The sequence below is a fragment of the Balaenoptera musculus genome, chromosome 3, assembly GCF_009873245.2.
Source record: "Balaenoptera musculus isolate JJ_BM4_2016_0621 chromosome 3, mBalMus1.pri.v3, whole genome shotgun sequence".
Lineage (NCBI taxonomy): Eukaryota > Metazoa > Chordata > Mammalia > Artiodactyla > Balaenopteridae > Balaenoptera > Balaenoptera musculus.
Window position 1 is genome coordinate 40,766,458 of NC_045787.1, and position 72,089 is coordinate 40,838,546.

Sequence of the window (72,089 nt, forward strand, 5' to 3'; positions counted from 1 at the left end):
TATGTATGAGTCATATAGCAATCATCATCCAAGAAGTCAATTTTGTGTGTGTGTGTGTGTGTGTGATTTTGGCTTGTCACACGGCTTGCGAGATCTTAGTTCCCAGGCCCTCAGCAGTGAGAGCGCTGAGCCGTAACCACTAGACACCTTGGTGTTTATTTATTTATTTTTAATAAATTTATTTATTTATTTTTGGCTGCATTGGGTCTTTGTTGCTGCGCGTGAGCTTTCTTTAGTTGCGGCAAGTGGGGGCTGCCCTTTGTGTGGTGCGCGGGCTTCTCATTGCGATGACTTCTCTTGTTGCAGAGCACAGGCTCTAGACGTGCGGGCTGCAGTAGTCGTGGCACACTGGCTCAGTAGTTGTGGCTCGCGGGCTTTGTTGCTCCGCGGCATGTGGGATCTTCCCAGACCAGGGCTCAAACCCGTGTCCCCTGCATTGGCAGGCGGATTCTTTACCACTCCACCACCAGGGAAGTCCGTAGTCACTATTTTTCATTTTAGTCATTCTGATAGTTGTGTGGTGATATCACACAACCTCTATGATGGTATTAATTTTCAAAAAAGACAGAAAGAGCCACAAATCTGTTCTGTCTGTCCCAAGCTGCAAAAGAATCAAGCTCAAGACGCTTGACTGTGGATTGTTACAACGCTGGGGGTGAAGCAGCGTCTCTGGAGCAGTCCATCACGAAATGTGGATTCTAAGCTTTGATTATCAGAGTTATCACCAGGAGCCACTATGAGCAAGGAGTCTGCTGGTACTTATTCTTTAGTCATTACTTAATATTGTGATTATTACTATTATTGTCAGTAATGAGACATTTCTAATAAGGACAGTCCAGGTTACTGTCTTGGTGGAAGAGCAATTGATGGGAGGATTCTTTTCTAATTTCTCGTCTTGGAAGCTGGGATTTTAAACTTGGGCCTTATTGGCAAATGCCCTGGGGTTTATGTTTGTCATAAATACCAGAAAACAAAACAATGTCCTCTTAATTTCAAGGGTGCAAGGAGTGGTGAAGCACATTTCTGTTTTTCCCAGAGCCCTGTGCCATGGTCCCTCTTCCTTCTCCTATCTCTGAACACTGGCTGTGACAAAGGCTGTCTTTGTTACAGTTTTCACCAGGGCAAGCACTGCCTCTGGGGAAGGTGATGGAAGCAATCTGTCATCATTTTGCTCAGTCAGTGACATTCCACACACCAGCGTTACTCGGGCCCCAGCCACTGGTTTCCCTACCCGAGGGCTCCTAATTCAGGCCTAGAGTCAGAGAATCTTGCTCTTCCCCTCATCATCTCACCCCACAACAAAACTTCCATTATGGGAGGAACATTCCTGGCCTTGACAACTAACTAGTTAATGGGGAAAGGTGCCTGTAACGTGGCAACGGTTATAATGACTAGAGCTTGGGATGGGGGTTGACCAGATGCCTTCAAGGGCAGGTGGGTAACTGTGTGATGCAGGGCTGTACCAGAATTGGGAGGGCTCAGGAGAGCCAATGGCAAATTGAGGAGCAGCAAAAGCCCCAAGAATTTAAATTTGATTCAAAATACTGGTGGTTGCAGCTTGCTGCCCTGGATTAAAGTGTTAATCTCTTTAAGGAAAGCAGAAAAGTGGCTCTTTAAAAGCCTGCTCAGAATCAGATCAGTAAGAGAAAAGGACATAGCCCTGTTTCAATAATCCAAGTTTGTCTTTTTGAGGGGAGAGGCTGTAAGCAATGATGAGACTGTGGGTGGGGGAAATTTCTGGCCTTCTTTTGAAAGTCCTGTTAGGGCTAATGAGGTGTCCTTAGAAAAAGAGATGCTCCTCCTGCAGGAAAAATTGCCAAGGGCATTGAGGTTAAACCTTGTTAAGATAGTGGAAGGCAGCCCTGACAGCCCACTGGCCATCATGATTCTCAAAGCTTAGAGCTGTTATATATATGAATAGACACAAAAACAGGAAGGAAAAAGAGCTTGAGAGCTGGTATCTGTGATCTTCTTGTTGCATCTGGGACTAGAAATAGAAAATATTTCTTGTTGTTTTCTCTGGAAGCAACAAGAGAGCCTCACCCTGATAAGACCAATAGACAGATAAGAGAGGTTTATGGAATTTAGTAGGGTCAGGAGCCTTAGGACTAAACTTCTAGGTTTTAAAGGGTTTAGAGTAAGATTTATGGCACAAGGTCAGTGAATGTTAATCTCCAGTTATAGTGAGATAAAATACTACTTGTATAACATAGATCTTATTCCTTCTAAGAATTCATAAACAAGGAAAAATAATGATAAAGATTTAAAAGACGTAGACACTAAAAATAAAATTAGTTGAGCATCTCCCCTCTATCAGCCTCTGTCTTGATCTTCATAACAATCCTTAGAAGTTGGTATAATTACCCCCATTTTACAGATGAGGACACTGAGGGTCAGAGAGATAAAGAAACTTGTTCAAGTCACCCTTTCAACCAACCAGTAAATGACTCTAGGGACCCTGGTCTTTCTACTTGGATTTTTATGGAAAAAACCAGTATGGATGGAGTAGATATTCAGGGCTCTGGGACTTCGGTTAGAAAGGCTTGGGAAGAAGCCTGACCCATGTCGGATCTATGCTGGTCTCAACCAACCAGGTTGATTCTATGTTCTGACCCAAAGGTGGAGTAGGTAAGGGAACTTCCCCTGCAGTCCAGTGGTTAAGACTCTGCCTTCCAATGCAGGGGGTGTGGGTTCTATCCCTGGTCGGGGAACTAAGATCCCACATGCTGTGCGATGCAGCCAAAAATTTAAAAAAACAACAAAAAAACAAAACAAAGTTGGAGTAGATAAGAGATTGCTGTCTCACTTCTGGCTGCCCACTAGGTAAAGAGCAAACCCTGGAGCAGGATCTAGAAGGTTCTTTGTTGTCTAGTTCCTGGCTACAGTTCTAGCCCATCTTCCCCATCAGGTGCCCAATGTGAGGTGTGTAAGTTCTCAAGACTCTGTGCTAGGCCTGCGCTGTTTCCCTTTGCTGGGTGTACCCTGAATCTGCCTGATTGATACATTCCTACCCATTTAAACAAACTCAGCTTCAGCCATCTCTGCTGTGAGGATATTCTGTCCTTACCCCCTCACTTCCCATCTGCCAGATAGAATTAGTCACTCTCTTGTTTGTGTCCTCAGAGCTCCGTTACATACTTCTCCCAGAGGCATTGTTGCTTTGTACCACAATGTGTGTGTGAGTCTGATGCAGTCTTAAGAGATCTGTTATTAAATACTTCTGAATATACAGTGCTGTCTTATGTGTGTGCCACCTAGTTTAGGTTCTAACCAAATGTTTCTGGACTCTAATCAAGAATGTATAATCCAGAGGCAAAGAACTTCTGTTATTCACATCTTCATCAATATGGGTACTTTGCCAATTGGCATAGTTTGTGTCAGAATTTTTTTTTTATTGGTGAAATTTGTGGCATTTGATTAACATGATGAAAGTTAGAAATGGGATCTCCTTGATGAATATAAAGATATTCAAGATAAGTGCATAAGTTAAAATAGTTTAGAAACCTTCCACTCTTGCATGAATAGGATATACACATTCAGCTAGAATTATAACCTGTACCCTTAGAATGATGCCTGAGGTAAGACTTTACTTGGTTTTGGGTCCAGCCATGAACTGTGGAGGATTCTAGTTGCCTCATGCTGGCTATACTGGTGACAGGATCCTGCCTCTGGAATACTGGCAATTGTTTTGAGAGAACCTTGCATGCGAGGTTGTATAAACTTCTTATTAATAAGTGTCTGTAGGTGCAGCAGAATTTTGCCGGTGGCTTGCTTTGATCATAATCAGGTAACAGTTGTAGAGGAGAGTAGCTGACCCTTGATTTAACAATTCCTGGATGGCTCCCATTTTAGCACCAGTAATCCTGCTCAGGTCAGTTTGCAAGACCCACTCACTGGAGTGTGAATTTCTCAAGGGCAGAAACTAACCTAATTTATGAAAGTATCTGTGAAATGTTTGAAAGTGAAAGGCATCTGGGAGATGGAGTTTAGATGTCAAAATATGAGCATTTCAGGGAAAAATGGCAGAGCGTAGCGGAACTGAGAAAATGCAGGACCCATGATTGCCATGCTTAAAGGGCAGCTCTCTCCCCAGTGCCTGGTTCTGAATTGCACACCCAGTGACTGAGGACCCAAGCAGCCTCCATAGGACACACCTTACAAACTGACTACGAAGATCCATAAAGATCAGATTCTTTGAACCAAGGAAATGACTGGGGACTCTTGAAGCAGGGCTCCCTGCTCAGAATCACCTGGGGCGCTTGTTGCAAATGCAAATTCCTCATCACTTTCCAGACCTCCTGAATTGGCACCTGTTCCTGTGGGTCCCAGGTGTCTCAAGTTTTCTAGAGGTTCTTATATATTTAATAGCAATGAACTTAATTCAGGGGGAATAAAGAAGCACTACTACATTACAGAGTCACAGTGATTGTAGAAACGCATCTCGATTCAGAAACATTAAAATGTGGGTGAAATGTGCATCATGGAATAAAAGCAAAACAGTATCACATTTTCCTAGATAACACATTTGTATTTTAACCAGGCCCTCACTGCCTAAATGAAGATGAGGTAAACGTGAGGCTTCTTTATCTGTCCTGGAGCAAGCCAACGGGAGATATTTGGGGGCTGGGAAGTCTCTCCAGGGCCCTTCCAATCACATTAAGCTGGCTGTATCTTTGAGTAGCAGACTCCCTTTGCCCTGCACCCCATGTCCTTAGACAAGAAGGAGCTCTCTTCATTTCGAGATTTAAATATTGAGGCATAGAATGAGAGTAAACAACCCTGCCAAAGCCCCCTTCTAAGAAAGTCAGTGGTCAGGCAAAACACACGAGCAGTGTTCTGACTCTTGATGAAGCCACAAGGCCTCTCCTTCCTGTAGGCTCTAGCATGAAGCCTTTCAACAGGTGAATTCCTGACCTAAAGGTTTCCTTTCCTTTCCTTTAAAATTCATAAAGCACAACAGACAGACAGAACAGAGCACTGAGTGCAAATAAATCTCTCCACCAGCAGTTCTGACAGCTCCTGTTTAGTTCCTCAGGGAAATCACAAGGGAAAATATCACAAGGGAAAATACAGTATTCTTCAGAAAATATTTCTTTAAAAAGCAGGGGAGGAATGGTGTACTTCCCCTTCACAAGCAAGACTTTTCGAAATTTCCAGTATTTTACTTCTCCGGTCAGTCAGTGGCATCTGTTGAGGATGTCCTGTGTGCAGAGGACCAAAATAGATTGTGGGGAGGGTGAGGTGGAGGTGCCCAAGAAATAGAAAATAGCATTTCGGCCTCAAGAAACAGAAGTTCTAGCTTAGGAGACAAAAATACCCCACAAACAAGATGATTATATCTCTGAGTGAATTCTGGAAAGCATTTGTTCGTATCTCTGTGTATTAATCTGCCAATAGCCGTGCCCCACAGTTGGGTAAAGTCAGCCATGGAGGAAATGCTGGAGGTGAGGTCTAAATCAGGGGGAGGGGAGGATCACGGTGGGAACAGCATTCCAGGTGAAGTATTACAGATTCAGGTGAAGGTACACGGTGGGAGGAGTGAGCAGGTCAAAGGGCAGCAGGCAGCAGCAGAATCCCAGGTGGCGTGGATCACGCTCTCAGCGATCACTTAGACCTGGTGCCTTCCCATCCTTTGCCACTCACAAGTTGGGTCATATTGAAGGGATCACCTTCCTAAGCTTGTCTCCTTGGTCATAAAAATGGGATGATTAGATGTGCCTCATAGGGTTGGTTGCTTTGAGAAGGAAAATAATGTGCAATGCCTCGTAGATAGTAGACATTAAACAAATGGGCAATTTGCCATTGAAGTACAGAATGATTAAATGTGGAGCTGGTGAAATGAGAGAAGGAGTTCAGGTCACTGGCAAAAGGAAAGGGAACCCCAGGAATCCCAAATTTTTAAACTTTGTAGTGCTTCCCCAGGAGATTAAATCCTCACCACTGTAGAGAAGCCTTTTTTACTTTTCAGATATTAAACTCTGAAAAAACAAAAATAAAAGCATGACACATTGCTGACCATGTCACAGATGGAAATCCTGAGCAGTCAAAATTATGGACAGCTTTTTCGCAACGGATTTGCCGCCAAGACACAGGTGTCATGAAAACCACCACTAAACCTAAGCAAAAATGGGAAAGGAGAAGACCCACATCAACATCGTTGTCATTGGACACGTAGATTCGGGGAAGTCCACCACTACTGGCCATCTGATCTACAAATGTGGTGGGATCACCAAGAGAACCATTGAAAAGTTCGAGAAGGAGGCTGCCAAGATGGGGAAGGGCTCCTTCAAGTATGCCTGGGTCTTGGACAAACTGACAGCTGAACGCGAGCGTGGTATCACCACTGATCTCTCCCTGTGGAAATTCGAGACCAGCAAGTACTATGTGACCATCATTGATGCCCCAGGACACAGAGACTTCATCAAAAACATGATTACAGGCACATCCCAGGCTGACTGTGCTGTCCTGATTGTTGCTGCTGGTGTTGGTGAATTTGAAGCAGGTATTTCCAAGAATGGGCAGACCCATGAGCATGCCCTTCTGGCCTACACTCTGGGTGTGAAACAACTAATTGTTGGAGTTAACAAAATGGATTCCACCGAGCCACCCTACAGCCAGAAGAGATACGAGGATATTGTAAAGGAAGTCAGCACCTACATTAAGAAAATTGGCTACAACCTCGACACAGTAGCATTTGTGCCAATTTCTGGCTGGAATGGTGACAACATGCTGGAGCCAAGTGCTAACATGCCGTGGTTCAAGGGATGGAAAGTCACCCGTAAAGATGGCAGTGCCAGTGGAACCACACTGCTTGAAGCTCTGGATTGCATCCTGCCACCAACTTGCCCAACTAACAAGCCCTTGCGTTTGGCCCTCCAGGACGTCTACAAAATTGGTGGTATTGGCACTGTCCCTGTGGGTCGAGTGGAGACTGGTGTTCTCAAACCTGGCATGGTGGTCACCTTTGCTCCAGTCAACATGACAACTGAAGTGAAGTCTGTTGGAATGCACCATGAGGCTTTGAGTGAAGCCCTTCCTGGGGACAATGTGGGCTTCAATGTCAAGAACGTGTCTGTCAAAGATGTTCGTCGTGGCAATGTGGCTGGTGACAGCAAAAATGACCCACCGATGGAAGCAGCTGGCTTCACAGCTCAGGTGATTATCTTGAACCATCCAGGCCAAATCAGTGCCGGCTCTGCACCTGTGCTGGATTGTCACACAGCTCACATTGCCTGCAAGTTTGCTGAGCTGAAGGAGAAGATTGATCGTCGTTCTGGGAAAAAGCTGGAAGATGACCCCAAATTCTTGAAATCTGGTGATGCTGCCATCGTTGATATGGTTCCTGGCAAACCCATGTGTGTTGAGAGCTTCTCTGACTATCCTCCTCTGGGCTGCTTTGCTGTTCGTGACATGAGACAGACGGTTGCTGTGGGTGTCATCAAAGCAGTGGACAAGACAGCAGCTGGAGCTGGCAAGGTCACCAACTCTGCTCAGAAAGCTCAGAAGGCTAAATGAATATTATCCCCAATACCTGCCACCCCAGTCTTAATCAGTGGTGGAAGAACGGTCTCAGAACTGTTTGTCTCAATTGGCCATTTAAGTTTAATAGCAAAAGACTGGTTAATGATAACAATGCATCGTAAAACCTTCAGAAGGAAAGGAGAATGTGTTGTGGACCATTTGTTTTGTGTGTGGCAGTTTTAAGTTATTAGTTTTTAAAATCAGTACTTTTTATTTTTCACAACTTGACCAAAAATCTGTCACAGAATTTGAGACCCATTAAAAAAGTTTAATGAGAAGCCTGTGTTTTCTTTTGGTCAACACTGTAACTTCCTATAGTACTTACTACTTAGGTAAGAGTTACCCATAATCTGTTTCTGGTATTAAGTCTGCTGAAACAAAAGAATTTTATATTTCTGGGTTGAAGCTTCAGGTTTCTTACCCTTATGTAAGGAGAATTCACCTGTTTAAGTACATCATAGAAAAGCGTTGGTACAACACTTCACAGGTTAGGACAGATAAGCAAACTAACCGTTATGTAAGCTAGTTTGTAAGAAGGTCAAATTCTATAATATGAAAGCTCATGTTGCATGTAAAATTTTGTATGGTTACATAAGTATTGAGTAAATGAGTTACGTCAAATTTTAGTTTCCCAGTTATGGGAAAGTGCATTCACATTTACAATATTCAAGTAGTTAACCTAAAATGTGAAGCCTAAATAGTACTGAACACTGCCCTGCTAGAGTTATTGTATCCAGATTCTAGGAAAAATAAAAGATGCTGGAAGCTAAAAAAGAAAAAAAAAAATTATGGACAAAGAGGGGTTCCAATTAATGAGCTGACCTCAATACTGTGGCCACAGATTCTAAGATATAAGTATAATTAGAAAACAAAGGTGAAAAAGACACCCCAAAGCAATTTAAATGCCTACATTATTATTTAAGCAAGTGACTTCTGATGGCAGATGGCACATTTAAAAAATTTTCTCATCTGACATGAACTTTATGTGTTAGGGCCCAGCCCAGTGTACTGTGGACACTATCTGTGATCCTTTTCTGGGTGGAGGGGAAAAGAAGGTTTTGTCCTTCAGTTTTTCCACCTCTGTTTTATAGAGAGCTCTATCAGTCTGAGAAGCAGATGTCACACTCAAATTAGGATGATTTGGAAAGGGTTTATTTGCAGAAGTGTGGTCATAGAAGAAGCAGAAGAGATAGTACAGTGCCCCAGGGTTGCTACCAGCAGAGCTGTTTCCATCCTAAGCCTGTGGCTTTGAGGGGAGGAGAGAGTCATGTAGGAGCAAACTGCCTTGAGAGAAGATGTAACATTTGGTTGAGGGGCACAGTCAGCCTAAGGTGACCTTGCAGGAAAAGAGTTAGGGGAATAAATATTGAAGGGTAGCAGAATATGCCTCTTTGGCATAAGGATTATTTTGAGCTGATTATTTTGAGAAACAGCAGGCACAGAAGAAGTAGAAGTTACCCTTTTGTAAGGAACATTTGCATTTATAAAGGAGCTCTCCCTCTCTGTATTAGGAAGAGAAGGATGACTGAATCACAAGAGAACCTTATGGATGGAGAAGGTATCTGCTTAAATCTGTATAACAAACTATTTCCTGTTGACCTTGCTTTTCCAGATAACTTCCCAGAACTGGCCTCCTCCCACATCTTTCTTTCTTTTGTCTTTAGATGAAGAGGGAATTTAAGCTGGAGTTCTAAGCCATCTTGGAGAGTTACTCCTTTTTCACTGGGTATCTCCCACATATACATGATGTATACAAGTCAATAAACTTCTGTTTGTTTCTTCTGTTGTTAATCTGTCTTTTATTACAGGGGTCTCAGCCAAGAACTCAGAAGGATAGAGAAAGTTAAAGCTTTAACATATGAGCTTTGTGGTGGGGTGGGGGGCATAATTCAATCCATAACAGTTGGCAATATGCTTTATACAACTTTTTTAAAAAATATATTTATTTATTTGGCTGCGCTGGGTCTTAGTCATGGCAAGCCAGATCTTCGTTGCCACGTGGGGGATCTTTTTAGTTGGGGCAAGTGGGATCTCAGTTATGGCATGCAGGATCTAGTTCCCTGACAAGGGATCGGACCAGGGATTGAACCTGGGCCCCCTGCACTGGGAGCTTGGAGTCTTAACCACTGGACCACCAGGGAAGTCCCCTATACCAACTTGAAACGGCTTCTGTGAGCATGCAGGTAATTGGAATAGCTCACAGAATATCCAGAACCTCTCATTTTGATTTGATTCCTCATCACATTATTCTTCCAAACCCCTTTCTCTGGCATTGGATATCCATCTCTGCCCCTCTGACCACAGGCCTTGAGACATGGAGACTCTGACCTGGGTCATTGATTTCCAGGTATCAGATCCAGTGAACTTCTTTTTTTTTTTTTAAAGTAAACTCATTCCATACCAGTAAATTTCATTCTAATCTAGAGATTCATTCAGTCCTGTGAGTAACTTTCTATTCTTATAAGTAGTACATGTCAACAAGTTCCCTTTTTATTGAATTTAATTTGAGTTGGGTTTCTGCCATTTGTGTCCCCAAATTCTGACTGGTCCTGACTAGTGTTATAGGGCATTTATTTGTGAGAATTTTGTTCTAGTTACTTAGGAGCAGGAGAAAATTAGAAATCTCCTTTTTTTTTTTTGGTCACACCATGCAGCTTGCAGGATCTTAGTTCCCCGACCAGGGATTGAACCTGGTCCCCAGCAGTGAAAGTGCTGAGTCCCAACCACTGGACTGTCAGGGAAGTCCCAGAAATGTCACTCTTCATCAAGATCTGAGGCTAGTTTTATGAAACAGCAGCCCGCCTATCTCTATCCCCAGCAGATGTGTCCACCCCTTGAAGGGATAGACAGAGCCAGGGAGGGACACAGGGCCCTTGTTTAGTGACCACTGCAGCCAGTCATGATGCTTCTCAACACTGACCTTTAGAAAAATACAACATCACCGTTGAACAGTACAACATCACTGTTCACATTCGGCATTCACAGGATCTCTCAAGTATCAGAGAAGGATTAATCCTAGATCCCCCAGGCTTGCTTGTTTCCCCACTCTCTCTGTTCTTCATGGGATGGGTGGGTTGCAGCCAGGAGGCTCTGGAGACAACAGTGGCTTCTTCTAATAAAATGCCTTGAATGTGTTACCTCAGAGGCTGCAGACAGCTACTGTGCTAAATTATTCACACTGACTTTTATTGGGTACCTTCCTCCCATTTCAATTACTGGGGATTTTTATAGAAAACTGGCTGTGGGAATTTGACCACTCCAACTGCCTGGTAATAATCTGGTCTGAATAGTAAACTCGGCAGGTATTGATTCTGGGACAAGCTAGAACATTCTCAGAAGAATTTGTGAGGAGCTGCCCTCCACTGCAGAGAAAGCTAGGAATGTTTATACAAAATGAGGCTATTTATTTGTGAGAATTTTGTGCTGTTTACATACCAGCAGGAAAAATTAGAAATGTCACTCTTCATCAAGAATTGAGGTCGGTTTTCTAAAATAGCAACAAGCCTTTTCATAAATGCTTTGACCTTGTGGGACTATGAGAATGCTTTTAAACATCTGTATTATAATATAAAGAAATTTCGATGTCCACACACATAACGGCTGAAAGCTTGGCTGGGTGCCTACTCTATGCCATGTACTGTGCTCTGTTTATGTTCATTAGCTCATATAATCCTGATAATAATACAATGGAATAATGGCTGTGTTATCTCCATTCTGCAAATTAGGAAACTGAGGCTCTGGGAGATTACGTGACAAGGTGAATTTACATAGCTTCCAAGTGGTGGTTTGATTTCAGAGCCTGGTTCTTCATGACAAGCTAAAATACTTTAAAGTTAGGCCATGTTTGTAGCAGAGAAAAATAAGTGTTAAATTCTTTAATTAGTTTGCTTATACTCCATAGTCAATGCTAATTGTTTCTTGAGTTTTCTGTCATTAAGATCAATACAAGAAATATAAGAAAATGGTTTTGGATCCCCCCAAGCACACTGTTATATTTCACATGTGGGCTCAGTCTTACTTAACTCATATCTACAGTGCTTACCACCTGGTGTGAGAACTTGGGGTGTCTAAGCTTGTATCTTAGGTTTGCAGACAAGTCTGGATGGCCAGTGGGGTGGCAAGACTCACCCTTTAGGGCAGGGAGAGTCCTCTACACAAACTTGGCTCAAGGATGAGACGCCAGCTTCAGGAGAAAGCTCAATTACAACTTTTGGGATTTGCTCATTTTCCAGATCCCCCAGAACATGTGCCAGAGTCCTAGGGAGATGAAGTAGTACAACTAAAAGAGTCAGGGGCCTTTTTGCTCGTCTCTGTAGGAGCTTGAAAGCAGAAGGCACTGCTGTACTTCAGTGAGGGGACCGCTGGCGCATATGACATAGAGGCCAGCATGTCTCTGGAACAGGGCAGGTGGGATCTGTCCTATCTGACACTGAGGCAGCAGTCTTCAAAGCAGGAGAGAAGGAACCAGCAGGTTACATGCTGCAACTACAAGAATTTGCAGGGATAACCAACAAGGACCTATAGCTCAGGGAACTATACTCAATATTTTGAAATAACCTATAAGGGAAACGACTCTGAAAAGGAATATATTTATCTCTATCTATTTATCATCTATCTATCTATCCACCTACCTATCTATCTATTATCTCTCTATTTATCTATCTACCTGAATCACTGTGCTGTACACCTGAAACTAACATGATATTTTAAATCAACTATACATCAATAAAAATAAATAAATAAATAATTTTAAAAAGAAAAAAAAAAAGAACTTGCAGGAGGCAATGGTGCTTTCTATACATAACCAAATCATCTCCAGTCCTACATTCACTTAATACACCCAGGAACTTCCTCAGCTACTTGGGAGAATTCAGAGGGAGCTAGACTCCCCAAAAATGTGTGAGTAGGTTGGAGCTAGAGAAGTACTGTCCTCCTGCCATTACTGAGATTATGATGGTCTTGGGAAATGAAGATCAGCGCAAATTAAGAAAATACACTTAAAAAAAAGTTTTTGAGTTTTTTTTTTTTGAGAAAGACAAATAAGACTCTCTCTTACCTGGGCCTTGGATGGAAAGCTTGGCACTTCCAAGGTCTCATCTGATACACCTTTCTTCTCCACGATTTTTAGCGTCTGGAACTTTCACTAAAGTTATGTCATAGGAACAGAACAGAAATTTTTTTTTTAACCTCATCTATGAGTAAGCAGATCTTTAAAAGTATGCTCAGTTCATGGGACTTCCCTGGTGGTGCAGTGGTTAAGAATCCGCCTGCCAATGCAGGAGACACGGGTTCGATCCCTGGTCCGGGAAGATCCCACATGCTGCAGAGCAACTAAGCCCGTGCGCCACGACTACTGAGACTGTGCTCTAGAGCCCACGAGCCACAACTACTGAGCTCTCATGCCTAGACCCCGTGCTCCACAACAAGAGAAGCCACTGCAATGAGAAGCCCGCGCACTGCAAAGAAGAGTAGCCCCCGCTTGCAGCAACTAGAGAAAGCCCGCATGAAGTAAGGAAGACCCAACACAACCAAAAAAAAAAAGTTTGCTCAGTTCATTATAAAGAAATGTGGTTAGTAAAAATCTCAATGTTAATGGAAGGATTACAGACATCTAGTAGCCCATTGAGCAGCTATTAATCTGAAAACACACATTGACTAAATCCATCAATGTTATGCTCAGCATTTTACTAGATCAAACTATCTAAAAATAAATTAATCATGCAATATAGTGTCAATCAAATACCACACTCTGTAGAAGCTACATAAAATAATATACTTCGAATGGTCCTAATAGTACTCGACATTGAGTTCTCCCAGTATTCAAGTCACTTCCTAAACTCTCTCCACTATGTGACTTTTCATTGTGGGCAATTTAGAGAGTCTTGGGCTCCAGTGGGTTATCATTAGCCAGTCATTGTCTCCTTAGTACTTTACTTAACTTTCACTCTTACTGTGATCAAATGCTGGACAGGGGGTTTATTTTTTCCAATGTATTTATCATGAGCCAGGCATGGTAAACTAGGACATAGAAGTGAGAAAAGAAGAATTCTGTTCTACATATCGTGTTTGCTGGAGAACCTGAAGCAATTCAGAGCCTTACAAGTAACTTATTTTAGTGCTTCCAGGACATTTTGGAAGAAAAATTTCAATCAAGACCTCAATGCCACTATTTCAAAATTGAACTACAAATGTATGATACTGTGGCAAACGATTCATCGATATGTCAGCTTCTTCTTAAGCTGTTCAATTTCCTGTTTAATGGGAACAAAAACTGTCTTTGTCAACAGGGGGACTTCAGGGCTTATGTAATAATGGAAACTAAAAATCCAGAGCAGACAGGTCTAAAACAATAGAAAAATTCCACTTAAACTTTTTCTCCAGCAGTTTCCATCTCCAGGGTTAATAGAGGAAAAAATAGCTGTCAACACTGGGCTCCCCCTACTGCCCCCAGGACATGTGGCTTTGCAAAGTCTCTTGTAAGCCAGGTCAGGACAAATTGATTCCTGATAGTCATGTGGAAGCCTACCAGTTTTCCCTCTAAGGCTAGGGTGTTAGAAGAGTGCTTTCTTTTCCTATTTTGAAGCTTATATGTTCAATCAACACAGTCTACGTTGGATGTTATAATGAATATGTATTTTTGAGCACCAGAATTTCTTTGGAGCTATGTCTCACCCAATCTCAGGCCACGGTGTTTGGTGAAAAGGTCTCCATCGTGTATTCCTAGGGGTGTGTATGTGTGTATTAGTTATCTATTGCTATGTAACAAATAACCCAATTTAATGGCTTAGAACAAAAACACTATCTCATAGCTTCTAAGGGTCAGGAATTTGAGTGTAGCTTTTTCTGTCTCTCTTTGCCTCAAGATATCTCTCAAGACAGTAAGATGTTAGTCAGTGTTAAAAACAGCTTAAGGCTCAACTAGGGGGAGATCTGCTTCTAAGCTCACCCACATGGTTGCTGGCAGGTGTTGAGTCCTTGATGACTCTTACAGCCATCAATTTCTTGCCACTTCAGCCTCTTCATAGTGCAGTTCACGATATGCCAGGGTTAGTGAGACAGAAGTCAGTCTTTTTGTAACAATCTTGGAAGTGACATCTTATCACTTTTGCTGAATTCTATTCATTAGAAGTGAGTCCAGCGTACACTCAAGAAGGGGCGAATACATGACGTCAGGAAAACCAGGAGACAGGAACCAATGGAGGTCGTATTAGAGGCTGTGTACCACAGTGTGTGCTTACAAGCCTGGGAAATCATGTGGAGTGTTCTATTTCTTTGGCCACAATGATAGGCTCATCGATGGATACCTGATCTAAGTCAGGCCAATGAGACTTAACCCTGGAATTTTGGCCAGAACACGGGAAAGAGACCTTCTCTCTTCACTGGCGTTGTTTCTAAGAGATCAGCCTGGACCTTCAGTGGTTGTCTCTGTCACCATCTTGGGAAAGCATCTTGAAAATAAAGCCAACACGGAGAAAAATAAAACTAAAAGATGAAAGTGAAATATTCTTGATGTCATTGTTTGAATACCTTGATCCAGATGTATTTAAAGACAATTCTATCCCTGGATTTTCTGTTACATGACCCAATGAAAAGCTTCTCTTTTTTTCTTAAGCCACATTGAATTCGGTTTCTGTCACTTGCTACTAAGACTATTGATAGACAGATATATTATGAAAAGACACTATAATTGTCTTTAGAAATTTCTACCTGGTAAAAAAGAATCAGCAAGATCTTAGAGTTGGGCAGTGTTGATAGATCAAATCATTTCTTATATTTGTAGTAAACTATTTGCTCAGTACCTTAAATTTATGGACCAATAAGAGAGTTTTAACTCACTTGTTCTAAGTCCTTGTCATCACAACAGCAAGTAGAGTAGTTCTCTGTTGCTCTTCAGATGCCCATCTGGCACCTTGTGTCTGACTGAACTTGGGTTTGAGAGGTAGGGCTACTCTGAATGTGTTTCTCAACCAGGGGTGATTTGGCAATTCTAGAGACATTTTTGGTTGTCACAACTAAAGGGGCAGATGTGCTACTGTCATCTAATGGGTAGAGGTCAGGGATGCTGCTGAATTTTCTACAATGTACAGGACTGCTACCTCCCCCCAACCCCAACAAAGAATTATCTAACCTAAAATCTCTGTAGTGCTGAGGTTGAGAAATCCTGCTCTAAACCATCTGTGGGTGACTTAGCAAATTACACTGAAAGATGGTGTTACTTTGTTCCTGGTTAAATAATAATACGAGAGGGTTCAAGTTTGAAAAGATGTCAGAATGTGTTGACTTGGAGGAGAGTCTGTCTTCATCCTGCCTCCCATGGTGGACCCTAAAGCTTGGAAAGTAATACAACAGAGAATGGGTTCTTAATGTTTTTTTCAAAACTGTTTAAAAATGGAGTCCTTAGGCATATATTTGCATGCTCTGTTCTGTTCTAACAGAAAGATTTCCATTTCAGAATGGTCTGAGATGCTGAGTAAGGAAAGAAAATTATTTAGGATTTCTGGTAGGATCTGGTTCCACATCATGCTTACAGACACAAATCTACATCGAGATCCTGAATTTAAAGATTAAGGGCTTTTTCTTCTAGCTGGAAAATGGGGCAATTAGTGTTTTAATCTATGACATTAGGATTTGAAGGGAAAAACCGGGAATAAAAACATAACCCTACTCTTTGTACTAATAAGAAATTTAGTTTTTGTATGATCAGATGATATTTAGCTTCTCTGCTTCCATCCCTTCCCAGGGATGTGTTTTAAGCCCCGTATAGGACTGCCATAAATAGAGACATGTTCTTTCATTTCTTTATTCATTAATTCAGTAAATGCTTGCATATTCCCCAAAGTGCCTAGCACACAGTGAGTATTCAATACCCCTTACACCGTGCTTTGTTATAAGAGATTCTGCAATTGCCAATAATATGTTCTCTTGCTCCCTCTTGCAGGCTGGGGACTGTAGGAGGGTTAAAGACAGTTATCCAAGGTTCCAGGGCTGCCTTGCACGGTGGTGGCCAGTTGTATCAAGCATCAGGGTACACATGAGGGGACCAATGGGGCTAGAATCCAGCTCAAGCACTCCATCCCAAGCTGTGTGCTTGACCCTGAGCTATGTTCACCAAAGACACTGACAATTAGCCAAGCCATGCTCCCTGTGGAGCTACATTCCTACAGCAGGGAAGCCCCTGACTTCAACAGAGGTTAGCAGACATGATGAGGTCTCCTACCTAAGCTGCCTTAAGGCTGTCTGATAGAAAATTTTCAACCTGCATGCAGATGTCCCTGAGCTCCTGGAGCCCAGGCCTTATTGCAGGTTTCCATTATCTATACCTACAGCCTGGGTTCACAGGCAGTATAATTTTCATCTCAGCAGGGTCCTATTAAATCCTACTACCCAACCATAAAAATATAGCAGGTGCTTATTAGGCCTTGACATGTACTGAAATACAAATCACGTGAACACTTTGCTAAGAGCATGCACCTATGTCTTCCACTTGAAGTTCATGTTGCCTTTGGTTTTACTGCAGGTTAATCATTTGGAAAACAGAGCTGAGATGTTGTGTTCCCCTCTTGCAGTTAATTATTACTTAAGATCCCGGCAAGGTGAGTGAAAGGAAACTACCCTGAATCAAAAGGTGAGTTCTGAGAAGTCATCCTTAATGTCTCAGTTCTAGGAAAGGTACCTGAGGACATTATTGAGCCAACTATATTATGATTTTCCCCTCCTGGGATTTCCTTCTTAGTGAATGACACCACTATTCACCCGTCTTCAAGCTGGAAACCTGGATGTCATCCTTGACCCCCATTTCTCTCTCCCCTCCAAGCTTGAAGAGTGACCAAATTCTGTCAACTCTACATCTTTAACACCCTCTTTTACCATCTTTGCCTCCTCACCCTCAAGACCTCACCGCCTCAGTACAGTGGTCACCATCTGTTGGCTGGTATATTACAGTGAAGTGTAGCCCTGCTTTCAATCCCTTCTCTAGGCAGCTGCCCCAAAGAATATGAAACCATAAGTCTGATTATGCTGTTCCCCAGCCCATGCCACTCCTTTGCTCTGATGCTCTTTTCCTCCCACTTGTCCTTCTGATGAACATCTAGCTATTCATCTTTGTGAGTCAATTCATGTGATGGTTTTTCTTGAGAAAACCCTCTACTTTCACCTTCTAGAAGTGGCCACTCCCACCTCTGCACCCTGTGGTGTCCTGAACACACTTCTTCAGTCCACCAGTGTCCTCTACACTGGAAACTTTTTCAAGGCCAGGATGTCTTCAACCTACAGTGTCCAAATGGCCACTAGGGCAGAGTAGCTTCTTATTAAATGCCTGTGGTTTACAAGATGCTGTTTTGTACTTTGCTGCTCACAAAGTAATTTCAAAAACATTGCCTCACTTAAAACACTTTTTTCTGAGACTTGCATCCTGGCTCTTGAGAAAGTCTCTCCATATCTTTGAACTTAGTGTCCCGACATATCAGGGTATAATCATACTTATTTGTGAATTAAAGTCCATGTTCTTCTTCCTGTCTTGAAGCTGCTTCTCTAACAGAGAGAGAGAAAAATGATCATTTACATAAGCAACAAGTGCAAGTGCTATGTGACAAAACTGAAAACTTTATATCACCATTAACCAAATTAAAATTTCAGTTTCCACTTTTCCATTCACTCAGATTCAGGTGTTGTCTGTGTAGAATGTACATCACTGTACTGTTTGAAATGAATTTGAATATATCACACTTACACAGTTTAACAAAGCCAAAGGACAACTGGATTCTTGTCACTGTGTTAGAATCTTTCACATAGATAAAGCCATCTATGATGTGATTATTATAACCACTGTGCCCAGGGTACTACATTTACCTTTGGTGAGTCTCCTTCTTGTTGAAACTAGGAGATAATTTAATTAAAACATTGATTAAATGCTTATTGTGTGTTTTCCACAGCAACTAACACAGTGGTTTGTGTTATCCAAGTTGTATAAGGCTTGGCTCTCCCTGGAAGAGTTTGTGAACATCTAACCCCCCTATTATAGTAGGACTAAAGTACTAGTCCGAATTACTAAAAGAGACAACTAGAAACTAGGAGCATAGAAAGGCAAGATCACTCTCAGTTGAGAGATCAATCCATCCTTGCATTATGGAGGAAAATTAGACTTTCCTTTAAGACCAAGTAAGAAATAACATAATTCAACATTTATTAAGCTCTTTCCATGTTAAACACTTTACAAGGAATACTTCATTTAATCCTTTAGAGAGTCCCATGAGGTTAGGATTCATAATCACATTTTATGAAGGAAGAAACTGAAGCACAAAAAAGCAGAATCAGAGGAGTGGCAGCAGCAGGATTTGAATTCAGAGAGTTGGTTCCCTATTCCACTCAGTTAACCCATTCTGTAAACCAGGCAGTGTCTGATGAAAGCATCATCAGGTCTTACCTTGGCAGATGAATGATTTGCCAAATCTGCCCCAGCTCTGCTGTGCTTTGAGACTCCCAGTCCCTGTTCTGTGAACATGGGTGGGAGAATTGACGTGATAATCTGGATTAGCTCCCCTTCTAAAGTTAGAATCCCCAGACTGCTTACACAAGATGGATTTGGGTTTTGGAGAGAGGTGGAGTAGACCTATGTGTATGTGTTGGGGGTGATGGGTGGGAAAGGAGACACTTTGGAGGGACTCTGCACCCTCACTACTCTTCTTAGAGTTTCTTCTCATTTTGAAAGCTGACCTACCATTTCTTTAGTCAGTAGAAATACTGAGTTCTCTGGTCTGGATCCATTGACTCTGCTGAGAACCAAGTGCCACCTCTGATTTACCACACTTGAATCCAGAACTTCATTGCCTTTTGAAAAACATACCAGTCAAGATCTGGTACAGGAAGCAGGGCTCAGACTGCAAATCTATTGCTTCACAGTCACTGGTGAGCACTCTTTCCAGGCACCCAGAGGAGTACAGATTTCCAAGCCTCTCTTCATGGAACTTGGAGTCCATTGGACAATTCCACCACCTACAGAGGTAAAAATGAATTTTAGAAAGCTGTAGTAATTCAAAACAAAACAAAACAGCCCATCTCCCTGAGGGTATTTGAATTTAGCTTCTGATGAAAATAAGGCCATTTCAGTGACATCATACAGCCATGTTTATCTTTTCCTGCCATCTCCGATTGGACCTGGCTCAGTGCTTGTCTCTGGCCAAAACTAACAGCTGGACGTCTTTTGCAACTTTGAGAAGCCACTCTTTTATTTAGTGCTGAGAAATCTCTCTAAGGAATGTTTCACAGAACTGTGCTCAGTGTCCAGCTCTTCTGTAGGGAAACAAATCCAGGATGGTTTTAAGGGTAACCAGTTATCACAGAGTCAAAGTTCATTATCATTAAACCAGGTGATTGTTTCAGTGGATGTCTCACTTAGTATATGTTTAGAAGGGCTCCAAATTAAACAATCCAACCAATTCCTTTTTCACTTGTCTCTCTGCCAGTAAGTAAACGCTGAATATTATAGTCCACATGACTGAGTCTCTTCCCCTCTACACAAGGCTGTTATTAATGTAACTTTTATTGAGTACCTACTGCATGTAAGGCTCAATTTTGGATGCCATGGTGAATGGAAAGGTGAAAAAGACACTCCTTGTCTTCTCTAGAAGATATTGGGAAGGTGGGAAGGTACCACCACATATAAAATATCTGAACAAGCCATACAATAATCACCGCTAGCTGAAGGAAACTCTAGGGGTCAGAGGAGGTATCTGAGAGGAGAGAGATTTGAACTGGACTTAAAATGATGTGCGGGACTTTCCTGAGTAGATGTGACATCTGCAGAGTTGCACGTGATTGATTATGCTGTACAAGCACTTGGGGGTGCAGCCATATTCACCGTAGCGATTCATTGTCAATGAAGGCTGTGGCCTGTAAGTTTCAGCTCCCACTGCAGAACCCAAACAGAGTCAGCGCAGACTGCACTGTACATTGACCCTCTTTAACAGAGACAAGAAGACCCCTCACTCCTACCTCTGTCCTGTTGCACAGGGAGAAGTTAACCAGAGATCCCGAGAAGGCTGGCATGTCCTTGCTCTGGCCAGCAGTCCGGTCTCTGAAAAGGTTGAGGGAGGCTCACGGTAATCTTGGGAAAATGCTGGTCACTGGTCCAATGAGCACCTGGTCCCTGGAGCACGTTTCCCTCGCAGGGTCCTGCATTCAAGCAGACAAAAACCCCCCTCTCTCCTTCTACCTCCTGGGTCATGTTTCTCTTAGCTCAGCTTCCCAGAGACATGCAGAGGCCAGGGTAGTGGATCCAGCCAAAACATGTCCTTGGCGGAGATGCCAAGATAGAGCCTTGAAGAACAAAGGAAGTGTAGCAGATAAGTGGCTTCCTCTGAAGGAATCCAGAGGGTTACGACTGCAGTGAGCTGTTGGCAGCAGCGGGGGATGGAAACCGGGCCTTGCAAACTGAATCCCAGCTTGTCTGGGATGCAGTCAAACCTGGCACGTGTGTAGGATGAATGAGGGCTGGAAGCAGGAGGCTGTGGGGCTCCCTCTCAGTGGTGTGGCCTTTCCCAGGAGCCCAGCCAAACGGTGGAGAAGGGGACTGAGTCACAGGGGGAGCTGAGCTCTGTGCTCTGACCACCAGAGCGGCTGCTTCAGGCCAGGGAGGAATAAGGAGATTTGTCCTGGTTTCTTTAAAAAGAAAACACACAAGTTCTTTCTATTTAGCCAAGCCTTAGGCAGATAAGAAGTATCCCTTCCAAACTCAGGGCAGTGTCTTTCTGATACTGGAATCCCTTGGTTTGCTAGCTAAAAAAGCTAAAAACGTCAGGCCTGGTGAACTTGAATCTGAGATAATTTGGGAAATTTGCAAAGTTTAACGCGTGCCCCGTGTGAGTCCTTTGCCCTAGATAAGTAAAGTCCTGCCTCTAGTTACAAATAGAAGGACTGCGAAGCTTGCGTTTTGTATACCAAGCAGGGATGGAGGCTTCCAGAAGACCTAAATGAAATTCAAGACATTCATTCACTTCCCCAAACATATTTAGATCCTGAAGCTGAGACCCTGTGATACTTTAGATACTAAATAGTTCAGTGACTGCAGTGGTACCAACCTACCTCAGCTACTTGCCTGACAAATTGTTGCAAGACAAGTTAAACATCTGAGCTTCTGTTTTTGCATTTTCAAAAGGGTAGAGTTGACTGGTTGAATGCAACTGGAACCAAGAGTTCTTCCGGTTTTGTCTGGGTTGAACACAGGACCCCCATCAAGGGAAATGGGCTCCAGGAGCCAGTGACCAGCATCTGCTTTTATTCTGCTGAGGTTTAGTGGTTGAGAAACTAGGCTTTGATGCAAGACCTTCCTGTTTGAAACCAAACTCTGACACCCATTAGCTGTATGACTTTGGGCAAGTTACTTAATATCTCTATGCCTCAATTTTCTCATCTAAGAGGGAATATAATAATACGATATTCCTCCCAGGTGTTAAAGCATGTAAAGCACTTAGAATCTCGCCTGCCTGGTAGAAACACTCAACAAATGTTGACTTTAGTATGCATTTTGTGTTTTATAGATGATCCTTTGGAAGACCTTCCAGCTTAATCACTGAGAGCTTCCCTGGGGCTTGAAAGTACATTTTACTACATGTGCTGGGATAGTACGCCATGTTCTTTTAGAGTCAACAAAGGCTTTACCTGGTACAAAGGTGCAGAGAAAAGGCATATACTTTGCCTTCACGCAGCTATTAGTCTTGTCGGGAGATAGGCATTTTATTGTTGGTTTACTTGCTTGTAATTGTACAAAGAACTACAAGGAAGAATCTGTTAGTCTTTCGAATCCTTTTTTCTTTGCTTTAATGGCAGAATCTCATTTTGATTCTGACAACAGTCCTGTGCAAAAAGCAGGCAGTATTTAGGAGAGTGGTTTTCAATACTCAGTAACTTGTGGGGTTCTTTGGAGGCCCTTAGAAGCCAAGGGAGGAAGTGAAATGAACATAAGGGTCTCCCTGTCCCTCCTCCAAGTACACATGAACACACTTCCTCCAATCAGAATATGTCTATTCTAACTATTTGAACTTCCTCAGGAGGCTGTCATTAAATCAGGTTCTGCTGGGTGTAGAGGGTGGTGTGGAGGAAGAAATCCAGGATCTGGCTCTTTCCTGCAAATTAGGACTTCTGAGAGGATGGCCTTGGCATAGAACTGAGGCTCAAGAAAGAGAGGTAGAGCCTCAGGGCTCTTTCTCATGGAGGTATTTGTTTCCCTTTGTTTGTTTGTTTTTAGTAGATTGGAGCCTGTAAACAATTTAGGCCACAGTCCCAGAGGGTAAAACCATTTCTGAGCACCTACTTCACTCAGAAACTTCACTCAGAATTACACACGTAAAACCTGCAAACACTGGGATGAAAAAAGGGAATCAAACTTCAGACTGGAATAAAATGCACTGCAATTCTGAAAGACAATACATTTTAACCCATTTTATAAATACACTCCATTTAAGAATATTAAAAAAATTATTGACTCATTCATAAAATAAGCATTTCTAGAATAATTAATGCTTACCAGCATATTTGTTTCAGTGCACTGGAAATTTACTAATTGAATTTACTTTAAAATTTTAAAGTTTTGCTACAAATAGAATCACAAGCTATTCAACTTTAAATTTTGCAGTTTTAAAGTAGCCAGAAAATAATTTCATAGCGATGAATTTCTGAACTTTGTGTCCAGATCATCTTTTTCTTCCTTATTGGTAGTCATAAAAACATTTTGTGTTTTTGAGAGTCTCAAAAAACATTTGTTTTGATTTGGGCCACTCGGTGGAGAGTGATCCCAAATAGGGGTTTATCATATTCAGAAGGCTTAATTATTATTATTAGCGTAATAGTGGATAAGGCTTTTAGACCCATCCTCTCGGAAGTCTTGGCACTGGGATCTAAAAGAGACCCTTTAGGCCTGCAGAGGCTCCTCAATTTAAACAAGACACAGAAGCCTCCGCGGTGCGAGCAGATGAGAGCACAAGGGTCCCCGCTCCTTTCTGAACGTCCACCTGGCCCTGGGGGTTCTAACATTTCCATTCTATCTGCCACTTCCCTGCGGGCCCCCATCGAGCCAGCCCAGCAAGGACAAAAACTGGCCCTTTGGTTTCCCTCTTGTTCTTTAAGAGACTTCATTTGGAAAAGGCTGGCATCTGTTCAATGTGAAAAGGGAAAATTTAAGAAAATAAATACAGATGATAAAAACAACAGAAAAGCTGCCAAGTTTCTACAGCACCTGCTTCGGTTCCCGAGCCTCCCTGTAAAATCAGTGCTCTGGTCTTCTGCCCCCCGACGTGGAGGGCTTTTCCTGGTATTCTCTTTTCTTGCTGCTTGCCTTGTTTTATGTTATTGAAATGACCTCGTCACACGGGTCTCAGAAGGTCATCAACTGCAGCACCTATTTCAGGAACGGAGAATATCCGCTATCGATCGATGCGGCCGGCATAGGCGGTGGGATGTTGTGGGGCTCAGCCCGGACCTCCCCGCAGGAGGAGGCGCTGCTGAGAGCGCTGGAGGCTGAGGCCCTGGGCGGGCGAGTCCCTCAGGGAGCTCCCCTGTGCCAGTGCCAGCCGCCGTGCCCGAGGCCGCGCCCCTTCCCTGGGTGTGAGGTTCAGGCCCCTTGCGTCTTTGGGGGCACCCTCAGCTCCAGGGCTCCTCAGGGACCCCCCGAGGCCTCTGCCCGCAGAGCACCAGCGTTCCGCTTCTCCCCTTGCCCTGTCCTCTTTCCTTACCCCCTGTAGAGGGGTTTCGAAGAGCTCTCCGCAGAAAGCCGCCAGCGGGCCGACCAACCCATCTATGGCAGACAGGGCTGACTTCATGGGTGTAAGATCACAGCCTTGGGCTCGGAAGGGCCTCGCCCTGGGTTTAATGCTCTGCTGTCGTCACCTTAGTAAGTTTGGAACGCTGGGCCCTTCATTTTCATTTTGCACTGGGCCCGGCAAATTATGCAGCCTGTCCCAATGACAGCGCTCAAGGGAAAATCTACCTGGAGCGTCATGCTGAGAGGGAGTCTGCAGTGTCCCTGGGCTCCGTGGGGAGGGGACGCTGTTGTGGCTGCACTGTGTCACCCTGGAGGTCGGGAGAGGCAGGGGTTGTGCCGGCGCTAAGTGCTTTCTATCCCTGATTCAGGAGCAAATGCTGGCTTAAGAGAGAGCCTCAGCTGGGTGTTTCAATCCTTCTAGGACCTCTCACTTAGTTATCTTCTCTGGTCTAAGAGAAGCCTGTTTTTAGACTTTCTAGGTCTTGGAGCTTTTGCTGATGGCCCAGTCTGGGGCATACTCTGCTCCCAGCCTTTTTCACCAGCAGGTACCCTCACACGTGGGCCTGCACTAGGATGTGGGTTTCTGAGTCTACCCATTTCAACTTCACACTTTCACACTATAACAGTACCTCGCCTGTTAAAGAATGGGGCACGTGACATTTTGATGAGGTCTTCTTGGTGCAGCCGTTTTGACTCTGGGACATTTTGGCCTGGGGAAAAAATCAAATAATTAAACTTTCAGGGAAAAAATTCTGAGTAATGTGCACGACAGAAAGATCAACTCATGTCTCATTTTCTCTCCTAGTAGCACTTTGACAAAACTACCAAATAAACATGTGCATCGTTCATACCTCAAACCCCACACCTTTCCCCATCTCTACTCTGCTGCTCATCCCAAACCTGCCTCTGTTCTCAACCACAATCCCTGTTCTTAGGGTTACAGAAAAAATAAAGACAGAAAAGATAAAACAACAGTTTATTATTACTAAGTGAAGTGTCCATCTAAACAGTGCACTAAACAGACAATTTTAAATTGACAAAAATGATGGCATATGTATGTATATCACGTGAGAGAATACCTGACACATGTAATAAACATGTGTAATGTATTTGTATTTGTTATATATAATGTGTAATATATTTACATATGTTAACTCACTTAATCCTCACAACATACTGAGGCACAAAGAGGTTAAACGGTTTGCCCAATGTTACTTTGCAATGCAAGTGGGTTGGGGCTATGCTTCAGACCCAGCCAGACTGTGTTCCTAACCACTGTGTCAACTGCACATGTGTCCTCAAATCAGCTGGTGAGGACGTCACCAAATGCATTATTTTTTACCTTAAATATAGAGTTTAAGATGGATTAATGAAAGGCAATGTCCAAATATACAACTTGATTAAATCTACTCACTGATAGATGCAAGTGGAATTCACTGTGGAGCAGCTGACATGGGACAATTAATAAATGAACTTTATTTGTCCAATCTGGAAAACACCAAGAATATGAACAGAACATCTGTGGAGAAGAAACACCATGGAGGGTGCTTAAATGTACGAGGACTGAGAGAAGAAATCCGAGACTTTTGAGCCTGGAAATGGAATACAAAGGCAGAACTATCAGAGAGGAATCTTTTCATAATTTTCTTATGAATTCATCATGAATAAAATGTTTGATATCAGAATTTGTAACCGAGCAGGACCCTATGGTGCCCTCCCACAACTGACCTCCCCCCAGGCCCTCCTCCGCCTGCCTTTTGTCTGTAGAAAAACTTTAGTCAAAGAATATATTTAAACAGAGAAGTGAGAAAATGCAGAAAGAAAGGAATACAGTCAGAATACAAAATAATAATAGTTTAGCCATTAAACGAAGTCAAGGACCTTTCGTTCCTCCTCGAGGGCTATAGAAAATATTATGAGTCATGTCCTTTGAGCTGTCTGATAGATACTGAACCTCACCCTCTGCCCCCACCAGGTGGAAGAAGTTAACTGTATGCTGCCCACAAGCATGTAGACCCCAGACTGGTTGGAACCAGAAGGTTGATGATGCTGACTCCCGATTACCTCACCACCAACCAATCAGAAGAGTGTCCACGGGCTGACCACACACCCCACAACCTCCCTCCCTCACCCTGTCTTTAAAAGTCTTTCCCTGAAAGCCTTCGGGGAGTTTGGGTCTTTTAAGCACTAGATGCCTGGACTCCTTGCCTGGTGCTCTGCAATAAACGCTGCCCTTTCCTTCACCACAACCTGGGGTCAGTAGATTGGCTTTACTGCACGTGGGCAACCAGACCCAAGTTTGGTTTGGTAAGAAACCCACTTTAATCAAATGCCCCTGTGGTTCAGAAGAGTGGGTTTTCAGATAATTTACTGAAAGAAGTTTCCTAATACATTTAGATTTTTCTGGTTGACACCAGCAATGAAGAATGAGTGGGGTGGGGGGAGATGGGCTAGGTTCAGGAATAGGGAATGGAGGAAGGGGAGATGAAAACTATTGTACAAACAGCACATACTAGGCCCCAGGTTTCAACAGAAATGACAAATGAGGACATATGCAGGGGTAGAGTGAGGGTCAGGATAGGACAGTTGACATTACCTGGTAATCTTTTTAAAAAAGTAAAGATTTCCTTTTAGGAGGAAATCTGTATCTACAAGACTGGCTCGTGGGGAAGAATTATTGATCAGTGGCTGGCATTGACAGCTAATATTTATTACACATTTACTGATGTTTTAGATAGATGTATTACTTCATTTCAGCCTCATAACAATCTTGCAGGGTAGATATTTTTATTGCCCACCTGTATCGATCAGGAAAACAGGAGCATAGAGTCAGCAACTTGCCTAAGGTCATCTGGGAAGAATGGCAGAAGCTGGGATTTGAACCCCGGTCACAACCCTCTAGGGCATGACTTCATAATCGTGAGAGTCCCTTGAAGGCCAAGAGTGGGGACTCCCTCCTCCCCCAAGACCAGCTGCCAGAGCAGTAAATCTGTCCAGACATAATGTCTGTCTTTTAAATATCTTTTTACCCTTTATTTTTATACATCTCATTTTAGACAGTACTCATCTCAATAGAGGGAAATATAAATGTGGACAAAAATCATGTCTACATTTTGGAAAATCTAATTTGGAAACAAAAATTTAAAAGTCCTGCCATGAATTTCCTAACTCGGTCCTCTTGAGGCTGACAGTGAAAATTTGCTCTCAGAAGTCACGATGGGTTGGCTACCATAGGCTTTCCTAAGTTTCCCAGGAAACTGAGAGGTGAGCATTTTAAAACTCCAGGTTTTTTGCAGGCCTTATCATGTTAAAAAAACAAAAAAACCTTCAGAAAAACTAACACGTTAGAATCTGTATATGTATTTATAATTTATGTAAAACGGCTGTCCTTAATTTTTGGTTGATCATAACAGCTGGCTTATCGTAGGTGCTCAATAAATACATTTTTTTGGTTTTGTTTTTTGGCCATGCGACGCGGCTTATGGGATTTTAGTTGCCCAACCAGGGATCGAACCCGGGGCCCCCTGCAGTGGAAGTGCCGAGTCCTAACCACTGGACCGCCAGGGAATTCCCTAAATACATTTTAAATAAGCAGATGGCTGAATGAGTTTGGCAAAGCCAATGTCAATACCAGCACTGGTCAAGACAGCAATATCTAATATTTATTGATGACTTGTTATGTGCCAGGTATAGCTTAAACATATAGCACACCCTCACTCATTCAAACCCTCAAGCAACCCTTGGAAGTAAGGACTATTTTTAGTCTTTATTTTGTAGATAAGAATACAGGGACCAAAGATATTTCACACTTACTCAAAGTAAGTTGTATACCCACGATTTAAACTTGGGCCCTATAGCCTGGGGCTTATCCTGGGATCCACCGGGACAAGCCCCCTCTAAGAAACAAAGCTCATCTGGGCCTGATTAAGCTCTGCTTAGTCACTCCCAGAAAAGAAGTGGTCTGCAGGCATTCTGGAGGGGCCTCTTGGAGTCTAGTGATGAGGCTGACCAATGCGGTTATGCAAGGGCAAAATGACGTTGGGCCATGAGTGAGGACGGGCTGTGGCCAGGCTGGGGACTAAGGGAGTTGTCACTTCCTGTGGCTGATGGAGGTGGTGCTCCTTTGGCAGAGTTCTGTAGAGAATCCAATTGGAAATATGCTTTTAAAAGTGAATGAAGGGGCTTCCCTGGTGGCGCAGTGGTTGAGAATCTGCCTGCCAATGCAGGGGACACGGGTTCGAGCCCTGGTCTGGGAAGATCCCACATGCCGCAGAGCAGCTAGGCCCGTGAGCCACAACTACTGAGTCTGTGCGTCTGGAGCCTGTGCTCCGCAACGAGAGAGGCCACGACAGTGGGAGGCACGCGCACCGTGATGAAGAGTGGCCCCCGCTTGTCGCAACTAGAGAAAGCCCTCGCACAGAAACGAAGACCCAACACAGCCATTAATAAATAAATAAATAAATAAATAAATAAACCCAAAGTTAAAAAAAAAAAAAAAAGTGAATGAGGGGAGGGGAAAAAAAAAGTGAATGGAACTGGGAATATGGTGATTATGGGCCTCAGTTGTCAGTATCTAAATTCAATATGGTGTCCAACATGTACCCCAGCAGAATGAGAAGGTAAGAGAAGCCCAACCTCAAACACCTCCTTGAGTTATAAGGCCCAGCGTTGGGAGACGAAGGATCACCACCGTCAGTAGAAATAGGGTGTCCTATCTTAGGTACTGGCCCTCTAGGAGGTCCTGGATTGCCCAGAACAATCCAGACACGGCAAAAGTACCTCCCAGCAGGAAACCATCTGGACGGACTTTAAAAAAGATTCATAAAGTCTCCCAGCTTCTCCTTGACTGTCATAATGGCAGAAAGGAACTTGTGGTGGCAACCCAAGAGAGGGTTCTCCCAAAGCCCTCCAGGGGTGGGGTGGGGATGTGTAATTAAAACCTGGAAATCTGTCCATTCAAATCAGGTTGATTAAAAACAAATCAGGCAAAAATAAAAAGCAGTTCCAGAGCCCAGTGTGCACCCACCACTCTGCTTCTTGTCATGAGACTTCATCCAGGGGTTCAACACCACCTTGCTCGTCACCAGCGTCAGGCCCGGGCCGTGCAAGTGGGCTCTTCCACAGGTGTGGCCTGCACAGTGCCCACGTTGGCTCAGAATTACTGTTATGTCCGGATATATTCTTATAAATAACACTATTGTTATATATTACATACAATATTATTAATATATTATATATACTATTATATATAATATATTAATAATACTATTATTTATATATTATATATAATAGTATATATAACATATTAATAATACTATTATTTATATATTATATATAATAGTATATATAACATATTAATAATACTATTATTTATATATTATATATAATATTATATATAATATATTAATAATACTATTATTTATATATTACATTATCTATGAAAACATTATGTGTGTATATATATCCCTCAAATCCAAGGGTTATAAAAAAGATCAGAGGCTTTCAATAACATATTTTTTTAAAAGACATTTCACATGATTTTTTTTTTTTTTTTTTTACAGCTTTTAAAATTTTTATTTATTTATTTTTATTTTTGGCTGTGTTGGGTCTTTGTTGCTGCGTGGGGGCTTTCTCTAGTTGCGGCGAGCAGGGGCTACTCTTCATTGCAGTGCACAGGCTTCTCATTGCGGTGGCTCCTCTTGTTGCGGAGCGCAGATTCTAGGAGCGCGGGCTTCAGTAGTTGTGGCATGCGGGCTCAGTAGTTGTGGCTCACGGGCTCTAGAGCTCAGGCTCAATTGTTGTGGCGCATGGGCTGAGTTGCTCCATGACATGTGAGATCTTCCCAGACCAGGGCTTGAACCCGTGCCCCCTGCATTGGCAGATGGATTCTTAACCACTGCACCACCAGGGAAGTCCCTCAATAATATTATTTAAAAAGCAGAACTTTTTTTTTCCCTGAATGAAATCATGTCTGAAACCTCAACACAGAAAGTAAAGGGGAACTCTCTAGATGCAAGGGCGGTGTGGGGGCAGGGGAGGTGGGGGGAAGGGGAGTGATAGGCAGGGCTGGAACTGGGGACATCCCAGGAGGGTCATCCCTGAAGAGACAGCAGGGAATGAAAATTCTCTGAGGGAAGACGCATCCTTTGTTTTGGGCTCCTGTATCCCAAGGCCTGGCCTGTTCAGCACTTGTTGAATGAAGTGGGGAAGAAGAAAAGAACGGGGCGGCTACATCTGCATCCTTTGGCAATAGGGCAGGGACTTCAGGGTGGGGATGAAGAATGTCTTTAAAACATATATACACTACCAAATGTAAAATAGCTAGTGGGAAGCAGCCACATAGCACAGGGAGATCAGCTTGGTGCTTTGTGACCACCTAGAGGATAGGGAGGGTGGGAGGGAGATGCAAGACGGATGAGATATGGGGATATATTTATATGTATAGCTGATTCACTTTGTTATAAAGCAGAAACTAACACACCATTGTAGAGCAGTTATACTCCAATAAAGATGTTAAAAAAATTTTTTTTAAATAAAAATAAAAAAAGAATGTCTTTAAGTATGGGAGAAGCTAGTGGGCAGGCAACAAACTTATTTTCTATGAACTGTTTGTCATTCTTCCTTCTGTGGTTGATGACTGATACTGATGTTAATTAATGGGCTAGTCATGTATTTGTCCCTGAGCCGCAAGTCTTTCTTTCTTTCTTTCTTCCTCTGTTTCTTTCTTTCTCTCTCTCTCTCGCGCTTTCTTTCTTTCTTTCTCTCTTCCTTCCTTCCTTCTTTCTTTCTTTTTCTTTCTTTCTTTCCTTCTTTCTTCCTTCCTTTCTTTCTTTCTTTCTTTCTTTCTTTCTTCCTTTCTCTCTTTCTTTCTTTCTTTCTTCCTTTCTCTCTTTCTTTCTTTCTTTCTCTCTTTCTCTCTTTCTTTCTTCCTTTCTTCCTTTCTTTCTTCTTTCCTTTCTTCCATTCAAGAACCAGCTCTCTGGATCCTCTATCATCCCAAAATACCTCTTGGAACTCCTGCCAGGAGTCCCCATGGGGTAGAATGTAGGGTAGTTGCCCCAAGTCACTGCTCACTCTGAAAGGCTCTGATGGACTTCCTCACAAGACCCTATGAGATATTTTTGAAAGTAAAATGTCTGTATCAAGTTCCTGAGAATAAAGGTGAACTTTTTAAAAAAATTAGTGTTGTCTTCAGAAATGAATATTTCATCTGATGGTGTCTAACGTCATTCTGGAGGGGGTGATGAGATTTGCAGTGATTCTAGGTGTTCAGAGTTAGTTTTATTATTTTCTGAGGGATAAATGAATAAGATGACAGCAGGCTATCACACGCCAAGATTTAGCAATGGGTTTGCAGAATGTTTCAGTCATGTGTAAATATTTTCTGGTCCTAAAGTCTTCACCTTACTGCCAAAGCTGGAGAGGTGATTTAGCTGGGAAACATCATATGAAGAGTGCTTGGTTAGCATTATTTCTCACCTACCAAGTCATAAAAAGGACTTTATCCTCCAGGAATGTAGGCATTTTTGTCTCTTTTATTCCCTGTTTTATTCTAAGCATCTAGAACAATGCCTTATAAGTAGTACATGCTCAATAACTAGTTTATGAATGTATGAAGTATGCTTCTCTGCAAATCCTTTGTGAAATGCAGGCCCATGGGCCAAAAGGAATCAGGCATCAGCTTCTTTGACTTTCCAAACTTTAAACATTTTTTTTCGCAACTGTAGATACCTTTACTAGGGTCCACCAATCTACTCCACATTCTTTGAGATGAATGGGACAGAAAGACCAACTTTTAGATCCAACTCAATACAAAAAACCCAATAAAATGTGTAGAAATGTTAATTCCCTGATAGTATAGAATAGAGGGTCCCAACATGTCCAAGTATAAGGATGTCTGTTTAATATTCAGAGTTTGGCATATTGTCACATAATGTTTGTTGTATGTTTAGTATCCAGTCATTGCTTTTTGCCATAATATATTTTCTCAATTAAAAATTCAGTCACATTTAAAAATAAACGTGCATTTTATTAATCAAAACTACATCTATAGCACTTGAAAAATAGTAATAAGTATATATGAAAAACATTTGATTTATAACAATGCTTGACACATATATAGATTCATGGACTACTCTCTTCCCCTCTCCCAACCGCCACCCAAATCTGATGGTGGAACTAATACAGATAGATCATATTACATTTATAAATAAAAGCTACTTTTGGTTAATTTGCATAAATTATTTTTAAGGAATGAAGTCCTAGTAACACTAGTAGTAATAGATGAACACACTATAGCTATTCACTATCCCAAGACTGAAATTTTGGAGGCGTTAACTCCTTGAGATAGGCATCTCGGAGAGCATCCCACCTATGTCCTCTATTATTGCCTTGAGCCATCAATAGGTGCCATCATTTTATACACACAAGAAGCCCCCCTTTCAGGAATGTATATTGCTTCTTGGTCCCTGCCTTCTCCCTGGAGGTCCTGGGCAAAGAACCAGGAAAAGAACGTGCTTGCTTAGGCGAAAATCAATGGCCTGGCATTTCTTCTCCTTGGGTGACTCTACTCAAGGAATGAACTGAATTGGCACTGAGTAGGGAAGATAGCACATCCCCTTTGGCTTCACTTCTTGATTTATAAGCCATAACCTCAGGGACAATAGCTGGAGGGCCTGACAGTATCCTTGAGCCAGCATCTCGGCTGATGTCACAGTAACAGTGCTTCCCTAGCATCTGAGAACCAATGTAAAAAAAGCCCGAACCAAATGAAACATTGAATATTAATGTTATTCCAAAGGTGAAGCAGCAGAAGTATGAAGAACTGATTCCCCCCACCTTTCTTCAAGTTTTAAAGCCAAGCATGATGAGGGCTTCCATCAAGAAGTGCAGTCAGGGAGCATATAAGGCAGAACTTGCCACAAAGATAGCTGACTTTTCATAGGTACCTGAACAGGGTAACAGCAGAGGTTAAAGCTATGGGTGACTAACAGGGGATCCATGATAATCTCATTTGACTTTATAGTAGAGGCTGCTGCTGTCTGCCTGGCATCCACTTCCCCTTCCTCCTTACTAAGAGAACCTCAATTCAGTGTTATCAGCAGTGTACACAGCTGAAAAACCACATTTTCAATCTTTCCTCTACACAGGTGGCTATGCTGTTTTGGCCAATGAGATGTAGGTGAATGTGATGTTGCGATTTATATTAAGAAATGTATATTTGGTTTTCATCCCCATTTCTGGCACAGAGCTCCTAAAACCTTTGAAATTTCCTAAGTGATAAGAGTGATAAAGATGTCTTGATATTCATAAGAAACCCCCTTCAACCACACCTGAGTTTATGTGAATGAGGTGACTTTTGGACCACATCTAAGGATGGGGGCTAGTTGCAGGGGAAACAACCCTGTGATTAGAGGGTTGGAACTTTCAGTCCCACCCCTGACCTCAGGGGAGGGGACAGGGGCTGGGAGGTTGAGTCCATCACCGATAACCAATGATTTAATCAATCATGCCTATGTAATGAAGCCTCCATGAAAACCCAAAAGGTAGGAGTTTGGAAACTTCCGGTGTGGTGAGTACTAGGAGGTACTAGGAGGGTGGTGCAATCAGAGAAGGCATGCAAGCTCCAAGTCCCTTTCCCCACACCTTGCCCTATGTATCTCTTCCGTCTGGCCGTTTCTGAGTAATATCCTTTGTAATAAACTCATAATCTACTAAGTAAATTGTGTGAGTCATTCTAGAAAATTAACTGAACCTGAGGAGGGGGTCATGGGGACATGCAATTTATAGTCAGTTGGTCAGAAGCACAGGTGACAACCTGGACTTGTGATTGGGGTCTGAATTGGGGGAGTCAGGGGGTGAGCAGTCTTGTAGGACTGAGCCCTTGGCCTCTGAAATCTGATGCTATCTCCAGGTAGATAGTGTCAGAACCAAGTTAAATTGTAGGACGCCCAGCTGGTATCACAGACTTGCTTGGTGTGGGGGAGAAAACATCACATGTCTGGTGTCAGAAGTGTTGTGATTGTGGTAGTAGTGTAGGAGTGAAGGAGAAACAAGGGAGAAGTGAGTTTTTCCTACACAGTGAAGGTTATTGATCGGAGCTCTTCCTGAAAACTCCAATAGTGGGACTGACCCAGCCAAACACCTGTTTATCCTTGGTGCTTCCTCTTCTCTCCTGGTTATAGTATTAATGTGATGGCCAGAGTGGCAGCTGCCATCTCGGGACAAGAGGAGACCTTGGGGTTGTAAAGCATACTGGGGATAGTAAAGGAGACAGAAGGAACTTGGGTCCCTGATAACATAGCAGAACCTCCAAAGCAGTGTAGGCTGCTCATCTCTGGACTTAACTTTCAGGAGAGAACAGTAAATTCCATCTGGCTCAACTCACTCACTGTTACCTCGCGGACCAAGAGCTTTGGCATCACCTGGGAGCTTGTTAGAAAGGCAGGATCTCAGGCCCCTCCCCAGTCGAACTCAATCAGAATCTGCATTTAACAAAATCCCCACGTGCTTTGCATACACACTGAAGCTGGAGAAACACCGATCCAGATGTAGTTGGTATATGTACCCCAGTTTCTCTGTTTATAAGAGATATAAGAATAATGCATCCTATTTTCTAGTACTAAAACATAGTAAGAATTACATAATCATAGGGTAGAACAACAAAAGAGACTTGAGTTCTTTGTATACAAAGAAACGAAACTTTTGTGTAAATTAGTTAATTCATGTTCCAGCCACTAATCTTGGCACCAGAGATATCTAACAAGGGATACATGTAAGCATTGCATTACAATAACTGTTTACATGCAACAAGAGAGATATGTCCAGGTGTTTGGGGAAAACAGATGAGGAGTCCAAGCCTTCCCTCCTGGGCTATGGAGCATACTAGAGAAAACTTCTTGGAAGAGAAGTCACCCAAGTAGTTATAGATGATCTTGCTTCTTCTCCCAGCTTCAGGGATGCAGAGACCATCCTTTGTGGACTTAAGGCAGCCTACCAGCCTCCCCAGAGGAAGAGTTGATGCTTAGAAAACACAGATTCCAACACTAATGTCTTCAACTTATGCCACCTTTAGTATCTCGGTTGGTTCATAATATGGACTCCTTGACTCCATTCTACAGTTGAGGAAAATGCAGACACTGAATAGTGAGTGTATTTCAAGAAACTCAGAGTAGGTGACGGATTAAGCCTATATGAGGTTCATTGACCACTGATATCGTCTCAATTTTGTCAACACTGGGTTTTGATTTCCATTGTTGATTAGCTATTTCTCTTCATCTGTATTTCTGTATAATCTGAAGTTGGAAATCCTTTTGACAGATATTTAGAATACATTTTCTCCTTCTCTTTATATTTCTATTTGATATTCTTCAGTTCATTATATTATTTAAAATGAAATCACATTTTTGGATATTTGTGGTTTGGCTGGCTAGCTGGGAAACTGTTTTCTGGCATTCATTAATGCTTTTTTTCTTTCCATTTAAAGAACATTTACTGGATTTGGTACTTGAAGAAACAAAATGCCAAATTAAGAAATGGGAGGGAGAATAAATGCCCTGTGCATGCAAAAACCCAGAAAGATTTTTTTTTTCTCCCAATTTTTATGGATTTGACAGTATTGGGAAAGGGAACATTGTTTCTAACAAAACCCAAATTTTTATTTCTCTCTCCAAGAGATGTGGCTTTAATCCTTTTTTTTTTTTTTCTCTTTTTTCTGGCTGCTTTTCTGAAATGGTTTTCTAGGGTCTGATTTTCTTCTTCCTTAAAATAGACTAAAATAGCTTTGTTGGTGAATACCATCATGGAAGTGAAACAGACAAGGACTCAGCTTGCCTCATACTCATGGTCTGTCTACTTCTCTAGACAGTGCCTGGGTCCACAGCTCATCACTGCTTCCCACTGCCCTAAGTTAACTGCAACAAGGGGAAGACAAGGAGAGCCTTGGGATATTTTTATATTCTCCTCTCTTCTGAAGAATTCACAAGTTAGCAAGTATTCAACCAGAGCTAACTAGAGGGTATTGCCAAGCATAACAGACTATACACAAATCAACAAGGCCTCCCTCATATTGCAATCCCAGCAGAAAATGGTGTAGCAAAAGCAATCCCCAATCCTTGGTTGCCTGCCACACAAGTTCTTGTTCCAAGCTACGTATTCAGCCAGTTCTAGGATGGTGCCACCTCTTCCTATGTCCAGCACTAGGTTTACACCCCCAGTCCTTTCTACCCAGAATGTGTTATTTGGCTCTAACAAATGCAAGAGGAAGTGCCCTTCCCTGCACAGAAATCCAAACACAGGGTGAAACCACAGCTTGTTTTCAACGGGCCTCCTGTTATGAGTCCTCCCGGCTGTGCTGCCTTTCTGAAAGTGAGCTGGGGACTGGTGGCTTGAAGCCGTGGCCTCTGCCTCTTCCTGAGGACGCCTCTAACGAGGATCTTGAGATCATTAGTCATGAGCTGGAGATTTACCAACATGGCTCACTGAACCAGGTCATGCTTCGTCAGATGTAAAATCCTAATGTTCTAACACATTGCTTGTTTGCAAATTGTGCCTTAAATAAATATGCTCATAAAATATAAAACAACACAGTGCTCTGAACTAGCGCATTATTTATGGCTTCATTTACTCAATAATCATTTATTAAGGGCCTAATATGGGCCAGGCTCTGTGCTAGGTGCAGCAGTTACAAGTCAAAAAAGAGACGGCATTGCCCTAAGTGGGCTAAGGATTCCAATCTCTGTCTCACCTCCCTCCACTAAACTACAAGTTCAGTAAATGGCAGCTGGTATGTCGGGAGTATAGTGGGAATGCAGAAAAGGGAGTAGTAGATTCCACTTATGCAGAAGGGTTGCAGCTAGTACATACAGTACTTTTTTGTAAATCAGAGCCACATCCTCTGGGCTCAGGTATTTTCTACCCCAGAACATGGGACTTGGTGAGTGGAGTATGGGCTGGGTTGACGCCACACTCACCTCTGTGGCAGGTGCTGATCAGGACAGTTTTCTTCGGGGGTGGTGCTTGAACTCAGTCTTGAAAGATATGGAGGTGTCTGCTGAGAGGACAGGTATAAACAGAGCATGCCAGGAGGAGGGGACCGTGGAGCAACGGTAAATAGATATGACACCACCTGGCACAGTCCTGGTACTACAAGCAGTTGAACTTGGTGGGACGGGACATAAAAGGAAGGAGAGGTAGGCAGAGGCCTGGTTGTAATCGACCCTGTGTTCCGAACTAAGAAGCAAATCCTTCATTCTGAAGGTTGTAGGGCAACATTGAGGGGGTTCCCAGATAATGAGTGAGACGATCACATTACTCATCTTCATGGCAGCATCAGAATGGGTTGCAGGTGTTGAAAACAGCAGTAGGAGACCATGAAATAGTCCAGGTGATGGAGAGTGTGTTTGAACTTTCAACGGGCAACAGGGCTGGAGAGGTGAGAATAGATTTGAGAGAAGAGAAGGTGGTAGAATCTGCAGAAGGTGGTAGAATCTGGGGATTGGGTGGATTCTAGAAGATGAAGAGATTTGGGTGTTAAGGATGAATGGCTCCAGGGCGTCTTGTTTGGGATCCTGGATGGTTGCCGGTACTTTTCACTTAAGAGGGATGCAGGAGGGGGAGGAGCTTAATGGGGGTACTCTCAGAGGAAGAATGCTGGGTGCTGTCTTACCAATGGCTACCGTCTGTTTATGGTACTGTTTTGGCGGCAGTGAGAGGTGTGGCAGGCAAAGTGCAGAGGAGCTTATCAGTCCCCACTTCATGTCACTGATGATTAAAGAATTTTTACCCAGATCAGACCTAGAACTTGAGTTGCCTGCTCTATCATCACACAGAGAAAAATATCCTTCCAAAACTATGGCTCCGTTGGCTCTGACCTAGTCGGGAGAAGGCAGTGTCTGCCGTTGTTCGTAGGAGGGCAGTGGGGTGGTGGGTCAGCCTAACATAATGCATCCCCCTGAAAAGAAAGCCTCTGAAGCACATGCTGTGACACATGTCAATACCATTGACTTACCCTACATAATAGGAAGACCACACTCTTTAGCACTAATAAAATATGCTAGTCTTCAACTGCAAGTTATGCATACACTCACAGAGCAAAAAAGAGGCCAGGACTACAGTTTATATACTTTATAATTCTTCTTCTAAGTTCTCAATTTAATGAGTGTATATATTTTTTTGAGTTTTAGAATTTTATTTATTTTTTATACAGCAGGTTCTTATTAGTTATCCATTTTATACATATTAGTGTATACATGTCAGTCCCAATCTCCCAATTCATCCCACCCCCTCCCCCCCCGCAGCTTTCCTCCCTTGGTGTTCATACGTTTGTTCTCTACATCTGTGTCTCTATTTCTGCCCTGCAAACTGGTCATGAGTGTATATATTTTTGAACTTTTTATTATGGAGGATTTTAAGCATATATGAAAGTAGAGTAGAAGGGATAATATAATATACCCATCTTTGTATCCATCACCCAATTCCAACAATTATTAAGTTATAGCCAATCTTATTTCCTCTATACTGCCGCCAATATCCCCTGTCCCTCAGATTATAGATTATTTTGAAACAAATCTATTGAAGATTAAATATACTACATATGTAGTGTATAAAATATTACATAATTATATATATAAAATGTATTTTTTATTTTTATTTTATTTATTTTTTGGCTGCACTGCATGGCTTGTGGGATCTTAGTTCCCCCACCAGGGATTGAACTCGGGCCCTTGGCACTGAGAGCACAGAGTCCTGACCACTGGGCCATCAGGGAATTCCCTAAAATATATTTTTTTACATAAACATTTTATTTTGAAAGTTTTAAATCTAAAGAATTTATATTTCTTTAAAATCTAAATACCCAGTTTCCCCTATCATTAACATTTTACACTAGTAATTACATTTGTGATAATTAACGAACCAACATTGATACATTATTAACTATACAGTCCATATTTTATTCAGATTTCCTCAGTTTTTCCCTAATGTCCCTTTACTGTTCCATGAGACTATTGGAGGTATATTTTACTCTGCATTTAAAAATCTTTGTGGACTTAGGGATGTAATGCTCTATCTCATCCCTTATGTGTAAGTTTTTCAGGTCTAGGAAGCCTGCGTCACATCGTGTTCACTTCATCCCTTTCTCCCTCCTCTCTCCCTCTCTCTCACGCTCTAACGAGAAGTGGATGTGTAGCACACAGGCCCACGGCAGCTTAGGGGCACTGATACCTTTGCTACCCTAGGAGTACTTTGTGCACATGCCACTATGGAATTAATGCTGGGAAAAACCACTGAATGGACTTTCGGACAATGGGGAAGCAGACAATTCAGAAAAGGGCATTGTACCTTTAAAAATACATTTGTGAGTTCACCACGTTAACTAAATGAAATGGAACTAAAGTCACCCAGGCTGTTTGGGTCAATGTCCATGTTGGCTGTTCACAGCATAGGGGGTTCTGTGACTCAGAGGCCCTGTGGGGACCTGGGGAGGGGCTGCTGGCTCTTCACCCCTCCTCAGCACTAGGGTAACCTGGGCACAGGCCATTTGCTCTCTGCTGGCGTCACAGGAAGTCAGTTCTCTTTGGAGGTGTTTGTTTTGAATCAGTGGTGTGTGTGGTCCACGCTTCTGATGCAATGCTTGCCTCCAGCCAGCCTGTTGAACAAATCTAAGTGCGTGAGCCGGCTGGCTCAGGGCCAGAATGGCGTCACTGCCCATTAATAGAAATTGACAGAGCTCAGAAAAATGCTTTAGGTCTGGCAACAACCCAACTCCTCCTATACTGTGTCTGCCTCCGGGCAAATAACTGGAAAAATCAGTTTCAGGATGCTTATTTTCACGAGTTGGTGCTAATTTAAGCATTGATTTGCCTAATTACTGTTGGATTAAAAGAAATGTTTTGTGACACATCTTGTTTTTACCCAATTTATATATTCTTTTATAGGCTCTGCTTCTTTCCAGAAAAAGATTTGAGGATTTGAGATGATTTATTACAAAGGACATTTATTATTAGCATGTAAGCTTCCTCTGCTTTTCCTTGATGATGTTCTACTTATATAAATACAGCTGATTAAGTAAAAGCTTACTTATCTATCAAACGTATGGAATACCATTATGGATACATTCAGAGTAAACAGAGACTCACATCATATAACGAGATAACACAAATTATAAATAGATGAGAAAGAGAAAAGGAAACACAAGTTAACATAAAACATATGCTTTGTGGAAATTAGAACTAAAAAGAAATTGATACCGTGAAGTCCTCCAAATGGGTCACTTATCAGTCAACAAGCATCAGAAAAGCCATGAAGAAAGAGAAAACATGACCATTTGGTAAACCAAATGGTAATAATCTAAACATAAGCCACACAATTTTTCTGATACCCAGATCAGAAAGAAAATACTATGTAATGAACATCCTCAAAAATATTCTTATTAGAAATTATTATGGGCTGAGTTGTGTGCCCCTTAAATTTATATGTTGAAGTCCTAACCTCCAAGTGTCTCAAAATGTGACTGTATTTGGAGACAGGGTCTTTTAAAAAGTAACTAAGTTAAAATGAGACCATTAGGGTGGAGCCTAATTCAGTATAACTGGTGTCCTTCTAGGAAGAGGAGATTGGGACATATGCTCAGAGGGAAAAACACGTGAAGACAAGAAGCAGCCAAGGAGAGAGGCCTCAGAAGAAACCAAACCTGCCGACATAAATTTCTCATGTGTAAGCCACCCAGTCTGCAGCACTTTGTCATGGCAACCTTACCAAAACAATACAGAGACACAGTTATGAGTTTCCTAAGAGATATCTCTAATGGCATTCCTCTTTGCAGGCAGATTACATCACCCTAAGGTACACAACTCCTCCTTTCCTACCTCCCACCTGAATTCACATGACTATTGTGGGAACTTTGATATTCTTATGTGACCTTGCCATGCTGACCACAGCTAATCAGTCTGGAAGCAGGCATCTGACCCAATCAGCCCAATCAGAACGCTTTTCTGGAATTTTTCCACATGAAACCAAGAGAGCTTGATATTAGTCCTCTCTGATAGCAGAAACCATAAGATGGAAGCCTCGTTATCTGTCCACGGCCATATTTTCTCCCAGGCTAGGAGATGTCAGGCAGAGTCTTAGCATTATTCCAATTTCTAGTTTATTCTTTCGTTCAGTAAATATTTACTGACTGTCATTATGTTCCAGGTGCTAGTTCAGTTGTTCCTGAAGTTCATTAGCATCCCTGCTTTCTTGGTAACTTAGCTGTTGCTGCCCTTTTATTGATTTTGTCACCAATAAAACCCCCCTTTTGGCCTAAGCCAGAGCAAGTGGGTATCTGTCACTTACAACCAAAGTAATACATCACAATTCCCCACATTCTCTTTTCCCTCCAGTCACACTGAATTGCCGGTAGCTCCTTGAACAAGTCCTGTTGCCTCAGGATAACAAGAGTCAGTCAAGAGATAATCATGCTTCTTTCTCAACATAAAAATAAGCAAAGTTCAAATATTAAGTGTGCTGGTTTCCTTGTTCTGCCTGTAAAAAATCTATCTTCTTTTCCCAAATATCTGAGCTGACCTGGATATTCTCCTCCTCTTTCAGATTTGAGGGGTTGGTTACAGAGGCTTTTACTCACAACCGGGTGACTATGTCAAAGAGCCAGAAGTACCTAACCTCTTTTTATAACCTCTCCTAAGGCAGAAATGATTGGTAGTAACAATATTCAATCATGGGCTCAACATTATATGTATTAATGGAATTTCCTCCATCTAGTAAATCACTCTCTTTTCTTTAGTGGGTACATTATCTTTCACTTCGTGTGGAATTTATCTTTTAGGAAAGAGGCACGCAATTTTTTGTGTAACTTGTTTATTTTCTCATTTTATAGATTTTATATTTCTCCCAAGACGAAGGTGGAAAATCATTAACTCCATGGTGAGGCTTTCAGCCATAGATAGGAAATGGGCACTCAATCAGGGATTCTTAAAACATATTCAAATAGTTTAATAGATGTTTTATATTCTGACAAATAACACCAAAGCCAAAGACCTAATACTTAGAAAAGAATGGTCTTTTGTTTTCATTCAGGAATGTCCATATTATCTCTATTTCTGTTGTGGAAACACATGATCTTTAGCAGCCCTAGTTTGGATGCCAGCGCTACTTGGTAGGTGGGAGCACTGTGCCAAGTAAGTCATTAGGCTCCAGGGCCTTAGTTTTCCTCCTTCATAGAATGGGAATTAAAATTCCTACTTTGCAGTATAGTTGTGATGTCAGTGATAGTAAATACCTGTCACAAGTGTCTGGCATATTATAGGCATTCAAGAAATTGTATTATCATCCAATTCACTATATAATTGCTTATCTCTAATGTTCAATTGCCTTGTATGCTTACTGTCTATTCTTTCTTTCATGATTTTCTTTTTATCATTTGATACATATAATTTCTGGGTTTTTGGTGACATAAAACTGTTACCATGGCATTTTTGGCTTTCATAAGGAGGCACAGGTGAGGAAAAAGCAGAAAAGAAATACTAATTCTACATCAAATCATTCATTTATTCAGAGAAAGTACTTATTCATAGCAAGTAACCAGTATAAATAGTCCATACCACTAGAACAGCATAAGGTGTTCAAACCAAATTATGCATGTCAATGCCTTTCAGCTCAAGATCAGCAGGAACACATCTGTTGGGTTTATTACTTGTTGCAGGAAGCAGACCATGCAGCAGTAAGAGGGGGTTCGAAAGGAGTTGGAGGACTTGGGTTTGTGTTAGCTGACATGGGGAAGGCAAAGGAAACAGGGCTTGTGTTTAGATTGAAAGCTGTCAGGAAGAGGAGGAAATCTATGATTGGGTATCTTAATAAATCCTATCCAGGAAGAGGAAGTGTTAAGGTTATAATTGGTAAAGAGCAGCAGTCACTTGGATGAGCAAGAATAGGGGCATGTTTGGTCATTTTTGTGATATGGACAATGTTCATAATTTGTCCACGTTCAGACATGACACAGAGTGGTCTTTGTGTTGATCCATCAAAGTCAACAGAGGGACCTTGTCTGAAGCTGATGTTCTGAGAAATTGTTTACATTCAATAGGAGAACACATGGCTTATCTGTAAATGCCAGGTCAGTTCCTAACAACCGTGAAATGTAGCTGTAAGTGTCAGCCCAGTTTCCACATGTCAGGCTGCTTCTTTCATTCTTAGATATTAACATGCTCTATAATAGAATTTAGGTGCAGATAACAGGCACTGATCCATTTTAAGAGAATGAGAATTAATACAGGGAACTGGGTGCTTACAAAATTGCTGGATGAACTGAAGTAAGGGTTCTGGGCTTAGAATCCAGGAACAACTTCAAGAATCACGCCACTGAACTGGTTCTCCAGGGGAGCTGCTAACCACTTAATTCCCCACCTTCCTGGTTGTAGCAATCGCCACTGATGTTGTTCACTCCAAGAATATGTTAGCTTATGTACTCTTCAGAGATCAGGAAGCCATTGCTGCAACTCTCAGCTTTGAAACCATGTCACATCTGCTCGGTGCATTCTAACTCATTTGAGCCCTGCCTCTTGGCTCTTACCATGCTGGTGACCAGAGCATGGGTACCTCTGCTACCTTGGCCATGGGACAATGCAAGTCTTCTGCAGCCACCTTTGCCAACAGAAGCAGCCCAAGTTGCAAACAGCCCATTCTCTCTATCACTTCCAATTTCCAGATCTCAAGTCAGCAATCTGATTGCCTGAATCAAACCATATCCAGAACTCTAGCTGCAAGGGAGTTTGGGTTAGTGTTTAAGTTTTCCAGTTTCTGCAGTAGGAAGACATATTGGAAGGAGGTTGGAATGGATGTTGATTTCCAGGCCAGGTTATTCATCATAAGCCCTAACAGTAAAGAGACCTGGATCTAACCCTGATTCAGTCACTTATTTGCTATGTGAAGTTAGAAAAGCATCATTGCCTTTCTGGGTCTCAGTCTCCATGACCAAGTTAGAGTGGTTGATATTCAAGTTTCTTTCTGATTCTAAAATTCTGTGGCTCTATTATAAATTATTATACATTATAAATATTTAAAATATTTTCTTAAATAAGCTCATTTTGAAAAGAATTTTCTGTACTTTTTTTTTTACAAAGATTTTAGTTTCCTCATTAATACTTGTAGTAAAATAGGAAGTTCTCTAAGATGATTGGAGGGCCCAAGTGATTTTTACCTCCCAGTATTTTTACCCTCCCACATTGAATAGGGTTGGCCTATGTAACAGGATATTGTGGAAATAACAGTGTGTAACCCAGGGTTAGATCATAAAAAAATTGCAGCTTCTACCTTGCTCTCTCTTGGGTGACTCACTCTGGGGGAAGCCAGCTGTTATGTCATGAGGACACGTAACCAGAACTGTGAGGAGATCAGGTGTTGAGGACTAAGGCCTCCTGACTACAGCCAGCATCAATTTGCCAGCCATATGAGTAGTCCCCCCTGGGAAAGTGAATGTCCCAGCCCCAGTCAAGCCTTCAGATGACTGTAACCCTGGCTGACATCTTGACTGAAACCTCATGCAAAACTTTGAGCCAGAACTACCCGTTTAAGCCACTCTCAAATGCCTAACCCACAGAAACTGTGTGAGTTAATAAATATTTAATGCCATTTTAAGTCACTAAGTTCTGGAGTAAACTGTTATGCAGCAACAGAAAACTAATATATTCCCCAATCAGTATGCAAAATAGCATAAGAATTACTGAATTTATGTCTTAATTTCCAACATCAAATTTCATTATCTTATCCTTTTCTCACATAAAGCTGGTAGCCTTTGAGATTATATCTCTAGGACACAGAAGCCATTAAGTGTGTAAATCAGGATTAAATTAAGTAATTTTTTTCTGAGATTTTATAAAATGTAGTAATGGGTAGACAGGAAAAGAGCTTATTGTTAATACACTAAGTAGCAAATATTTTCTCAGGCAAAATGCCAGGCACTTGAAACTTATCACAGGGCTAATATATTCTTTGGAAAATAAAGCTAATGAAAACATAATAAATAGTTAAAATGACTCTTTCACAGCCATCCCAGTCAGCTCTACAAAATGACTTTTAATTAATGAAGGACCTATGCTGTGTCTATCGGTTAACAAACACTCCAATATGATAATGAAAGATAAGAGTTGCCTGTTACTGAAATAATTTTTGTTTTAATCTAAAAGGTAAAGAAATTAATCTAATTTCTTGCTGTTTATAATGGCTTAAAGTTTCATTGAACAAAGAATGTTCCAACAAAACTTACCCTATACTTTTTTCACTGAGTTTATTTTTAATTAAGGCTCTTTTCTGAATTGTGTACCCATGTCTGGTAAGAACATAGTTTCTTACTTAGAGCAGTAATCTTCCGCTTATTATTAAAATAAGAGTGCATGAGTTTTGGAGGATATATTAACTAGAAGCCTGAGTAACAAGTGCCACAAACCTTATATAAATCAGCTTGAGCAAAAAGAGGAGTTTACCAGACAGTCACTGCATTCTCCTGGAATTCAAGTCACAGCCAGGTCCCGAGAGAGCTGGAGCCTGGGGCACCGACAGAGCCAGGACTGGAAAGCCTCCGGTTCTCCCAGCCCCATCTCTGCTTCTCTGGGTGCCAGCTTTGTCCTGTGGCAGACTGGCTTTCCCTTTGTGTGGAAAACACAGTTTTTGGCCATTGCCAAGTTTTATATTTTTCAGCTTCAGTCACTGGATACTTGTTCCCTGGTCTCAAATGCAAGTTCCCAGTGAATTCCAGGCAGGATTGGGATCATATTGTTCAACATGGCTGCTCTTGTGGTAGGTGGGGAGGGAGGGAGATTTCCCAGAACAACGGCAGGCTGGAAAGACAACGCAATACAACATGTCCCAGGTATTAGGTTCCTAGAGCTGCTGCAACAAAGCACCACAAACTAGGAGGCTTAAACATGAGAAGTTTATTGTCTTGCAGTTCTGGAGGCTAAAAGTCCGAGATCATGGTGTCTACAGAGTTGGTTTTTTTAAAATTTTGGCCAAGCCGAGGGGCTTGTGGGATCTTAGTTCTCTGACCAGGGATTGAACCTGGGCCCTAGCAGTGAAAACGCTGAGTCCTAACCACTGGACCGCCAGGGAATTCCCCAGAGTTGGTTTTTTCTAAGGGCTATGAGAGAGAATCTGTTCCAGGCCTCTCTCCAATTTCAGGTAGTTTGCTGACAGTCTTTGGCATTCCTTGGGTTGTACCAGTATCACCTTAATCTTGCCTTTATTTCTCTGTGTGTTCTGTGTCCAAATTTCCCCTTTTAATAAGGACACCAGTCATACTGGATTAGGGGCCACCCTAATGGAATGATTTCATCTTAACTAATTCCATCTGCAATGCCCCTTTTCTCAAATAAGTTCTCATTCTGAGGTACTGGGGGCTAGGACTTCCACATGTAAACTTTGGGGAGGAGGGAAAATTATTTAACCTATAACATTCCACTTAGGGCAGCATTTCATGTACAAGGTATCAGAGACCAAAGAATGGAAGCAGGAAGCAAGAAGCAAGGACATAGAGAAGTAAACCTAGAATTATGAAACCCTTCAGATTTCATCTTTCAAGAGAGAAAAGTAAGTAACAAACCTGCACCCAGAGAAGGAAGTGGAGGATATTTTGGTGGTGATGAGGTAAGGTTAGACTGGAGGGATATAGATTAATACGGAATACCTCATGCTTATAGTGACTCATTGGACACACCGACCTGCATGGATGGTCCTATTTTCTTTCTCAGGCTCACCATCCCTTCAGACCTCCAGTTGCCCAGGGTTGGAGCAGGGGTTGATATAGGATGTCAGTGGAAACAAGCAGAACAAAGAGCCCAGCTTCTTCTCTGTCCAGTGAACCTGAACAGGATTGGACAGTAGAGAGAGTTTGGGAAGAGGAAGAAAGTCAGGCACAGCACCCTGATTTCCCCTCCCACCTCTACGGGGTGCAGTGAGGGGCTCGCAGTTTGGAGTTGAATGGTGGCAGTGAGTCTTTGCCCCATTTCATCTCTTGGTCTCCTGAGATCTGAAGCCCTGCAGATGCCCCAGCTCCACCGAACACTTGAAGGGCAGCAGAAGTAGCAGCAAGTGGCTTCTGGGCCCAGGATGGCAGAGGAGACCATCAAGGTCCCTTGCAGCCATCCATCTCCTTGCATTGCCATCCCAAGAGAAGAGAGGCACGTCTCCATGGCAGCAGTACCAGTGGGTGCAGACCAGCCACGATGTCATAAGGGCCCCTGGTGAACCTAGCTCTATCCCAAAACAGGGGAGAAGAGTCTTTCATTGACTGCATTTCTAGTCAGAAGAGGCAATTAAGGTACTGAATTGAGCTAAATTCAGTACCTGAAACTACTATAAATGAACAGGATTAAGTTTTCCCTGTCAAAGTAGGAAATCAGAATCAGAGACATGATTGATATAAAATTCAATGACAAAGTTGAGTGTGCAAAAATGAATCTTCTTATTCTATTATGATTTCACTGTTTAGCACTTACTATGTGCCATGGAATAGCCTGAACACATTAATTTGTACCACAAATCAGTGGGTCTTACTATTATTATTCCCATATTACAGATAAAAAGACTAAGGCCTAGTGAAGTTGAGAAACTTGAACTAAAAACTAAGTGTGGGGGAATTGTATGGTATGTGAATTTTATCTCAATAAAGCTGTTACAAAATAAAACAAAATGAAAGAAGTCTGCTTGATAATAAAGCCTACATACCATATATCATAGGAAATATCTTGCTTAGCTGGGGCTGTTGCTGGTAGCAAGAAAGTGGATTGTGCTCGTTTACATTTTTCTTGTTTAGGAGGGTGTACGTATATTATCAATTTAGTTATAAAAAGTTCCAAGGCCAGGGTCTGAAACAAAGTGATGTCAGTTCTTCCTTCCTGTATTCTGGGTGATGTGTCTTCCATGGAGGGTCATATTATCTCCTCAGAGCACAAAGACCAGGCCAGAGCCTACTTTGCTTAAAGGGGAAATGGGAAAATTCACTATCTTGTTGGACGTTATTTAGATCCATCACTTTTTGAAACCATGCTTTATGCAATTTTGATGAAATCTTAATTTAATTCCTTAGTTGAAGTCACTGGTACTTCTTTGAAGAGGGAATCATAGAATATACTAGGAGAACTCACTCTGTTTTCATATGCCACTAAAAGCAAATAAATTATCACCTTATAAGATTTATGAAAAAATATTCATACCGATTTTTTTCTAAGTCTTTTGTAAATTGACAAGCATGATGACCCCTTTGTTTCATAATTTATGGTAATGGATTCAAGTTGTATCTCATTTTATTACATATTCTCCTAGAGAAGTTACTTGATGTGGGCCTTCAAAATGGATACTTGTCAAAATGACAAATTTGAAAGCCTTGTGAGAGTTTTGTTCACAAGACTTAAGAGGAACGAAGGCGATATTTCAAAGTCCTTTAATTATCTCAGATGATGTGATAAGGAAAATAACATGCTAACTGCCAAAGCAAAATCATACATTGGGATGAAGTCAGTTGTTACATATACAATGGATTCTTTTCTCTTGAAAACCGTGGTCTGGACACATTTCAGTAACTTTCTTCTTTAGACACAAGCAGTGTACCACAGAGAAACCATGAGGTCTGCGATTCTGCAGGGGGCACTTTCAAAATGCTGACTTGCTGCCACGGAAGGTCGCCCAGGGTACAGAGCAAAGTGAAAAATGTAAATTGTCCAACAATGTGTACAGTGTAGACCATTCACAATGGGAAAACAGATATGATTTGGTATATTATGATTTGATACAATACTTCATTATAAACATAGAAAGGCAATTCTGAAAAGACCCCAAAGAAGCATTTAATAGTTGTTGCCTTTGGAAAGAATAAATTGGGAATGATGGTATCTTTTACATATTATAGTTAAAAAGATTTTGTGGTAAAGATATTAGGAATATTAAAATTAACAAGTAAAATAAAAATAAAACAAAAATAGAGAGTTTCCACTTCAGAAAGAATAGCAGGCTGGGCAGGGGTGCTGGGTTTGTCCCTTGGAAGTGGACCCCAGAGCACATCACTTGCTGACGCACCAGCAATTAGTTGACTGCTCTCTGTCTGAACGTCGTCGTGTGCTGGTTGATCCCCACTGACCCTTTGTATCATCCACTGAGCCACCAGGAGATGACAGCACACTGCACCCCTTCCAGATCTGTCTACGTTTCTGACATAGTAATAACAGCACATATAAAAGACTAAGGATGATGCTGGTGGCTTTTGTTAGAGTGTGCATCATAGCATTTCAGTAGATATTTAAGTTCACTAAAACTGAAAAAAATCACAGATAAGAACAATTTTTGATTCAAAAGAAAGAATATTGCAGTGTTGTGATAACCAACAAACAAAAAGCAGATTTTGGAAAAGTTAAGTTTTGACCTTCTGCTGAACCCACCATTCTGCTGATCTGGAATACTGAAAACATGTATTCTAGGAGACTTGTAGAATGCTGTTTGATTTATTTTACTTCACTGTTTAAACTGTATGTTTTTATTTTTTTAAAAAACTGCATATTCATGTGGGAAAAGAAACATCTGTTTTCAAGACATTCTGAACTTTCTTATAAATGCCACTTCATCCTTGATATTCCACCTCCCTCCAGCTGTAGATTTTATATACTGGTTGAGAATAATAAATGGTGGTATATTTTAAAAAATCAATGTTGATGGGTTCCAACATCAAATCAAAAGATGGGTATTTCCAGTGAAAGATTTCAAACGTACTAAAAATAACACTTGATTTTATGTTTTAAAAAGTAAAGTATAAGATTTTGAAAAAATTGGCAAAGAGTCAGGGATAGGCTGCAAAGTACATATATCTTCAAGCAAGTATCTCTTAACTGTGTATCTCCTAGTTGGGATGCTTTGCTCTGCTCTGTTTTCTCAGATGTGACAGGTCCAGAGGACAAGCTTCCTTTCCAAACTACAAGAGAGAAAACTGGACTCTGGAGATGTGGCCTCGTTTCTATATTTCTATCCCTTAAGAATGCTATGTTTATTCCTACCCCAGGGCCTTTATACTTACTCTTCCTTCTGCTTGGAATGCTTTTTCCTAAGATCTGCAGGTAGCTGCCTTTGTTTCACCATGTAGGTCTGTGATAGGTAGAATAATCATCCCTAGTGATACCCACATCCTAATCCTCAGGACCTTACATGGCATAAGGGACTTTGCAGATGTGATTAAGGAACTTGAGATAAGAAGATTATCCTGGATTATTTCGGTGGATCCAAGGTAATCACAAGGGTTCTTTATAAGTGTAAGAAGGAGACAGGAGAGTGAGTGTCAAAATCAGAGATTTGAAGATGCTACTCTACTGTCTGCTGGCTTTGCAGCTGCAGGATGAAGCCAAAGTTAAGGAATGCAGGCACCTTCTAAAAGCTGAGAAAGGCAAGGAAACTGGAGCCTTCAGAAGGAATGCTGCCCTGCTGACAGCTTGGTTTTAGCCCAGTGAGACCTGTGTTGGACTTCTGACCTCCAGAATCATGAGATAATACATTTACATTGTTGTTTTAAGTCATTAAGTTTCTGGTAATTTATTACAGCAACAATAGGAAACTAATACAAGGTCTTAACTCAAATGTCACCTCTTAGAGGGAACTTCTTCATACCCTAACTAACTAGTCACTCTCTACCACATTATCCTTGTTTAGCCTCTCCATAGTATTTATCAGTACCTGAAAATATTTTAGACAATAAGCGCATTAAAAACACTTTTTCCTTCTATTAGCGTATGATCTCCTTAGGGACAGCACTTGCTTGCCACTGTAGCCCCAGCACCTCGAATAACATCTAGCACGTTATAGGTGCTTATGAAAATGCGTAATGCTCCTCCCTGTACAGTCTTTCTTCCTCCTCCTCTTCTTTTCTAGAATATACCTGTGGGAGGAGAAAAAAAATAGTTTTTCATTTTAAATGTTTGTGTTTATTGCCAAACAAACCATTTTGAGCCATTTCTAAATTCTGGGTGGGAGTGAGGGCCCTCCTGATCCCCTCCTCTCTCCTGCTTGCCTTTCTTCCCAAGATTGGGAATGAGTCAGGCCAAGCAAGTTATTCCAGAATTCCATCAGATTGTTCAAGCCAAGAAGAGGCTGAAATTCCAAGAGTCAGATCTCTGGTAAATTTCCTGAAGGGTATAACTTGGGCCTGAGCTTGATGTACTTCCTGATGTGATATTATCGTTCATTTGTGACTTATTGGAAGCCCTCCGTGGGCATGTATGGTAGAAGAAGTTGGAGGGTGGGGTGAGTGAGGCATTTGACAAATGCCTGCACTTGGCCCAGAGGGTCCTGCCTTCCTTGGCCACTGTGGACTTGTCCAGCCTCATCTTTACCCAGTCTTCTCCACGTAGGTCATGTTCTTAGGCTCCCTAGAATCCTTGCTGCTCCCTGGAAATACTGTCCTTTCATGCCACATGTCTTCCTCATGCTGTGTCTGAGCCTGGAAGGTCTGTCTCCTTGTCCACACAGCAAACTCGTGGTCTCCCTTCAGAGACAGATCTCCTCTTCTGTTCCCTGGCACGTCTATCCTGGGTAACCTGCATTGACTAACAGCTGTAACAGAGGTACGTAGGCATTGTTGCTGTCTTGTGCAGGAACACTGTCTAGTGCACTCTGGAATCCCTAATGCCTAGCACAGGGACTGACAGGGTCATTTGCTGGAGGAAGGAATCTCTGTCCCGTATTAGACTGGACCAGGGCCATTCACCGTTAATCTCTGTATTTCAGAAAAGTGAGTGGCCCAGAGTGCACTGAATACATGTTTAATGACTAGACTTGAGCTAAATGGTATGGGAAACTATTATCCTTAGCTTGTAAGATTTTTAGTTTGGCACTTAGCTATCTAAAACATTTCTCAGCTTTACAGCTAGTTGTGGCCAAATGACCAAGTTCTGGCCAATAAAATGTGAGCGGAAGTGTCATGTGGCAGCTTCTAGGAACTTTCATCAAGGGAAGGATGACATTTGCCCTTTGACTCTTCTTTGCGTCCTGTCTCCCATTCTCCTGTCTGGAACACGGACACCTCTAGTCGTGCAGTGTCAAAATTCCAATGCGGTATCCTGGGGCTAGTAATGGTAGGACACTATTGACACCCCCAGCCTGGGACAAAAGAAATGAGTGGTCATTGGCATCTTGAAGAAGAAGGTTGTGTGGAGAGGGCCATTCATCAAGAGCCATATCAGGGAGAGCATCAGTCAGCCTGCAGGGAGATAGCTAAGGGATTAAATATCTGACCTCACTTCCCTCCATCCTCAAGTCAATGTTTGCCATAAACTGAACCAACTGAAAATTTTAGGGCAAGGGAGCCCATTGATGTGGGGACTCCAAGGGCACAGCAGGAGGAGAAGGATGGAGAGAGGATTTGTCTGGGTAAACAGAAGATATTCAGCACACTTGGGTACACTTGTTTTCTCATTTTATTTATTTATTTATTTATTTATAAAATAATATTTGGAATTTATTTATTTATTTTTGGCTGCGTTGGGTCTTCTTTGCTGTGCACAGGCTTTCTCTAGTTGCAGCAAGCGGGGGCTACTCTTTGTTGTGGTGCGTGGGCTTCTCATTGCGGTGGCTTCTCTTGTTGTGGAGCACGGGCTCTAGGCATGTGGGCTTCAGTAGTTGTGGCACAAGGGCTCAGTAGTTGTGGCTCGCGGGCCCTAGAGCGCAGGCCCAGTAGTTGTGGCACATGGGCTTCGTTGCTCTGAGGCATGTGGGATCTTCCCAGACCAGGGCTCGAACCTGTGTCTCCTGCATTGGCAGGCGGATTCTTAACCACTGCACCACCAGGGAAGTCTTTGTTTTCTCATTTTAAAAACAAGGAAATAAGATGAAAAAAATCTCTACTTTTCTTTCTGGTTGTTATATTCTGAGTGGATTTTCTGCATTAACTGGTTTCACTTTCTCAGACCTTTATGCTAGGCTACAGGGCAACAGCAGTCAAGCACTCCAGAGTATCAGATATTACAGACCAATGTTCCAGCTCAAAATCATATTAGTTGGTAAATAATGTGTTAAATTTAAAAGTCCAGAAACAGATCCACACACATATGAACCATTCATTTTATGACAAAAGTAACACTGCAGAGCAATGGAAAAAGGATAGTCTTTGTAATAAATCATGCTGGATCAGCTGTATAACTTTATGGAAAAAATAAATACTAACCTGTACCCTATACACAATTCCATATGGACAGTTGAGCTACATGTAAAACAAAACAAAAAATAAAACTTCTAAAGAAAACATAGGAGAGTATCTTCATGATGTTGGTGTAGAGCAAAAGTACGGACAAAAGATTTGAACAGCACTTCCCAAATGGTCCATAAATGTAAGAGAAGGGTTCAGCCTCATCAGTTATTGTCAGAATGACTAACATGACAAAGTTATGCAATGATAATTTCATAGTTGTCATTACATACTGACAATTACAAGGGTTGGTAAGGATGTAGAGCAACTGGAACTCTTATATACTGCTAGGGAGTGTGGAGATTGGTACAATCACTTTGGAAAACTGCTTTCTAGTATCTAATAAAGTTGATCATACACAGAACCCATGATCCAGAACAGCTAGGAATATCCACAAAAGAAATGCATGCATATGTTCGCTTAAAGACATATATATTTCGCTCAAGAATATTCATAGCAGCATTCTATTTAAGAGCCAACAATTTAAAACAGCCCAAGTGGAAATCAATAGTAGAATGGATATATGACTTGTGGTGTATTTATATAATGAATTACTAGTACAGGGCAATAAAAATGAATAATCGCTACATGCAGCAACAAGCTTGAATCTCATAAAAAATACGCAGAAAAGTATATACAGAATTACTACATTTATACAGACTTTAAAAATAGGCAAAGCAGTAATCAATGGTGTCAAAAAGCAGAGTTATACTTTCCTTTTGGAGGGATATAGGATCTGGGTGGGGCATGAGGCAACTAATTGAGGCTGGTAAATTTTTGTTTCTTGATCTTGGTCATCGTTCTGTGGGTGTGTTCACATATGAAAGCTCTTTGAGCTGGACACTAGTTTATGTTTGTTTCTGTAAATAAAGACTTACTGACATCAATAAGTAAGTGTTATCATTTAATACAGCTTTTTCCTTTTTAAAAATAAAAGCTGGGGCAGGAACCCAAACACCAGCCCTTTGCTTTTCAACACTAACGTAAAGATCAGGATTAGAGCATGTCTGTATTGCCATTGAGGAATTCAAAGCAGTGAATGATCTCAAACAGGCTTTCTTTGAACAGGTGTTCAAAACCAGGAAGGTTTCCTAAGTCATTTGTGAAATCAACTTTCACTGCAGTCTAGAGCCCCAGTACTGTGTCAGGAATCATATGCAATGAGATTTTTTTTTTTCCACCCACATTTCTGTCTGCTAAAGAAAATAAATCTATTTGACAGAACAAAAAATTGTCTCAAATGAAAACATGTCAAAAAAAAGGGCAGCATTATTCTCAACTCTGAGTGCCTCAGAGAAAAAGAATATGAGGTTTAAAATAAAGAGTTCTCTGTCCTGAGAAAGATTAAATTTTTACCTACTCTCTCAGCAAGCTCATTTATTAAGTTCCAACTATTTCTAACAAGTAACTTAGGTGACTTACCAGAAAGACATGTCAACACAGACTAATGATAAAAATAACAACCATAACCAAAACACCCAAAACAAGAGCCATGTTGAAGATGAGGAGTGAGAGGTGGGTTTACCATAAAGTCTATCTACACCAAATTTACTCCAGCTGTGCACCACATTTCACTCTTACTGCCCTAGTGGTCAAGGTGAAAGAGAAATTTAATAAATTATTTAGCTCTCCTTTAAGAAAAAAGAAAGAAAGAAAATGAAGGGAGGAAGTGTGCTAGTCCAACATGAGGGACAAACCTACCCATCATATTAAAAGAAATTAATCAGGGGGATTGTTTATATAAGGTTTTTAAACATTATAATAGAAACTGTCATTATAGCCAGTCTTATAGTGTATAAATTATCTCTGGCAAAAGGCAAAGCCATAACAACGTTAAATCATGGTTTCTTGAAGGCACAGTGTAATATATGTGCTCCTGATGATTTAACTTGGCATTGAAGTGATTCTGTAGTGTCCAGGGGAAGCGATGGCTTTGTGTAACCCAGGTGCCTTGGCCATACCACTCTGGGGCAAAAGTAGAGCAGCGCAGCGTGGTTTGTCTGAATCCTCCCAGCTGACACTGCAGAATCCCCCCAGGTGTCCATGGGCATCCCCGGGGATGGCCGTGTGTGCTCTCCTGTATGGGCCTCTCACCTGCCACGTGACTCCTGCACCCAGCTTTCCTCCTCTATGGCTCCCTGTGGTGGTGTTTGTGTTTGGGCGTGATGTATCCAGTTCCACTGAAGATACCAGTGTTACTGACACTGTGATAGCCGTGCTTCAAAGCACTTATTATGGATTACTGATCTCTCCCTCTTGTGCCTACTGAATGTGCTGTTTCCCTCCCATTTGTCTTCCCAGATTGGGCTGAGGTGGTCTGAGCACAAACTCTATCCATTCTGGGTTCCAACCCATTTCAATCCCAACCCCAGTCAGAGGCACCATAACTCCCTCTTGTGCTCTCCTCTAGGCCATTGAACAGCTGCCACTGGGGCTCCCAATATGGTCACCTTCTTTCATATTTACTATCTCCTCTCCTTTGGGATCTAGTCCCTGGGGGCAAGACCAGAAATGTTCTGATTCAGAGCAAAGTGTGGGGCTTATCATTTTCCTCTCTGAACCAAGTTGTGTACCAGATATGCTTTCCCTAGAAAAAGCCTTTCCCAGGAGGGGGGATCATCTGCCAGGAATGCCAGGTACATGTGAATCCAGGGGGAACATAGTTTGAACTTGAGCAGAGACTCCAGCAGTAACAGCATGTCCCTAACACCATTCCTCCCAAATGTTTGTCTGCTGCTTAGATCTTGTTGAAAGCCAGGCTCTTCCAGAAAGTGCACTTTCTTCTTCTGACCTTGCAGCATCCCAGAGCGGCACCTCCATTTAAATAACTGTAGTCACAGTTGCTTAATGCCTGCTTCACTCTGGGCACTTTGAGGCCCTATTTCTGCTTTTCACAATCACTCTGCAAGGGAAGTGCTGTTATCCAAATTTTAACAATGAAGAGGTTATTGTTGAATCATATGGTAGCTCTATTTTTAATTTTTTGAGGAATCTCCATACTGTTTTCCACAGTGGCTACACCAATTTACATTCTCACCAACAGTGCACAAGGGTTCCCTCTTCTCCACATCCTGGCCAACACTTGTTATTTGTTGTCTTTTAATAATAATCATTCTGACAAGTGTGAGGTGATATCTCGTGGTTTTGATTTGCATTTTTCTGATGACTAGTGATGTTAAGCATTTTTTAATGTGTTTCTTTGCCATCTGTGTGTCTTCTTTGGAAAAATATCTATTCAGATCCTCTGCCCATTTTTTAATTGAGTGATTTTTCTTTGATGTTGAGTTGTATGAGTTCTTTGCAATTGCACTCCTTGGTATTTATCTGAAGAAAACAAAAACACTAAATAGAAAAGGTATATGCACCCCTATGTTCATTGCAGTGTTATTTACAATAGTCAAGATATGGAAGGAACCTAAGTGCCCATCAATAAATGAATGGATAAAGAAGATGTGATACACACACACACACACACACACGCACATGCAGAATGGAATATTACTCAGCCATGAAAAAGAATGAAACCTTTCCATTTGTGACAACATGGATGAAGCTAGAGGGTATTATGCTAAGTGAAATAAGTCAGAAAGAGAAAGATAAATACTGTATGATTTCACTTATAATGTAGAACTTGAAAAATAAAACGAATGAACAAACAAAACAGAAATAGAGTCATAGATAGAGAACAAACAGGTGGTTTCCAGAGGGGAGGGGAGTAGGGGGAGGAGAGAAATAGGTGAGGGAGATTAAGAGGTACAAACTTCCAGTTATAAAATAAATGAGTTATAGGCATGAAATGTACAGTATAGGGAATATAGTCAATAATTATATATCTTTGTATGGTGACAGATGGTAACTAGACTTATGGTGGTGATCATTTTCAAATGTGTAGAAATACCAAATCTCTGTGTTGTGTAACAGGAACTACCATAATGTTGTACATCAATTACACTTTAAAATCAACCAAACAAACAAACTCATAGAAAAAGATCAGATTTTTGGTTACAAGTGGTGGGGGCTTTGGTGAGGGGGAATTGGATGAAGGTGTTCAAAAAGTACAAACTTCCAGTTATAAGATAAATAAGTACCAGGGATGTAACATACAACATGATAAAAATAATTAATACTGCTGTGTGTTATATATGAAAGTTGTTACGGGAGTAAATCCTGAGTTCTTATCATAAGGAAAATTTTTTTCTATTTCCTTAATTTTGTATCTGTATGAGAGGATGGATGTTCACTAAACTTATTGTGGTAATCCTTCCGTGATGTACATAAGTCAAATCATTATGCTGTACACCTTAAACTTATACAGTGCTGTATGTCAATGACATCTCAATAAACTGGAAGAAAAATAAATAATAAAAGATTTTTCACATCAAAATAAATAAATAAAGATGAAGAGGTTAAGTAGTGAGGTTAAGTGACTTGCCCACGGCAATGGTGAGTGAGTGGTAGAGCTATAATTCAATCCCAGATTCGTGGGAAACAAGCCTAGCCTTGTCTTGATGAAAACAGTTCAGTATCATACAGTCCTTGGAACCAGAATCTTCTTATGAACGGCTCTCTTAAGACACATTCAAATAATTTCATCTCCTTCTCTGAGAATTTAAGAGACTGATATGCACTCCCAAACACACAGCCTCTTGAGTCTTGGTATAAAGTCTGTTCCTGGCCCTCTTGCCTTTGGACATCAATTTCGTGCCATCATCATTTTCTAATTGAAGACAGCTTCCAGATCTAGTATACTAGGAGTATATTCTAGGATTGATCAATTCAGATTCCTTCCTTTTGCGTGGTTCATTCTTATAGAAAACCCTGGGCCTATTCAGGCTGAGAAGGACCCCTCTCCCACGTGTCATGTTAGCACCCCTGCCAAAGTCCTTTCCCTGAAATCCACATTTCTTGGTATCTCTCTCTTCCCTTTCCCCACTCCCAGTTCCATTTAGGAATTCCTGTGCAGCTCACACTTGCCTCTGGGGAGGAGTATATAACCATCTTCTGATCATGTGACTGATTAACTCAGCTTAGGCCAGGAGTGCCACCCTTGAACTAGATTGAGTCCCAGGACTCTTTACAAGACTGCTGGGGCAAAAATACTATCTCTTCTTTTTTGGCTAGATCTGAACAAGGAATCGTGTAGCAATGGGAGTTGCTTATGGCTCTCTTGGGACTGTGAGGGGACCCAGTCTTAGAATACAGTCAATACCCCAGAAGACGGTGGAGAAATGGAAAAGAAACACAGTGACTGAGCTGCTGGGAAGGAGCTTGTCTGAAGCAAGTGCTCCCCTGGGGTTTCCAATCATGTGAACCAATAGATTTCCTTCCTTGTTTGGGCCTGATTGAGCCAGACTTTCTGTTGTTTGCAATACAAGCATCTTAAATATACATTGTGCAATGATGAGTCAAGTTTTTAATGTTCTCTCACTAGACTGTGGGCTTCTTGACCCCTGAGAGAAAATTGGTTGAATGGATGAATGGGCAAAAGAAATGAGGAAAGAGAGGCCATTTGCTCCTGTGTGTTGAGGGCTTAAGGCCATTGCCGTTTCACTAGCTATTTGTTTCTCTTCCTGATTCATGGACATTTACCAATTGCTCAAGAATCTTCAGTACTGATATCCATGGTTAGAAACATGTTCATCTTGGTGGTAAGGAGCCCAGCTCCACCAGATATCATTAAATCTTTGCAAAGCAAGGAATAACTCAAAGAGAATCCTCAGGATAAACTTGCATCTCTTATCACACAATAAACAGAAGAAGCTTTGACTCACCTATTTTTTTTTTTAAAGAATTTTAAGTCATTACAACAGTCGCCTCTTTTTTCTTTAATTAATTAATTTATTTATTTATTTTTGGCTGTGTTGGGTCTTCGTTTCTGTGCGAGGGCTTTCTCTAGTTGCGGCAAGCGGGGGCCACTCTTCATCGCGGTGCGCGGGCCTCTCACCATCGCGGCCTCTCTTGTTGCGGAGCACAGGCTCCAGACGCGCAGGCTCAGTAGTTGTGGCTCACGGGCCTAGTTGCTCCGCGGCATGTGGGATCTTCCCAGACCAGGGCTCGAACCTGTGCCCCCTGCATTGGCAGGCAGATTCTCAACCACTGCGCCACCAGGGAAGCCCGACTCACCTATTTTTGTATCAGGGTCTTGGCAACAAAGCACTTGGGACATGGATGCCTGTGGGATCCTCTCTGCAGGGATGTTGCCAATTGACTCCAAACTCAGAGGGATTGGTATTTGGTGGCCTCAACAGCCTCCTGCTCCACAAATAAAATCACAGGGATGAAAGTGGTGACGGTAGTTTCAGTAGATGTGGGTCCTTTGTTCTTTACTTGTGGCTCTAATGAATCGCTGATGCTTTTATGTGCACCCCACCCCATACACCCATTCAAGGCAGCCGTGTCGGTCAAGAGTCTCAAAATTAAAAAGTGAGGTTGTCACTGAAGCCCCAGGAGAAAAAGAACATGTTCAGGGATAGATTTCTTGATGTTTCCCCTGGTTTTGCTTGCCCTGGCTTTTGCCCACTCCCCCTTTCACACCTCAAAGCCCCCTCCCCTTCACACCTCCCTTTCACCTTTCACACTCCCCTCCCTGCAACACACACAGAGGAACAGCTTTGCTCTGTGGGAAATGTTGGTCAGGAGGAAATGCCCTGGTTTTGGCCTTTGCTTTCACAGCATCAAAGGTCAGGGGCAGTAAGCACTGGGGAGGAAACATTGCATGTATAACTTTGAGTTAGCAAATCGGAATTAAGGGCTTTCAGACAGCAGTGAGGAGGAAATAATGGGTGACAGAAAGTGTTGCTCAAGAATCAGATTCTAGGTCGGGCTCTGCCACCATTTTTGAAACTCTTGGCAAGTCCTCATGCTTCTCTGGACCTTGATTTCTTCAATAGCAACACAGGGAGGTTCTGGATAACAAAATAAGGCAAAATGGCTGCTACCATCTCAATACATCCTGCTGGTTACAAGAAAAAGGACAAAAGCTATTTTTTTCAGTTCCTCCAGGGTTTGTCCCACCAACACCAGTAGCTGCCAGGGAGCTTGTCTCCTGAATCCCTTGTCTCATCCCCACAGATGTCCAACAGCCTCCTCGTCCTCACTCAGAGTCTCATTTCCAAAAGGCTCATGCTTCCTGCCATGCTGTCTCATCTAGGAATAGATAAAAGGAATATTCACTTGGTATGTGCTATGGTCTGAATGTTTGTATTCCCCCCAAGTTCATATGTTGAAATCCTAACCTCCAAAGATGATGGTACTAGGAAGTGGGGGCCTTTGGGAAGTGCTTAGGTCACGAGGGTGGAGCTTTTATGAGTGGGACTGGTGCCTCATAAAAGAGGCTCCAGAGAAAGCCCTAAACCCTTCCACCATGTGAAGATATGTCTGCGAACCAGAAGAGGGCCCTCATGCTGGTGCCCTGATCCCAGGACTGCCATCCTCAAGGACTGTCAGAAATTCATTTCTGTTGTTTATAAACTACCCAGTCAGTGGTATTTTATTATAGCTGCCCAAATGGACTAAAGCAGATGTCCAAATTGTGTGACTCACAACTGAAAGACCACCTGAAGGGGTGTCACAAAGAACCATACACCTGAAAAGGAGTACTATCCATCCACCATTCTGTCAACAACCATTCATTCATTCACTCATTCAACAAATATTTATATTGAATTCATTCACTCACTCAACATGTATTACACTGCCAAATTTGGGGGTTCAAGAGTAAATAAGGTGTGGACATTCCTTTCTTGTTGTTCAGTTTAGTGGGAGATACTTGTTAATAAGTAGCCCTAAAAACATTATAATGAAATTGCTTTTGACAGAGAAGCCATGGAGTGCTATGTCAGTGCACATGAGGGGCAACTATGTCCCTAGACTTTCCAAAGAAAATGATATATAAGGACGAACAGCAGAAGTTAGCAGAGGAAGAAGGGATGGGGGAGGGTCTACAGGGAGTGTTCCAGGCAGGAACGGCCTGTATGAAGGCCTGAAGGTGAGACCAGACACAGTGGATTACAACAGAGATTGCATGAGGATGGGGGTGTAGATTGCGGGGAAGCTTGAATCCTGTGGTAGTAATAAAGCACGTCTGTAGATTCTTGAGCAAGAGAGTGGCATGATAAAAATGCTTTAGGAAAACAATTAGTCTGTTTCATATATTCAGCATGCATCAGAGGTGACAGAAACCAGAGGCAGGGAGAGGAAGCAGGGGGTACTGGCAATAATGAAGACAAGGACCAGAGTGCCATCCATGAAAACAGAGAGTAAAGAACTGGAAGCCAGACTGTCTCTCAGATGAGCCTATGCTGTATTAGGAAAGCTGGAAGAGAACTCTGCTAAGTAATAAATGAGACCAGGAATTGCCATCCATTGGGTGGAATCTGCTGTATATTCACCTGGACTTATTTATCGTCCTGGTTTTCAAACTGTGTCCAAAGATCCCTAGGGTTTCCCCAGAGGTGCTTTCGACACTCCATCAAGCCAGGTTGATTCTACGTTGATCTATTTTGGACAAATAGAAAACCACTAGTCTACTTTTTCACAATGTACATGTTCTATCCAAAGCCATCGTTCTTGGTACTTATTCATTTTTGATATATGTTTGTGTCCAGACCACCATTCTCTCTTGGAAGTTTCTTAGCAATATTCCATCCAAGCTCCCACTAAAGATGTGATCACTCTTCTTCTGATGTTCTGTTTTCTGCTATTCTTCACCCACTACCTAATTCCAGACCCAAAGAAAACCTTTTCCTAGCATCCCTCCCCATTTTAATTCTCTTTAAGCTCTCCTCTGGAGAGTGGAAAAAATCTATTATTGTTATCAACAGCAATCATAATAAAGCATGAAAACTGACTGATGAGTTTTTAGTTCAGCCAAACCTCTTGAAGAGAAACAGAAGACAAAACCAATATTTTTCCTTGACTAGAATGATCATTTGCCAAAGGAAATAACAGAAATCCTGCACTTTGTGGGAGGAAGGGGGCAGATAGGAGGGAGGTAGAGGATGCTCAGGCACGATGCCTGGCTCAGAGAAGTTGCTCAATAAATGTTGGGTTCATAGTTTTTTTCACTCATTCTACAAACATGAACTCTGATCTCTAGGAGGAGTATGTATTTGCCTCCTGAGCTGTCTCTTGGCAATACTAACAAAGTCACTGTACAAATGATGTCTAGCGCCTATCCGCTGGCTTGATTTCCTGAGTTACCCGAGTTCTGCACAGTGAGTGAGAATCAAAGGCTCTCAGACCTGGACCGGCCCTTTAAAAATGACCCGAAGTCAGTTGCCCAGGAAGATCCCTCCCAAGTGCTGCGAGTGTGTTTGGACATGTCCAGCCTCTCTGTCTTCGGACAACTCTGCTAGAAAACTCTTCTTGATATTGAGCTGAAATCAATCAGCTCACAGCTTCTCTCTATTGCTCCAAGAAATCCAGCAGGGGTGGGGCACTGGGAGGCAGCACAGAATTATTCTAACTCCTCTCCCCATCGGCAATCCTTTGAATATTGGAAGGCAGAGTCCAAGTTCTCTGATTCTTCTTTTCTCCACGTCCCCTGTCTCCTAGTCTTTCAAACCTTTCCATAGGATAGGGTTTTCAGATCCAAAATTATCCTGGACCTTCTCCCACTAAGAATCTTCACTTTCTTGCTCTTAAAAATATGCTGCCTAGAACAGAAATACTTCTGTATTGCCTAACCCTCTACAGCTTTATCTAAATAACTAATAAAAATGTTTGCATGTTTATGGTAGAGAACCAAGCCCTGCTACCACCAGGAAACTTCCTTTAGGTTGATTCCAGTCTATTATTAACCAGCATCCTTTGAGTAAATTCATCCAACCTGTAAATAATCCACTTAATTTCATTTTTATCTTGTGAATAATTTTCCCCCTTGAACAAAATAATATCATGAAAATTTTGTCAAATGACTTGGACAAGTCCAGAAACACCAAGGCTGCTGTGTTTTCTTTCTCTATCTATCCAGGAAAATATCACAGTAGAAAATGTGTTCTCTGTGGACTCCTGTAGGTTCCTAGTGATCACAGCTCTTTCACCTATGTGTTTATAACTCACCTTAATCACCCACTTGGGAACCTCATTGAGAAACAGAAATTTTTCTATTCTACAAGAATCCTGCTCAATTAGCTAAGGTAATGCTAGTAATTGAAGCAGATAAATCCCCACATCTCAGTGGTTTAACCCAGTAGCATATGTTTCGCACTCATGTGAAGTCCGTAAGGGGCCTTCCTGATTAGTGAGTGGTCCTATTTCCAAACAGTAATTCAAAGCTCTTGGTTCCTTCTCTCTCATAATTCCACTATTTTCCTAACTGATGTGCCTGATACAAAGGATAATGCAGGATTAGATGAAAAAGAATTCAGTAGAAATAACAAGGAGAATTTCAAACTGACAGGGGAAGAAAAAAAAAACAACAAAAAAAGCAGGGATGCAAAGAAATACAGAGTATATGGCACACTCGAACTAGGGTATGGGGAAGGCTTCTAGACAGGAACCGTGCCTTCAGTTGAGGGATGAGGCCGACTTATGCCAATGGCACAAGGAGGGAGCCGGGAAATGTATATCCTGACACCTGGCCTCACTCTCCTCCTGCAGGGATCCACATTGTCCAAACAGAGCAATTAGCCAAAGGGCAGGGGAATTCACTGATGTTCTCCCCACAGGTTGGTCTTCAGGACACAAAATGGGGGAGAAGGGTAAGAGTGGGTATGCAGAGGCAAACAGAAGACAGTAGCACAAGAATCACTAACCATTTTTGAGGTGAGAGTAGCACAATCCGACTTGTGCTTTACAGAGATTAATTTGGTGGCAGTGGAAACAAAGATTGGAGTGGGGAGATATTGGAGACAGGAAGACTCTTAGGGAGGCAAGGGCCAGGACAGGGCAATGGTAGGACAAGAGGCAAGGGCTAAATACTAGAATCAGTGAATTGTTGGATATGAGAAGCAAGAAAAGAGTTGAAGGGGACTCTAAAACTATAGTTTTAAAGGGAAGATGATGAGTTCATTTGGGGACATGTTGAGTATAAATTGCTGTGGGACATCCATATGGAGATGTCCTGAGTCAGTCCAGCCCCACAGGAACTGATTTTGTCGCCTGGCTCTGCTGCTTTCTGGAAAGTTCTCACAAATGACAAGATAGTAAGGCCTGGTCCAAAGTGAAATCATAGATGCCTATTTAAATCATCTTTCTCTTAAAAAAAATCTCTGGGTAGCAAAAGATATTTTATATGAATTCCATATCTTTAAGAATTATTTATTTCATGCTACATTGCATTGGTTTCCAGAAGACATAAGCTATAAATGAGTTCAAGGCAACATTTGCTACCTGAAATTTAAATTGCACTTAAAAGTGCCTGTTGGAGTATCTCCCAGAAGGATGGAACTGAATCAGAGCTTGTAAAAGTTAACGTTAGTCTCAAAAGCACGTTTTAAAACACAGATTGTCTCTAATTCATTGCTTAAAAACATAAGCAATGAATGTTTTTGCTCTGACTCTTGCTTGCCAAATATTTGTCTAAAATTAAGGTCACTTTGATATCATAACAAACCCAATATTTGAGCTTATTCTTGACTGAATGTTGAAAACAACTTTTAAGAAATATGAAATATAACTCTAAATTGAACCTAAGTAAACAAACCTGGAATTTAATGTGGGTGGCCTTAATCTATGTGTAGTCCCACAATTCCATTCATCTTTTTAATATCTTTACAGTCAACTATCTACAATAATTATCTTTCTAAAGGGATTTGTTTGATTTTAGTTTGAACCATTTAAAATAGAAATATATAACCATTTTTATATCTTCATACTTACGCATTGAAGTAATTACTCTTATATTAAGGCAGCTTTAATACCAATGACAAAAGATCAGAAAAACACTTCAAAAATAAAATGACTTAAAATTGTAGATAAGATTCAGGATAAAGTAGGCATGTGATATTTAATCATGCATGTGATATCTCACAAATCTAACTGGTGTTATGAACATCTACTCTGACAACATTTTCAGTAAGTGAGTCACATTTCAAGGATGGTTGACTTTTCAGGGTCCTCAGTAGACTGGAAACTGTCCATTTCTTCTAAAAGAAGTTTCTCTGACAATAAAGAAGTATGAGGTATTTTGGGGCCTCAGTTACTGCTGCCCTAATTATCAGCTATTCTAAACAGCATAGGCTGGGTTATGCTGTAACAGCAAATAACCTTAAATTCTCAGTAGTTTAAAACAGTGTTCATTTCTCATTCAGGTGTTATGTTCATCAACTTTCAGCAGGGGCCTCTGCTCCACATGTGTACTCAGGGAGCTAGGCTGGTGGGCCCTCCATTAACTGGAACATTGCTGATGACAATGACCTGGGGAATAATCACTGGTAAACTTCTTAATGACTTCCACTTGAAAAACATACATATCACTTCCATTTATATGTCATTGGCCAAAGCAAACAATATGACTACATCTAACGTTAGGAGAGTAGGGAAGAGTAATTCTACTCATGCCCAGAGAAGGAGAGTTGGAAATATTGGTGAAAAGCACCAGTGTCTACCATACCAACCTTTGTTAGAATTTTGTTTTTAGTTTCAACAATGAGTTGCCAGATCAAGTGCAATTGGAGAGAACTGAATTTTGCATTCAGTTCTGGATTTCAAGGACAAAAACATTGCTAGAATCAACATGAATTTGGTTATCTTGACACAGATTGGCCTGCCTGAAATCTGCCTGATATGGAAAGTTGCAGAGATGGTAGGAACATAACCCTAGTGAGCAATGGGTTTGTGGCCACTGGACACGTCAGAGTGAGATACAGTCCTTTTGGAAGAGTGATCCGCCCTCTGATCTCTCCCCTCCCAAAGTTGCTCATTCTTGAACAACTCTAGCATTTTTACTTTGGAAATGCTGCATATATTTGTTGCTTAGGGAACTACTTCCTGCCGAATGGTTTTAATTTTCTTTTTAACTCCTCATTTTTTGGTATCATCTGTATTTAGTTGAGAATAGTTTGGGAGGACATTAACTGAACTATTCTAGTTTCTTCTTTTCCAATTCATTACTTTTTATTTTGGATCAACTGACTTTTACCCCTCTGTTTTTAAATTTTTTTCCCCCTAACTGGCTCACAATGTTGATTCTTAGGATGTTTGAAGAATGTAAGAATTTGGCATTGATCACATTGTCCCGAATTGAACTCAAACACACACTGATTTCCCTGTCACTCTGATTTTTTATTTGTTTAAATTTTTTCTGAAACCAGGTGGGGTAGAACTGAAGGGTTTTTTGTTTGTTTGCTTGCTTGCTTGTTTGTTTTAATTTTAAAAAGGCAATCTCCATATGGAAGAGCTTCTTCTAAATTTTGAACAATCAAGGAATTCCTTTAAACTGTTCTATAATCAGGAAGCATCAGAGCTTGGAATCAATTTAAGCCCTAGTTTGCTTTGAGGACAGACAGGATGAAAGCTCAACTTGGCAAAGAGAAACAGCTGGCTTCAGGACAGAGTGTAAGCCAAATCTTTATGGAGGGTTCCATCCACCAATGGGCTATGGAATTGCTGGCTTGCTGGCTCTTAGTGATTTCTGGAGGAGGAGAAAGAGGGAAAAGAAGGCACTAGCCAAGTCCTATTCTCATAGAGCTCCTCCTTCTCTCTTCCTAAGGACAAATTATTTAAAAAGTTAACATTCCTTTCACCCAGTCAGAGTGAGTATAAATAAAAGCCCACATGCCAATCACCCATAGTTTTATAAAGCAAATTAAATAATTAATACACTGTATTTTTTAGAGCAGTTTTAGGTGCACAGCAAAATTGAGCAGAAAGTACAGAGTTCCCATGTACCCCATCTCCACACACGCACAACATCCTCACCATCCATATCCTGCACCACAGTGATACATTTGGTTACTCCTTCACTGAAGGAATATGATCTTCCTTTCATTATGCAGATCTGAGTTTCTGACTTATTATCCCTTTTCTCTCTTTAAAGAACTTCTTCTAACATTTCTTGCAAGTCGGCTCTACTGGCAAAACATTCCTGCAATTTTTATTTGAGAAAGTCTTTATTTCTCCTTCACTTTTGAAGGAGAATTTTGTAGGGAACAGAATTCTATGTTGGTGGTGTTTTTCTTGCAACACTTTAAATATTTCACTCCACTCTCTTGCACATATGGTTTCTGATAAGTCAGACGTAATTCTTATTTTTGCTTTCCGATAGGTAAGCTGTTATTTTCCTCTGGTTTTTTCCCATATTTTTTTCTTTGTCTTTGATTTTTTAAAATTTAATTGTATTTATTTATTTTGGCTGTGCTGGGTCTTAGTTGCGGCATTCAGACTCTTAGTTGTGGCATGCATGTGGGATCTTGCTCCCTGACCAGGAATCAAACCTGGGCCCCCTGCATTGGGAGTGCAGAGTCTTACCCACTGAACCACCAGGGAAGTCCCTGTCTTTGATTTTTTGATGTTTGAATATGATGTGCCTGGGCATAGGGTTTTTTTGTTGGTTTTTTTTTTTTTTTTGTATTTATTCTTCAGTATTTAGTATATTTTAGTATTTACTTAGTATTTAGTATTTATCCTGAGTTGTGTTCTCTGAACATCCTGGGTATGTGGGATGGTGTCTAATATTAATTTGGAGGTAATTTCTCAGTTATTATTGCTTCAAATATTTCTTCCCTTTTTTTCTTTCTTGTCCTTCTGGTATTCGCATTATGCCTATGTTACACCTTTTGTAGTTGTTCCATGGTTCTTGGATATCCTGTTCTTTTTTTTTTTCAGTCTTTTTTCTCTTTGCTTTTCAGAGCCCACATTCTAGAATTCTGTGTCTCAACTGCCCACTGATTTCCCTTCATCCCCACTGTTATGGTGCAGCACACACATATACACTGAGGGAGCTCTACAGTAAGGATTACTCAGCCATGACTGAGTGAGGTGTAGGCGTCCATGTGTCTGTCTTTCCCTTTGGGCACTCAACCTCCCCTCTGCTGCCTTTCAGTCTGGAACATGGCCTGGGAAGCCAGAGTTGTTCAGAGAATGGGCTCCATTTTTGTGTGTCTAGGCTCCTTTAGTCAATACTTCCATGAACTTAGGCTGGTTATTTAACTTCTTTTGCTTCAGTTTCCTCAACTGTAAAATGGGCATGATGATAATAGGACTGAAATGTAAAGTATGTAGCAAAAGATGCTATTCCTTTATTCCTTGCTAATACTGGCCACATATATTGAGGCCTACCAGGTGCCAGATGCTGTTCAGAGTGCAGGTTTTGGTAGGTAGAATAAGGAGAGATGGTGTAATGTGACAGTGAGGGGTGCTACGGAAATGACATGAGAGAAAAAGAAAGAGCACCAAAAAAGGAGCTAAGAGTTGCAGAATGGCCAAAGCTGAAGTTCAGTTGTTCAAAACAAACTTCATCTCTTTTGCAGTTCCAATTTTCCTAGACCAACTCCTGACTGATTATCCAGAACCTCTAAACACCAGGAATGTGGATGAGGGAGGGAGTGAGAACCAATATCACAATTCTCCCCACCTCTCCCTCCAAGAAATCCAGGGCTTCATTTGGACCCTTTTTAACTCCTCACTCTTGTACTGTCTTCCTGGCAGAGGCTCTGTAACCCCACTTACTTGAACAGATGAAGGCAGCGCAGATTAAAAGTTCTGAGTGTTTTTCGCCATGTTCCAGCTGAGTCATCCAGGTCAGCACAAGGTTTTCCTAGTCCAGGATGTGGAAGATGGCATTTTAACTGCAGCTGGAGATTTCACAAATCCAGAAAATGCCAGAGGAAAGCACTAAGAGAGTAACTGAGGGCGGGTCATGTGAACAGCAGCCCTCCTTAACGTTTGTTCAGGGCTTCCCAACCAGCCAGGGACAAACACAGGAGAGGTTCAGTGACCTTCTCAGGATCGCACAGCTCAAAAGAAAATGGTGGGGCTTCCTGATGCACATTTCTTAATTTGTTTGTTTGTTTTTTAATGACCTGTTGACTACCTCCTGTTATTTGAACTGTTATAGTTTTCCAGCCTTGATCAGACTACAATTGCATAAGAAAAAGCATAAGAATATTTTTACAATCTCAAGGTAGAAAAGGATTTCTTCAGTAAGACACGGAGGAATCAACTGCAAAAGAAAATTATTTATGGTGGGATTTTTTGGATATAAATTTAAAATTTTTAATGTAGTCAAATTTATCAAAGAGTAAACACCAGCTACTGACTGGGAGAAGATAACTGACCCTCGTAATCACCAAAGGAAAAATATCCAGCCCATAAGAAGAATTCCTACATCAAAAGGAAAAAAGCGCTAAAATATCCAATAGAAAAATAGGCTAAGGACATAACCCAGCAACACACATAAGAGGAACCAGAATAAGAGATAAATATGAGCAATGCTCCATCTTACTAGAAATCAAGAAAATTCAATTAAACAACTGTGAGATCTCAATTCTCCAGAATATCTCTAATACTTGGAGGTGTCAGACTTTTCCTTTTTTGTCAGTCTGATGAGTATGAAATGGTAACTCTTATGTAATGCTGGCAGGGATGTGAATTGGTACAACCAATGTGGAGAATAATTTGATAACATATAAAGATGTGTCTACAATTAGACTCATCATTTTTATTCTATGTGTCTACTTCTCAGAGATTTTCACACATATACAAGGATACACAGGTGAGAAAGTTTCATTTGTGGCATGTTCATCATTGTGAAAAACTGGAAATAACATAAATATCCATCAACAGAAGAGTGTATCAGTAAATTGTGGTATATTCACACAGTGGAAGCTTCTATAGCAGCTAAAATTAACGAAATAAAGCTACATGTATGTATCTACAGGTATAAATCTCAAAGACACTATTGATGAGAAAAGCAAGTTGCAGATGGATAGCATACTGTTGATATCATTTCTATAAAGATTTTAAACATGCAAAACCATAGTAAATACTGTTAATGGATACATATACATGTGGTAAAGACATTTCTTGGGAAAAATAAATACAAAATTGAAGATAGTGTTGGCTTCTATGAGGAGCAAAGGAGGGAAATGGGATTGGAAGAGATACACGGGAGGCTTCAACTATATCTGAAATGCTTTTTTTTTTCCTTAATGTTTTGCCATATTTTATTAAATCTTTAAAAAAATGTTCTGAAGCAATCTATATGGTGGATACATAGGAGTAATGTTATTCTCTGTATTTCTCTATAGTTTGAAGTATTTCATAGTAATAAAAGAGAAAGAAATATCTCCAGTGACAATGTGTAGATTATTTTGGAGGAGTAAGTCTGGGGATAAGGAGACCAAATAACCTGGTTAAGAAGCAGTGGCAATAAGGTGAGTAATTGTGAAGGGCCCAGATTATGGCAAAGGAGTGGGTATGGAGGGGAAGACATTTCAAAGGTAGAATCAACAGAGCTTGGAGATTCATTATATGTGGGAAATTAGAAAAAAGAAAGAATCAAAGACGAGCTAAGAGATTCACAACTTGAAAGGCGAGTTGGCTGATACAGTTGGGAATACAGGAGGAAGATAGGCTGGGGTTGGCAGAATTGACAGGTTGGGTTTTAGGGATCCATGTGTCACTCAAGCACAGCCGTCCAGTAGAAATGTAGGCCTAGCCCTGGAAAGGGTGTCAATTAGGTTTCAGCCCTGTATCTTACATGCGCCCAGGCACTTATGTACCTACCCATACACATGGCTCAAGAATTTCTTCAAGCTGACACTCTTCCCTCTCTGACGGTTTAATCGTCATATCAACTCCATCTTCTTTGGAGGATTACTGGTTTGACTCTCCATTCTGATGTCATATACTCTGACTACTCTTTTTCTTTCCAACCTCTGATTTCTTGCTGATAGCTCCCACTGCCAAACCCACCAGAAGCCAGAGGGCAAGGGAACTTGGTTGATGCAGCCTGTAAGAATCAGCCTTCTAGGGCTCAGAGCAAGACAGAGAAGGATGGAGAATCGATCCTTGGTGGATGTGATGGGATACCAATGGAGAATAGCCAGGATAGCCATGTTTGGTCCAAGAGTGAGAACATAACTTAATCCCTGTCAGCAGGAGGGTGCTGTGCTATGACTAGCTCAGCCTAGACTATGGGTCACAGGCCGGGGGAAGAGGGTTTGTTACCAGAGGCAGGAGATTAAGAAACTTGCTAGGCCTTGAAAATCTACTACAAAGTCCAAATGAATAGTCTACTACAGTCATGCATGCAGATGTAGTAGGAAAACCACGGGAGTGCTTACTTTAGAAGAGGATGTAGTGAGGAGAGGAGATGGACAAAGCCAAAGATATACCCAACTAAAGTACTGACATTTAGGGAAGAAATTCCAGAAGAAGAAATGCTCACAAAGTGACTGAGAATAAGCAGCCAGATTGGTAGGAGGGACACGAGAGTGTGGCCTTACTAAAGCCGAGGGAGCAGAGAGTTTCAAGAAGAAGATGGTCAAGAGTGTAAAATGCCGAACCAATAACGCCAAATGGAAGCACGTAAGTGGGAAAGGGGAAGACAGGAGGAAAAAACAAAGTTATAGCTTTAGAGATGACTGAATTCCCTGAAAGGGCCCACTGAAAGGAAAGAAAGAAGAGAGCCGTGGGACGATGATGAAATGATAACACGGATAG

At 41.6% G+C, this 72,089-nt stretch overlaps 1 protein-coding gene across 2 annotated transcripts; it reads left to right on the top strand.

The window, feature by feature from the left end:
* The first annotated feature begins 6,086 nt into the window (after nucleotides 1-6,086).
* LOC118893376 (elongation factor 1-alpha 1-like) lies at nucleotides 6,087-7,749 on the top strand. 2 transcript variants are annotated; one of them, XM_036848867.1, is made up of 2 exons: nucleotides 6,088-6,092; nucleotides 6,262-7,749. In XM_036848867.1, exon 2 carries the CDS (start codon nucleotides 6,271-6,273, stop codon nucleotides 7,513-7,515), a length of 1,245 nt encoding a protein of 414 aa, XP_036704762.1. In that variant the 5' UTR covers nucleotides 6,088-6,092; nucleotides 6,262-6,270; the 3' UTR covers nucleotides 7,516-7,749. The 2 variants fall into 2 exon arrangements, with proteins under 2 accessions (XP_036704760.1, XP_036704762.1); XM_036848865.1 differs by having other exon boundaries at nucleotides 6,087-7,749.
* The last annotated feature ends 64,340 nt before the right edge of the window (nucleotides 7,750-72,089 follow it).

Bases quoted from the DNA above. Each gene is read 5' to 3' on its own strand.
- LOC118893376 (XM_036848865.1), top strand. From the start codon at position 6,127: ATGGGAAAGGAGAAGACCCACATCAACATCGTTGTCATTGGACACGTA.